This window comes from Leptopilina heterotoma, unplaced genomic scaffold (genome assembly GCF_015476425.1).
Source record: "Leptopilina heterotoma isolate Lh14 unplaced genomic scaffold, ASM1547642v1 Lhet_27, whole genome shotgun sequence".
Classification (NCBI taxonomy): domain Eukaryota; kingdom Metazoa; phylum Arthropoda; class Insecta; order Hymenoptera; family Figitidae; genus Leptopilina; species Leptopilina heterotoma.
In genome coordinates this window covers 1,182,821-1,254,909 of record NW_025110978.1, presented here as the reverse complement: position 1 = coordinate 1,254,909, position 72,089 = coordinate 1,182,821, and the positions used below count along the sequence as shown (strand labels likewise).

The following is a 72,089-nucleotide window of genomic DNA, read 5'->3' as shown; positions in this document are numbered from 1 at the left end:
GGCATGGGCAACTAGAACTTTGGCAAAAACATGGGCAAAGTATGGGAGACAAAAAAATCGATTTTTTCCTATTTTTGGTAATGAAAAAATTAGCTATTTGAACTTTGGCAAAAACATGGGCAAAGTATGGGAGACAAAAAAAATCGATTTTTTCCTATTTTTGGTAATGAAAAATTAGGAATTTCAACTTTGGCAAAAACATGGGCAAAGTATGGGAGAAAAAAAAATCGATTTTTTCCTATTTTTGGTAATAAAAAAAAATTAGAAATTTCAACTTTGGCAAAAAAGATGGGCAAAGTATGGGAGAAAAAAAATCGATTTTTTCCTATTTTTGGTAACGAAAAAATTACTATTTTGAACTTTGGCAAAAACATGGGCAAAGTATGGGTGAAAAAAAAATCGACTTTTTTCTATTTTTTGTAACGAAAAAAATTACTATTTGAACTTTGGCAAAAACATGGGCAAAGTATGGAGACAAAAAAATCGATTTTTTCCTATTTTTGGTAATGAAAAAATTAGGAATTTCAACTTTGGCAAAAACATGGGCAAAGTATGGGAGACAAAAAAATTGATTTTTTCCTATTTTGGTAAAAAAAAAAAAATTAGAAATTTCAACTTTGGCAAAAAGCATGGGTCAAGTATGAGAGAAAAAAAATCGATTTTTCCTATTTTGGTAACGAAAAAATTACTATTTTGAACTTTGGCAAAAACATGGGCAAAGTATGGGAGACAAAAAAATCGATTTTTTCCTATTTTTGGTAATGAAAATAACTTAGGATTTCAACTTTGGCAAAAACATGGGCAAAGTATGTTAGAAAAAAAAATCGATTCTTTCCTATTCTTGGTAATGAAAAAATTAGGAAATTTGAACTTTGGCAAAAAGATGGGCAAAAGTAGGGAGACAAAAAAATAGATTTTTTTCCTATTTTTGGTAAGAAAAAAAAAATTAGAAATTTCAACTTTGGCAAAAAGCATGGGCAAAGTATGGGAGAAAAAAAAATCGATTTTTTCCCTATTTTTTCCTCTTTTGGAACGAAAAAATTACTATTTTTGAACTTGGCAAAAACATGGGCAAAGTATGGGTGAAAAAAATCGACTTTTTTCTATTTCTTTGTAACGAAAAAATTACTATTTTGAACTTGGCAAAAACATGGGCAAAGTATGGGAGACAAAAAATCGATTTTTCCTATTTTTGGTAATGAAAAAATTAGGAATTTCAACTTTGGCAAAAACATGGGCAAAGTATGGGAGACAAAAAAATTGATTTTTTCCTATTTTTGGTAAAAAAAAAAAATTAGAAATTTCAACTTTGGCAAAAACATGGGTAAAGTATGAGAGAAAAAAAATCGATTTTTTCCTATTTTTTGTAACGAAAAAATTACTATTTTGAACTTTGGCAAAAACATGGGCAAAGTATGGGAGACAAAAAAATCGATTTTTTCCTATTTTTGGTAATGAAAAAATTAGGAATTTCAACTTTGGCAAAAACATGGGCAAAGTATGTTAGAAAAAAATCGATTCTTTCCTATTCTTGGTAATGAAAAAATTAGAAATTTGAACTTTGGCAAAAAGATGGGCAAAGTATGGGAGAAAAAAATAGATTTTTTCCTATTTTTGGTAATGAAAAAATTAGAAATTTCAACTTTGGCAAAAACATGGGCAAAGTATGGGAGAAAGAAAAATCGATTTTTTCCTATTTTTGGTAACGAAAAAATTACTATTTTGAACTTTGGCAAAAACATGGGCAAAGTATGGGAGAAAAAAATCGACTTTTTTCTATTTTTTGTAACGAAAAAATTACTATTTTGAACTTTGGCAAAAACATGGGCAAAGTATGGGAGACAAAAAAATCGATTTTTTCCTATTTTTGGTAATGAAAAAATTAGGAATTTCAACTTTGGCAAAAACATGGGCAAAGTATGGGAGACAAAAAAATCGATTTTTTCCTATTTTTGGTAAAAAAAAAAAAATTAGAAATTTCAACTTTGGCAAAAAGATGGGCAAAGTATGGAAGAAAAAAAATCGATTTTTTCCTATTTTTGGTAACGAAAAAATTACTATTTTGAACTTTGGCAAAAACATGGGCAAAGTATGGGTGAAAAAAATCGACTTTTTTCTATTTTTTGCAACGAAAAAATTACTATTTTGAACTTTGGCAAAAACATGGGCAAAGTATGGGAGACAAAAAAATCGATTTTTTCCTATTTTTGGTAATGAAAAAATTAGGAATTTCAACTTTCGCAAAAACATGGGCAAAGTATGGGAGAAAAAAATAGATTTTTTCCTATTTTTGGTAATGAAAAAATTAGAAATTTCAACTTTGGCAAAAACATGGGCAAAGTATGGGAGAAAGAAAAATCGATTTTTTCCTATTTTTGGTAACGAAAAAATTACTATTTTGAACTTTGGCAAAAACATGGGCAAAGTATGGGAGAAAAAAATCGACTTTTTTCTATTTTTTGTAACGAAAAAATTACTATTTTGAACTTTGGCAAAAACATGGGCAAAGTATAGGAGACAAAAAAATCGATTTTTTCCTATTTTTGGTAATGAAAAAATTAGGAATTTCAACTTTGGCAAAAAGATGGGCAAAGTATGGGAGAAAAAAATAGATTTTTTCCTATTTTTGGTAATGAAAAAATTAGAAATTTCAACTTTGGCAAAAACATGGGCAAAGTATGGGAGAAAGAAAAATCGATTTTTTCCTATTTTTGGTAACGAAAAAATTACTATTTTGAACTTTGGCAAAAACATGGGCAAAGTATGGGAGAAAAAAATCGACTTTTTTCTATTTTTTGTAACGAAAAAATTACTATTTTGAACTTTAGCAAAAACATGGGCAAAGTATGGGAGACAAAAAAATCGATTTTTTCCTATTTTTGGTAATGAAAAAATTAGGAATTTCAACTTTGGCAAAAACATGGGCAAAGTATGGGAGACAAAAAAATCGATTTTTTCCTATTTTTGGTAAAAAAAAAAAATTAGAAATTTCAACTTTGGCAAAAACATGGGCAAAGTATGGGAGACAAAAAAATCGATTTTTTCCTATTTTTGGTAATGAAAAAATTAGGAATTTCAACTTTCGCAAAAACATGGGCAAAGTATGAGAGAAAAAAATCGACTTTTCTCTATTTTTTGTAACGAAAAAATTACTATTTTGAACTTTGGCAAAAACATGGGCAAAGTATGGGAGACAAAAAAATCGATTTTTTCCTATTTTTGGTAATGAAAAAATTAGGAATTTCAACTTTGGCAAAAACATGGGCAAAGTATGGGAGACAAAAAAATCGATTTTTTCCTATTTTTGGTAAAAAAAAAATTAGAAATTTCAACTTTGGCAAAAACATGGGTAAAGTATGGGAGAAAAAAAATCGATTTTTTCCTATTTTTTGTAACGAAAAAATTACTATTTTGAACTTTGGCAAAAACATGGGCAAAGTATGGGAGACAAAAAAATCGATTTTTTCCTATTTTTGGTAATGAAAAAATTAGGAATTTCAACTTTGGCAAAAAGATGGGCAAAGTATGGGAGAAAAAAAATCGATTTTTTCCTATTTTTGGTAACGAAAAAATTACTATTTTGAACTTTGGCAAAAACATGGGCAAAGTATGGGTGAAAAAAATCGACTTTTTTCTATTTTTAGTAACGAAAAAATTACTATTTTGAACTTTGGCAAAAAGATGGGCAAAGTATGGGAGAAAAAAATATATTTTTTCCTATTTTTGGTAATGAAAAAATTAGGAATTTCAACTTTGGCAAAAACATGGGTAAAGTATGGGAGAAAAAAAATCGATTTTTTCCTATTTTTGGTAACGAAAAAATTACTATTTTGAACTTTGGCAAAAACATGGGCAAAGTATGGGAGAAAGAAAAATCGATATTTTCCTATTTTTGGTAATGAAAAAATTAGAAATTTGAACTTTGGCAAAAACATGGGCAAAGTATGTTAGAAAAAAATCGATTCTTTCCTATTCTTGGTAATGAAAAAGTTAGAAATTTGAACTTTGGCAAAAAGATGGGCAAAGTATGGGAGAAAAAAATAGATTTTTTCCTATTTTTGGTAATGAAAAAATTAGAAATTTCAACTTTGGCAAAAACATGGGCAAAGTATGGGAGAAATAAATCGACTTTTTTCTATTTTTGGTAAAAAAAAAAAATTAGAAATTTCAACTTTGGCAAAAACATGGGCAAAGTATGGGAGACAAAAAAATCGATTTTTTTTCTCCCATACTTTACCCATGTTTTTGCCAAAGTTGAAATTCCTAATTTTTTCATTACAAAAAATAGGAAAAAATCGATTTGTTTGTCTCCCATACTTTGCCCATGTTTTTGCCAAAGTTCAAAATAGTAATTTTTTCGTTACCAAAAAAAAGGAAAATATCAATTTTTTTTCTCCCATACTTTACCCACGTTTTTGCCAAAGTTGAAATTTCTAATTTTTTTTTTACCAAAAATAGAAAAAAATCGATTTTTTTCTAACATACTTTGCCCATGTTTTTGCCAAAGTTGAAATTTCTAATTTTTTTTTTACCAAAAATAGAAAAAAATCGATTTTTTTGTCTTCTATACTTTGCCCATGTTTTTGCCAAAGTTCAAAGTAGTAATTTTTTCGTTACCAAAAATAGGAAAGAATCGATTTTTTTCTAACATACTTTGCCCATGTTTTTGCCAAAGTTGAAATTCCTAATTTTTTCATTACCAAAAATAGGAAAAAATCTATTTTTTTCTCCCATACTTTGCCCATGTTTTTGCCAAAGTTCAAATTTCTAATTTTTTTTTTTTTTACCAAAAATAGGAAAAAATTGTTTTTTTTGTCACCCATACTTTGCCCATGTTTTTGCCAAAGTTCAAAATAGTAATTTTTTCGTTACCAAAAATAGGAAAAAATCGATTTTTTTGTCTCCCATACTTTGCCCATGTTTTTGCCAAAGTTGAAATTCCTAATTTTTTCATTACCAAAAATAGGAAAATATCGATTTTTCTTTCTCCCATACTTTGCCCATGTTTTTGCCAAAGTTCAGAAGTATGGGAAACGCTCATTAGCAATGGTTTGATAGATTTTGCCCATACTTTAAGTATGGCTGAAAGCTTATAAACCTTGGCCGAAAACTGTGCCCATGTTTTGCCATCTTTCGCTATCTTTTGCCCAAAGTTCGTTTTCCACGCGGGTTAGTGTCATATTCTATTTAACAGATCAATATTGTGAAGGAATTGAATTGTTATAAAAGGGTATTTATATGGATAATATATACATATCATTTTAGAATTGGTTTCAATTGGTGAGAGTTCATTGATGATACAATTTGCGGAGTAATTATTTTTGTCATTTTTTGTGTTCAGTTTTAATAGTTTTAAATGTTATCTAAACAAAATATTCCCAGGTGTCGGACTCACACAACTATTGATACTTTTTGACACTTTTTTCACCTCATACAACTATTTAGCTACTATTTTTATAAATTATTTACTAATGACATTTATTTCAATATGATACTATTTCTTAAATCGAGAATTTAAATATCTGATTCTAAATAATAATTATAAGATTATGAATATTGACGAACATCTTGAGATTCAATATGGAGATGATATATACTTTCCACCTGCGAACGCCAAGGTCACCGCTAGATATCAGTTCACTTGATAAAATTGGATTCCTCGCCATCTACTGGCGATCTTGGCGTTCTCAAGTGGAGAGATTAACCCATCATTTTATCGAACAATGTTTTTCATTTTAAAAAATGTTATTGTGAATATAATTTAAATTGTGTTTTGATTTAAAAGGCTGTTTATTTAAACACAAAACGTACTTATTAATAAATAATGCTCGACTACTTACAACTATTACGAACATTAATTAAGATTTATTAAAATTTCACAAAATAATTGAATTTTTTCGAAAAATATTCTTAAAAATTAAAAAAAATGAATTCTTTCCTGAAGTTTTATTAAAATTGACAGGGAAAAAATTCCCTGACAATTCCAGAGGTTTTCCCTGACCGTAGCAACCCTGCAGAAATAAAATAGTAACAAAATAATTAAATCAACTAATAAAATAGTTAGGTTTATTAACCCCTTGACTGTGAGGGTACGTCTATAGACGTACATTTGAAAGTGGGCTTCCAGTGTGAGGTACGTCTATAGACGTACATACAACAAAATTGATAAAAGGCAGAAAAAACAAGTAAATTTACGTCACACATACGTTACTTATGGTATTTTCGACGCTGAATCCGAATTTGAAGTCAAATTTCGAAAATTCGAAAACCAAAATCCAATATGGCTGCTCAAAAGTAGACTGTTTTGAATGATACTTTTATTATATTAAATCTCAGGCAGCATACATTATCATATCAAAATAATATCTCACACAATTATATCAAAATGTTTTCGACGTCGCTGGTTACGAATATGAAGTTAGATTTTCGAAATTCAAAATGGCGGATCCAAAATGGCGGACGTATTTTTTTGAATTCATCGTATTCGCTTGAAACTTGTTACTCGGGGGTTTTCGAGGTCGCTGATTCCGAATATGAAGTTAGATTTTTAAAAATTTAAAATAACGGATCCAATATGGCGATCGTATTTTTTGAATTTATCGAATTCGTTTGAAACTAGTCGTTACGCTTGAAATCGCTCGTAAAAAAACAAAAAAAATAAGAATTTTTTTAAAAATACATGATAAATAAATGAATACCCAAGTTGAGTCTTTCTTTTTTTATAAAAGCAGAGATTTTCCAAAATAAAGACATGATTTCTGAACACTCCCTATTCTTAGAATGTAATTTGCACAAAGCATATCGTCTTTTGTTTTGATATTTTACATTAATCAACTTTTCTATAATAAAATCGTCTTATTATCGTATATTCGTCTTATTAAAATTTTGGACACTCCTACATTTATAATATTCATTGGATTTAAGGTATTTGTCGCGCGACTGGTCACTGTCAAAAGTTTGTATCCGTTGACTGTACTTATGAAACGATTATGAATGCGAGTTTCCGAAAAACTTTTGCGGACGTACAGTTTGACATACAGATGTTCTCAATGTATATTCATAACCTCTCGCATGAAAAACGATCGTGGCAACGTCGCAAGTTTGGCGTATGGCCGTCTTTAAAATTTCGCGCCAAAAGTAGCAGACAAGTTGTAGTATTTAACAAGCGCTATTACTACGTTTACGAATTCACCTGTCATTTACAGTAATTGTTAAAATAATTTTTCAAGTTTGACGTTAAATATCTTTTAAACAAGACAGTGAAAAATTTTCATTTTTTTTATAAAAGTTCATTTTGGTTCAATAAATGAAACTTTAGTTTTTCTAAAAAATCTGACGATTAGTATAAGTGCAAAAATTAAAAATCTGTGGTTTTCATATGGTTTTCCTATACCTTACATGTTAAAAATCGAAACTTTGATTTCATTTTTTGAGACTTACAGACGGTCAATTTTATTTTAATAGGCCTTATTTTGTAGATAAATATCCAAAGAATAATTATGTGAAATTTAAAAAAAATCTGACGAAAACGAATTTACGCGACAAATACCTTAATTTACTCAAAATGATTCGAGGAACAATAGGTATTAATCCGACTTCTAAGTGTTTACCTTTCGTTTATTTATTACGCGTGTTAGTTACAGTAACGAGTTTCAAGCTAATCCGAGAAATTAAAAAATATATGTTCGCCATATTGAATCCGCTATTTTGAATTTTTAAAAGTGAACTTCAGATTCGTTATCAGCGACCCTGAAAACCCCCGAGTAACAAGTTTTAAGCGAATCCGATGAATTCAAAAAAATACGTCAGCCATTTTGGATCCGCCATTTTGAATTTTGAAAATCTGACTTTAGATTCGTCATCAGCGACCCTGAAAACCCCCGAGTAACAAGTTTCAAGCGAATCCGATGAATTCAAAAAAATACGTCCGCCATTTTGGATCCGCCATTTTGAATTTTGAAAATCTGACTTCAGATTCGTCATCAGCGACCCCTAAAACTTAAGTGTACTGAATCTCACAAATTTTGGTTGCCAAAAAATTTCTTAACATTTTGGACCCACTTTATAGATTTTTCTCTTCACAGCGAAGGGGTTAATAAAAATTGTAAAATCGACAAATAAATTAGCAGCAGCAAATTTTACTAACAAAAATTTTGATACGTTTTTGCAAAGAACTCTATTAAAAATGTTTAAATAATTGAATTCCAGTAAAAAATGTTATTATTTGTTGAATTGAATATGTTATTTTTTGTATAGTAAAGGAGAATGAAACGAAAACATTCGGACAAATAGTTTTTAAAAATTAGTTTACTCCAACGTTTCGAAATCTAAATGATTTCCTCTTCAGGGAGTCAAAAATAAAAATTAATAAATAGACATTCGTCAGCAAAAAATAAAAATAAATTCACCCATCAAACGTCAGAGAATTCATAGAGTTTGGAGTCATAACTATAAAAGATTATAAAACCAATTTTGTAATAAATAAATAAATAAACATTAACATCAAGTTAAATAAATAAATTAACACTAATAAACATGGATATTATGATGACGCACACATTTATAATAACACAACACAGAAATTTAAAAAAAAAAACTTAAATAAATTAAAACTCTGCGTGTGAAGTCAAAATTAAAACTGAACTATACATACAACTTATTTTTTGTAAATGAATTTTTGCGAACAGTTTTATTACTTTTGAAAAGAATTGAATTCTTCTGAAGAATGTTGTTGTTTATGAAAATAATTGAATTTTGCAAAGAATACTATTAAATTTCCTGAAAATAATTGAATTTATGGAAAGAATTTTGATATTTATCAAAATAATTGAATTCTTTTGAAGAATTGCGTTCAAATTTTTGAAATAATATTAAATAATAATATATTTAAGTATAAAAAATTTAACTATTTTCAAAAGAATTTGAATTAATAAAATTTTACAAAAAACGGAGTTCTTTAAAATTTCTAATTAATTAAACTTATTAAAAATTCAAATTTTCTTAAATTTCAAATTGAAACCTTTTGAAATTAATTTATTTATGAAAATTGTAAATGCAAGTCTTATAAAATTCAATTATTTTTGAAATTTTTAAGTATAAAATTGTTTATTAAATAATTTATATAAGTATCGATTTTATGATAGTTTTTCAAGAATTAAATTATTTAAAATAGATCATTGTCAGAAATAGAAAAAAATGAAGGTTTTAGATTAAAATTAGTGTCAATTTCATAGCTTATGAGACAAAAAAAAAAAACACCAAAATTCATAATTTTCTTATGAATTCGCAAAATTAATTTTTTTCCAGTACTTTTAATAAAATTCCCTGACTTTTTCTTGATTTCCCAGACCTGTGGCAACTCTGTAAATGCTGTCAATAGTTTTGGTAATTTTCCCAAAAAATTTGCAGTTGTTTATTTTAGTCATTTCTAACTACAAAAGTTAAAAATTTCAGTCAAATGATATAGTTTGCATATCTCAGAAGTATAGTATTAGAAGAATCAGAATAAGATAAAATAAAAGAATCAGTAACATTTTCCTTCTCCTGATACATATAATAGCATTTTTTTATTCGAAAACAAAATTAAAAAATTAAATTCCAAAAACTGCTACTTAAGAATTCCGTGAGAAAAAAAGCCGAAGCTTCTCGTCTTAAAAATGCCCATATAGTCAATTCTCAAGATGATCTTTTTTTGACATGTAAATATTTCGAGGAATTTAATTTATAATATGACATTTAAATGGGTCCAGTTTATTGTACTGAATATCAAAGAACAAATTTCGTGGTTTTAATGAAGGTCTCTTAAACACTAATAGAGGGACCACCACAGGGAAAAGTTTTATCTTTTCATGGCCACCCTGAGTCGAAGACACCAAAACGTTCTATATGCCTCTCTTTTAGAAACGAAAGAATACCTCTTTTGCACTTGAATACTCTAATTTTAAGAGGCTCGACCGATTAGGAGCCCCACCATATTTCATAAGACATTTGACTTCTATTGAGAAATTTAGAAAACCCTAAAAGGTGTTTTGCAACTGAATAGAACTATATATTTCCTCGAGTATACACACAAGAGAATTTTCATTTTTCCGCGGAGAATCTCGTTGAGACTCTTTATCGCCTCATCATATAGACGAACAAGAAAAAGAAGAAAGAGAAAAACGAGAAAGAAAATGAAGAAGAAAAATTCAATATTTATGCGCATGTATATGATTTTAAATGACACCTGCGAGATTCTGGTTTACATTTGGATCGACGAAAGAATTTATTTGATGCTTATTGGTATGCACAATGCATTTCTTTATTATCTGCGGTCGACCTCATGAGAAGGCAAATAGAAGTTGTTCTGCGCACAGAATGGAAATTCAGAAATGCGTGAGATCGCTTTCTCAGTATATATGGTGCTTTTTTTTCTTCACGTCGGGTTTATAAAACGCATCGAAAAACCACGAGATGAATCTTTTTTGGGTCTCGCTCGCTTTACACATGAATGACACCGACATATCGTAGTGTCGAAATTAATGTCGATTCACTTTGTTTCCCCAATGAAGACTCGACTATTCTTCAATGCGATTATATTATACAATATCCTTGTCTGAATGGTATATACATGTATTCTTTCCTCTCTGCGTATATTACGACTTTCAGACAGTCTCGAATTCAATCCACTCTTCTCTTTTTTTTCCGAAACTAAAGTCTTTATTATTATGCGGAAAGATTAATTGATCACTTTTTACGATGAAAGGTCAACTTTTTTTTCTCTTTTAATTTTATTCATATGGGTGATGAAATTTTTTCTCTGTTATACGATATATGAATTGCACAATTAGCATCAATGGAAAGGGGGAAATAAAGAATTTTAACTCTTAATTTGTCTCGAAAGGATTCGTATAAATACACGAATGTATATTTATACTGTTTAGGAATATTGAACCTACACGTTTTTGAATGATAGAGAAAGATAATGATGATATTAATGGTAAAAAGAATTTTTTTCTAAAATTGATTAATGAAATTTAGGAAAAGAAATTAAAAGAAATAAAATAAAGATTATTCTGCTAAAAATAAATCTACTGTAAGAAAAGCAGGAAGTTGAAATGCATTGTGATGGAGAAACGAAACTTTTTTGGTATAAAAATCAAGAGTTGAGAGAGTGTTACTTGAGAAAACAAAAGATTGTAAATGAAAAAGCAAATGTCAATAAATTCTTCGAAGACAATAAATTCTGACGAGAAATGGGAACTTTCTTTTGAAGAGGTAAATGATGGTGAAACGCTAACCAGCTGGTGTTCTTGTTCAGATTGTATCTTGAAAATTCAAAGGTATCCGCCTAATCAAATTTGACACTGATGTAAGTATAAAACAGTTTGGTTTCTTTAAAAAGTCAACTGACATTTCAAATAATATAAAAGAGACAACAGGTTAAGGAAAATAGTCCGAGGCTAACTGTTTTTCCACTTACACTGAATTATCTTTAAAAATAATACTAAAATAATAAAAAAAATACTAAAATAACAAAAATAATACTAAAATAATAAAAATAATAAACATAATAAAAATGAAACTAAAATTCATTCATATAAATAAAAACAATTATTTTACTTTCTGAAAAAAGTCAGTAAATAATATAATTTACACTTCTAATAAATTAACAAGCCGCAAGAGTGTGTGGTTGCATACAACGTTTACAGTTTTCAAAATGTCATATATATTAGGTCTAATCTTTAGCATTTCCGGTTTCTAGGAAAAGGTATAGCTTTCAACAGGAAATGGCGGTACGATTTTGGCTTTAGAAGATTTACTTGTCTGCGGTGTACCCCAAAAAATATTTACAACACTGGATTTTAAGCTCTTTAAAATATTGACATTCTGGAGGAAAGCGTAAAATGCAACGTGACCAAGAAATAATGCGGGTAATTTTTCACCATTTAAATTTTATTGACAAAAACGGAAAAAGAAAATCCCTTATTATTCTATTTTCTCCATTTTTTAAAAATGATTTTTATCAGAATAATGTCGAGGAAATTGAAAATGAAATTGAAGAGGATGGAGTAACAATTATTGCAAGAAGTTCAACACTTCAGGGAAAAGAAAATAGGAAAATGAGTTCAAAAACATATTTATTATTTCGTGAAAATGCTTTAACAAGAACTTCAAATTGTCCTTGTTCCAGTTGTTCGTTGTCATGTGCCGCCGAAATATCTCATTGTTACTGTAATAGTCATTCTATTTCACGTTTCTCTTAAAATAAATATATTTTTCAATTTTTACAAAACCAAAAATATTTTATTTATAAAAAAATTAAATCAAATTTAAAAAAGTAGAAAATATTGTAATTCCAATATTATTTATCATTGAACAAAAATATGTCAAATTTATAATTTTATTTATTTGTACCTAATTATAAATAAATAATATAATGACAATATTTATAATAGTATATTTTTATTTATAAAAAATAAATATTAAAATTTGGAGAGTAATTCAAATTGTAATTAAATCTTAAAAAAGAAAATAAAAATAAAATCTTGTTTAAATAGTCGATTTTTCTTTTGAATCGATTATTTTCACTTGCTGATAAATTCATTAGTGTTAATAATAAACAATAAAAAATACACTGTGATTAGTAATTAAAAGAATGAAAAATATTTTTGGTTTGTAGAAGTTTTCAGCCATTTTTTCAAGTAGTACAATCTTTCAAAAAAAAAATACTTTCGTACAAGTACTCTCATGTATTTAAAAAATACAACTTGGATTTCCAACTTTAAGGTTGGAGTCCGAATGAAAGTTCAATAGAATGATAAAGTTTTTTAAATCCTCAACAATTTTACAATGTCAATTATGAATTCGGAAACAGGTAATTACTTAGAAGTATATATTAAAACTGTATTTAGTAAACAATTTCAATTTTAAAAGTGAATTCAAAATATCTCAAAAATTTTTTTATAAAAATTCCAAAATATTGCTAAATTAAAAAAAGGTTATAAATAATAAATTATTTTAATTATCGTTAATTATAATTTAAAAATTTTTGCTCTTGAATTTTCAGGTCAACAAAATGAAAGTCAATCAGTCCAAACGGACGCCTCGACATCCAATGCAAGCACATCGACAGCCAAAAAGTCGGGGGGAAAATTTCAAAAATTAAAAAAACTCTGCTTTTGTTGTAATTCGCCGAAAAAGAAAAAGTCCAAGGTAACCAAAACACCTAAAAAGTCAAAGTCTAAGAGCGTCAAGAAAAAAAGAGGATCAACAACGACATTAAAAACTGAGGAGAAAAAGAAATCAAGCCCTAAACAAAAAACTGAAAAACCAAAGAAAAGTCGAAAAAAACGCAGTAAAGAGAAGGAAACAAAAAAAAAGAATGAACAGGAAATTCGCATAAAACCCAAACAAGAGGAACTGAGAATTTCGATAAAATTAGAAGGAAAAGAAGATGAAAAATGGCAAAAATCGGAAACAGATAAAAAAGTAATAATTGACGAGGAGGAGAATACGACAGTAATAAATGATAAAATAATAATTTACAAACAGGAGAGAATCGATAGTGGCGATGAAGAAATGGAAAATTTGAAAAAAGAAAAAAGGCAAATAGAAAAGAAAAGACGAAAAGAAAAGGAGAAAATAAAAGGAAAAGAAGAAGATGATGAAATGGAAATAGAACAAATAGAGAGGGAACAATTAAAAAGAGAAAGGAAGAAAATGGAAAAAGAGAGAAAACAATTGGAGGAAGAAGAAATGGAGACAGAAAGAGAAAAAATGGACGAAGAAGAAAGAGAAAAGAAGAGAAGGAAAAGCAGCGAGAGGAGAAGAATAGAAAATGAAGCAATGCTAAGAGAAAGGGAAGGAATAAAAGAAGAAAGGGAAAAAGAAAAAGAAATAGAAGAAGAAGAAGAAGAAGAAGAAGAAGAAAGAGAAAATAAGAGAAGACAAAGTAATGAAAGAAGAAGAATAGATAGCGAAGAAAAAAGACGAGAAAGTACAGAAAGAAAAAGGATAGAAAACGAAAAAATGAAAACAGAGAGGGAAAGAACAGAAGAAGCAGAAGAAAGAGAAAAAAAGAGAAGACAAAGCAGTGAAAGGAGAAGAATAGAAAACGAAGAAATAAGAAGAGAAAGGGAAAGAATGGAAGAAGAAGAAAGAGAAAAGAGAAGGCAAAGTAGCGAAAGGAGGGGAAGAGAAGAAATTCAAAAAGAAAGGGAAAGAATAGAAGAAGATGAAAGAGAAAAGAGAAGACAAAGTAGCGAAAGGAGGGGAAGAGAAGAAATAAAAAGAGAAAGGGAAAGAATGGAAGAAGAAGAAAGAGAAAAGAGAAGGCAAAGTAGCGAAAGGAGGGGAAGAGAAGAAATTCAAAAAGAAAGGGAAAGAATAGAAGAAGATGAAAGAGAAAAGAGAAGACAAAGTAGCGAAAGGAGGGGAAGAGAAGAAATAAAAAGAGAAAGGGATAGAATAGAAGAAGAAGAAAGAGAAAAGAGAAGACAAAGTAGTGAAAGGAGGGGAAGAGAAGAAATTCAAAAAGAAAGGGATAGAATGAAAGAAGAAATGGAAAGAGAAATCATTGAAAGGCAAAAAATAGAAAATGAAGAGAGAGAAAAAAGGAGAAGAGAAAGCATTGAAAAGAAAGGAATAGAAAAAGAAGAGATGCAAAAAGAAAAAGAAAGAATTAAAGAAGAACAAAGAGAAATCATCGAAAGGAAACAAACAGAAGAAGAACAAAGAGAAAAAAGGAGAAGAGAAAGCACTGAAAGGAAAACAATAGAAAAAGAAGAAATGCAGAAAGAAAGAGAAAAAATGAAAGAAGAAATGGAGAGAGAAATCACTGAAAGAAAAAGAATAGAAGATGAAGAAAGAGAACAAAGAAGAAGAGAAAGCATTCAAAGAAAGGGAATAGAAAGTGAAGAAAGGGAAAAAAGAGAAAGATCAGAAAGGGAAAAAATGGAAGAAATGGAATCAAAAAGTCGACAAATAGAACATGAAAAAGAAAGAATAGAAAAAGAAAAGGAGAGAATCGAAAAAGAACAAATAGAAATGGAAAGAAGACAAATGGAACAAGAAAAAGACAGAATAGAAAAAGAAAGAGAAATAATGCAAAAAGAAAGAATCGAAAGAGAAAAATTGGAAACCGAAAGATGGCAAATAGAACAAGAAAGAGAACAAATAGAACACGAGAAGGAGCAAATAGAAAAAGAAAGAGAAAGAATAGAAAAGGAACAAATACAAAAAGTATTAATGCAAACAGAAAAAATGGAAATCAAAAGCAGACAAATCGAACAAGAAAAGGAACGAATTGAAAAAGAAAGGGAGAGAATAGAAAATGAGCAAATAGAAATGGAAAAAAGGCAGATGGAACAAGAGAAGAAACGGATAGAAAAAGAAAATCAAATAATAGAAAAAGAAAGAATCGAAAGAGAAAAAATAGAAACAGAAAGAGGACAAATAGAACAAGAAAGAGAACGGATAGAAGCAGAAAGAGAAAAAATAGACAAAGAACGGGAAAAATTAGAAAAGGAAAAGGAAGAAATATCCCAAGAAAGAGAAAAAGCAGAGAGAGAAAAGCAACAAATATTCGAAATTGACAAAAAAATACGAAAAGAAAGGGAAGATAGTCTGAAAGTAAAAATGGAAAATCTAGCACAAAGGGAAAAGAACATAGAAACCCACAGAAAAATCAACGACACGTACAAAACTCCTTTAATCTCTCCAAAAACAAGGAAAAGATCTCCAAAAGAAAAAGATTTAAAACAACAAGATACAAATCGTAAAATAAGGGAACAACAAATAGACGAATATTTCCGCATGAGGAACGAAAAAGCCAAAAATGAATGTATCGAAGCGGATAGAAAACTAAAACTACAAAAACTAATTGAGAAGAAAAAAGATAAGAATGTAAAAATAGAAAAACAAATAACTAAGATAACAAAACAAAAAGTTAGACGTGACAATGATGAAGAAATCAGGAGAAGAAGAGTTGAAGAATGGGATCATAAACAACCGGAAGTTATTCTAAGGCCACGAACTGGGGACAGAAACTTATTATCCACGAGTGACGCAGAGCGTGTTCAATATCAGCGTGAATATTCACTTTTTGTTCAGTGTCCAGCTTATCAAAAAAATGAGCCGCCGTTAATTTTGAACGATGCAACTGAATTTGAAGAAAAACCAACTGTTTCTTCACAGCCTACTAAGAAAACAACTCAATTGAACGAATTCGAAGCGTGTTCTGGTTTTTGTGCCGAGTACCTGAATACCAATTTTAAAAAATGGAAAAAGTTTGCGAAAAAAAATTGCAAAAACAAGTTAGTCCTTTATATTCACATTTTGAGCAAGTTTTGTTACCAATATTAGTAAAATTTACTAATTCAACAGCAAAAAGTCAGTCACTAGTTAAAATAATAAACACTTTTACTAATCAGGGTTGTCATAAAAATTGAAGTCACTCAAAAATTATTGGATACTCAAAAAAAGGTTCTATTACAATTATATTTACGAATTTCTTTAATTGTAAAATTATTCGAAAACATTCATAGTTTTATTAAAAATAAATTTTAATTTATTTTAAATTATTATTTAAAAATAAATTGTTAGTCATTATTATTTTTCCAGAGGAATTTAGATTTCAAAAATTTCAAATTCAAACCTTTTGAAATTCAATAACTCATAAGAATATTATTCGACTCGGAGTGATCGATATCTTCATGTTTTTTAATAATTAAACATGAACGATTAATAAAATCATTATTTCATATTATAAGAATATTGTTACTCTAACTTCTTCAAAATTTCTTCTAAAAAAAAAAATTTCTTCTAAAATTTTCAACTAAAATTCTTCTTCAAATCAATTATTTTTAATAATTTTTGAAAAAGTTCTTTGAGAATTTTCAAATCAATTTGTTTACAATTAATGTAATTTTACGAAATTTCGATTATTCGGAAATTCTTCAATATATTAGAAAATAAAAACTTTAAATTATTTAAAAAAAAAAATTCAATTCAACTTTTTCAATAAATTCAAGTTTTAAAAACTTTTAATTCGAAACCTTCACAAAATTCAATTATTTCTAAAAATTTATGCTATAATGATTTTAATATTCAATTATTGTCTAAAATTTTAACTGAAATTAATTTTTATATCAATTTTCTTTGCAAAATTCTACGAGAAATTCATTATTTAAATACAAAAATAAAAATTTATTGAATAATTGAATGTTTCTTAATATTAAATTCATTCGACAAATTTAAATGAAATTTTTAATAATAATTACACTTTTCGAGGAATTCAATTAAAATTGTATATAAAAAATAATTGAAATCTGCGATCAGTTTTATTTTGTATGAAAATAATTGAATTCCAAAAAAGTATTTTATTGTTTTTAAAAGTAATTGAATCTCTGTGAAAAATTTTATTTATTTATGAAAATAATAATTAAATCTTAAAGTAGGTAGAATTTTTTGAAAATTTTTTTCAAGTAGGTATTTGAATTCCTTTGGAAAAGTTTATTTAAATGGCAGATATTGAATATCATTGAATTGAAGAAATTTGAAAACAATTGAAATTTTGACAAGAATTTTATACAAATTTTTGAAAATAATTGAATGTTGGAGAATTTTGAATTTCTGCGAAGAATTTTAATACTTTTGAAAATAGTTGAATTTTTCCAATTATTTGTAACTTCTCCACAATTTAATTAATTTTAGTGTTTTTAACTAAAATTTTTCTATAAATACATTGTTTTTAATAATTAATTAAATATATATTAAAAAATTTAACTTATTTCAAGAGAATTTTAATTATTAAAATTTTTCCAAAATCTAGGTTGACAAAAATTTTTAACTTAAATTCATTCAAAACTAAAATTTCATAAAATTTCAAATTGAAACATTTTGAAGTTTATGAGGCAAACAAAAAAGACACCAAAATTCTGAATTTTCTTATGACTTTCCCCTCAATAAAAATATTATTGAAAAAAAATTGTTGAAATTGAAAAAACCGATTTTTTTTAGAAAAAAAGGATTAGCAAATTATTTATTAGTAAAAGTGACCAGCTACCTTATAAAATATCAGCTAAATTTAATTAAAAACAAAACGAAAATTCTTTTGTAGATTCGAAGGCGAATCATGTAAACCAGAAGGAACAGAAGAGTCAACGAGGAGGGGAATGTGGTTCAGTATCAAGGGTTCATCGAAGAAGAACAGGGAGAAATTACAGGTGAATCATAAATATTATTTTTTTCCATTAATCCAAGTAATGACTTTATATGCATGCATATATGTTTTTGAGTTTGAATCGTATATGATTTGCACTTTTGATCGCGGATATATCGCAGACTCAATTTTCTGACGGGCAGAAATCATCAGCGAAAGAAACGCAAGAAACAAAAGTTACGAAACTCTGCAATAAATCCTGCAAATGTCATACAATCAAGAAAAAATGCAATCTAGGTAATTGCACATCGGAAAAGTGTAAAGCATATTTTGAAGATGCAAACAAGAGGACTAAAATTGTTGCTGAGAAGGTAAAAAACAGTATTTGAAAATCTCCAAATTGTAATTTAAAAAATCAGTAGGCAAATGAAAACTGTCTTCTTTTATTACTAAAACTGATATAATTACAGTAAATTAATTTTTTTCAGACAAAAAAATTCGAAGAGCCACTTGGAAAAGATGACTGTTACTGTTGCGCTGAAAAATCCGGTACTTAGAGAAGAGATTCTATAATTCGTTTGGGAAAAAATGCTAAAATTGAAAAAAAAACTACAAAAAACGATCAGATTTATATAGAACATAATAAAAAATTTTTGATAATTTCTTAAACGAAAGTTTTGCTTTCATCAACATTCGTCAAAACCTGAATAATTTTATTTATTCTTTAATTCCAAACATTTTATTAAATTAACTTTTATAGTTCATTGTAAAAAAATATGATAAAAAATCTTGTTATTTGAAAGTAAATAATTTTGTTAATTAAATTAAAACTAAATTATTTTTATTATTGAAAAGTAAATAATTTTATCATTTATTATTAACGAATTTTTTTACCACTAAGTTCTAAGTCTACAATCTATAAATATATATCTATCGGACTATATAATAAATATATATTTTCCACTATAATACATATGGATTGCGTGCATTCGACTTCGATCAATTTACTGAATAATACATATTATGTCATTTCTTACTGGAAAGAATTTATTTTTACAATATCAGACACGCATTTACAATAGAACAGGTACTTGTCCGATTTGGGCGTGTATCATGTGTCATATTCTTGACGAGTTGTTTAACTTTTCGATACAATTCTAGGAAAAAAATGAATTTCCAATATAAACGGTTTATATTTTCCGTTCAAAAATATATTTTTAATAAAAAAAAAATTTTCCCATACAAAAATATATTTTTAATATCAAAATACATGCTTTGCTTAATATTATTAAAGAAAGATTTTGTCTATCACAGAGCTCGGATCGTCTTTAAGACTCAAAAAAAGTCGCTTTAGTCGCATAAATTTACAACAAAAGTCACGGAAAGTCGCATAAAATTTCCGAAAAAGTCGGAAGAAAGTCGCATGAAATTTTAGAAAACACGACAAAAGGGAAACACGAAATTGTCAAAAAAATCACATTTTTCGACAACAGATACATTAATAACAAACAATTTGGAATAAAATTTTAAAAAATTTAATAAAATTCATAGCAAAATTTTAATTAGGTATTTTTAACATTTTTTTTAAAATTCTCTTTAAAATGTCAATTATTTTTATAACTAATAAAATTCTTCCCCGAAACTCAATTATTTAAAAAAAATTTTAATAAAATTCTTGTCAAAATTTCAATTATCTTTATAAATAATAAAAATCTTCTCTGCAATTCAATTATTTTCAAAAATAATAAAATTCTTCGCAGAAATTCAATTATATTCAAAAATTTTTTAAAAATATTTCGTCAAAATTTTATATAAATAATAAAAATCATCATAAAAATTTAATTATTTTTAAAAGTTCTGATAAAATTCTTTGCAAAATTCAATTATCTTCAAAAATAAGAAAATTCTTTACAGAAATTCATTGATTTAAAAAACTTTTTTTAAATTCTCCTCAAAATTTTAATTATCTTTATAAATATCAAAATTCTTCTGCAAAATTTAATTACTTTTAAACATTTTTAAAAAAAATCTTTTCAAAATTTCAATTATCTTTGTGAATAATAAAATTCTTTTCTGAAATTCAATTATTTGCAAAGAATTTTAATAAAATTCTTGTCAAAATTTCAATTATCTTTATAAATAATGAAATTCATCCTAGAATTTCAATTATTTTCAAAACGTTTAATAAAATTTTACGCAGAAATTGAAATATCTGCCAAAATTAATAAAATTATTCACAGAAATTCAATAATTTTTTTAAATTAATAAAATTCTTTACAAGAATTCAATTTTTTTAAAAAAACTTTTAAATTCTTCGCAGTATTTTTTTTATAAATTAATATAATTCTTTAAAGGAATTGAATTATTTTCAAAAAATAATTGAACTCTTCGCATGACATCAATTTTATTCATCATTTTATTCATCATTTTATTTTCGAAAATTCATCAAATTTATCGTAAAAATTCAATTATTTTCAACTATTACTAAAATTCTTCTCAAGAAATTCAATTATTTTGAAAAATTTTGATTAAATTCATGATGAGAATTGACTTATTTTCAATACAAAATTTTAATTAAATTTCATTGAAAAAATTAAATTACTTTCAAAAATTTTAAATTAATTCTCTACAAGATTTCAATTATTTTCATAATTAACAAAATTTTCTTCGCGGAAGTTTAATTATTTTAAGAAATTTTAATAAAATTCTTCGCAAAAATTGAATTATTTTCAAAATTCAATTGAATTTTTTACGGGAAATAAATTTTTTTTCAAATATTAATAAAATTTTTTGCAAGAATTCAATTATTTTCATAACTTTTAATTAAATTCTCCGCAGAAATTCAATTATTTGCCAAAATTATTAAAATTATTCACAGAAAATTCAATTATTTCCAAATGTAATAAAATTCTTCTCTGAAATTCAATTATTTGCAAAGAATTTTAATAAAATTCTTGTCAAATTTTCAATTATCTTTATAAATAATAAAATTCATCCTAGAAATTCAATTATTTTCAAAAGTAATAAAATTTTTCACAGGAATTCAATTATTTTCAAAAGTAATAAAGTTCTTGACAGAAATTAAATTATTTTCAACATTTTTTTTAAATGCTTCTCAAAATTTCAATTATCTTTAAATTATCTTTATAAATATCAAAATTCTTCTGCAAAATTGAATTAATTTTTAAACAATTTTAAAAAAATCTGTTCAAAATTTCAATTATCTTTATAAATAATAAAATTCTTCTCTGAAATTCAATTGTTTTCAAAAGTAATAAAATTCTTCGCAGAAATTCAATTATTTTCAAATTTTTTTAAAATTATTTTCATAAATAATAAAGTTCATCCTGAAAATTTAATTATTTTCAAGAGTAAGAAAATTCTTCACAGAAATTCAATTATTTTCAAATTTTTTTTTTTTTTCTCTTTAAAATTTCAATTATCTTTGTAAATATCAATAATGAAATATTTATTTAAAAAAGAAGTTATTGATGTTTTCGAAAAATTTGAAAGAAATTTGTAAATAAATGTAACAAAACATTTTTTCGACTTAAACCTTTTCCTTTAAATTTAAAAAAATTTGAAAAATTTCATTCTTATTTTACTAAAAAAAAATCTCGAAAAAGTCGATTATAGTCGCATTTTTTCACAAAAAAGTCGAAAAAGTCGCACAATCCGAGCCCTACGTGTAACTATCATGATTTCCCAAAATGCATTTCAAAACCCATTTTTCTATCAACTAATTTGAATTATTAATTTGAAAACACGATTAAAAAGACGTAAAAGTTTTTAACACGTCTAGACATAAATATTTTTCCCAACAAAATGAATATTTAAGTTTTTAAGAGTGAAATTTGAAAAAGCGAGAGAAAGAGAGAAATGATGCACATATAAATCACAAAGAAATGCGTGTTCATTATAATAGTTGGACATATGTAATTGCAACGGGCCGGGCGTGTCTATTCAAGTCATTATGCATTCATTCGTATATTTATGTATATATATATATATATATATATATATATATATATATATAGATACACATGGAAATGACTGTTTATATTACTGAAACCTTGATTCACGTATAACTTTTGTGCCTTATGGGGTTGAGAATCTCCGGAAACTTGAACATGGAAGTGGGCGTGATGCGTGTCGCAGGGTTAAGTGGAGACTGTATTTTATACCTCTAAGTATAAGCGGAATTGTATAATATCTTCTCTTTCTAGAATGAAATAACTCTCTCGCGGTTTCAACTCTCCTCGCGCAACAATAAATGAATGTCTCGCGCGAGAAAACAAGGAATCCCCCTTTTCAATTCATTATTGTGCTGTGTGTATGTACAACAGGAAACGAGCAAATTAATTAAATGTTTCAATATATAATTGGCGAAAAAATTCAATAATTTTCTATTAAAGAAACTCAAAAAATTCCATTTCAATTTAAAATAATCAGATAATTAAATTTATAATCCTGGATTTTGTATTGGAAAAATAATTATTTGATTTAAGTAAACAATTTTATTTTCTTCCATCAACGCACTGAGAAAACGATTTATTTGATTCCAAGAAATTTTATTTAAATCAAATTTAAAAAATTTTTGCTAAGTCAAACATATTTGCTAAGTTTAATTGGAACATATTTTTTGGTTCATTCAAAGAAATAATATATTTAGTTCAAACATAAGTTATAGTTGATTTTAAATTATTTATAATCAACGTTTATATTTGAATCAAACATAAAATTTTTAAACGTATTTTTTGTTTAAACCAAAACAAAATATATATGTTTGAATTAAACATAATTATTTAAACAAATAATATTTTTGAATCAAAGCAGTAAATATTTCCTAAATATTGAGATTATAAGCTTATAAATTGATTTTAATTAAACTTAAAATTATTTTTGTATTTGAATGAAGAATGTTTTCTCAGTGAAATAAAAGAAATAATCGAATAAATATTCATTTGTATTAAATAATTTTTATACAAGTTATATTATCAGTTAATTAAATTGGTATTTGCTTCATATGCTGAAATTGGTTTGAATAAATTTTCTTTACTTAAATAAAAATTATTTGATTTAAATAAATATTTATTTGATTTGTTTCAAGTAAAGAAATCGGTTCCTCAAAATCACTTTTTAAATTGACGATGAAATTTGTTTGAATTCAAAAAATTTTAATTGCTTTTACGAAAAAAAATCACTATACTGAAATAATAAATAACAATAATTAATAATAATAATAATTTAGTAATGAATTTAGAGATGTAAAACATTATTTGTAGCATCAAGAAATAAATTCTGTTCTAGTAATGAATTTAAATAAATAATTTGTTCTGTCAAAAACAATAAAAAAAAAATATATATATATTTTTCAAAAATATATTTTTTTTAAATTTGCATATGAAGATAAAAGTTTATTTCTTTGATTCGAATAAAAGATTTCTTAAAACCAAAGAAATATTTTTTCTTCGACTCTACAACAACGCAGAAATATCTTTGATTCAAACAAAATTTCTTTGAAATTCTTAAGATTTCTTTCAAATCTTAAAATATTATTTTTTTTTAAAAAAAGAAGAAAAATATTTGCACAATTCTTATTTTTAATCTTATGTTTGGAACAGGATTTTCCACAGGAATTAAAACGGAGTGATCGATTTCTTCATGTTTTATAATAATTAAAGATGACCAAGTAATAAAATCTTTATTTTATATTATAAGAATATTGTTACTGTAACTTCATCAAAATTATTTTCATCATTTTAATTCAATTATTATTTTTTAGAATTTTAAATTTTTTTTTATGAAAATAATAATTGAATACCTTAAAGAAAATTTATTATTTATGAAAATAATTCAATTTCTGTGAAATTCCTATTATTTATGAAAATAATTAAATGGTTGCATACAATTTTATTAAAATTGTTTTTAAATAATGGAATTCTTTTTGGGAAATTTTATTAAAATAGTAGATATTGAAAATCATTGGAATTAGAAATTTTTTTGTAAATAATTGAAATTAGAACAATAATTTTTTTGACGTTTATGAAAATAATTGAACTTTGGAGAAGAATTTTGTTATTTATAAAGATAAGTAAATAGAAAAAAGAAGAAATAGAAAAAAGTCCCATTAAACATTTTAATTCATCTTTGGTATGTTCATATAAAAATTAAACTCCATCATTGATTCACTTTATTGAGCCATAAGCCATAAACTATTAAATCACAACATCTTTATTATTCATTTTCATAAAATATATATATATATATGTATACACATACACAACTTATTATTATGCATTGTTGTAGGAAGGAAGCTATTAAAGCAATTTACCAAGATCTTCATGAACAACAATGAAGATTGATTCTTTGGAAGAAAAGTCAAAATTGTTTCCAACATATAGAAGATAATAACAAACCGAAAGGAAAATATTTATATTATACATATAAATACAAGAAAACGAAAAATTTTTTTTCCTGATGAATTGGAGAAAAATGACAAGGAACCGCATGTATATAAATGTTTAGAGTCCGCAATTTTCACGCTTTCCTCTTTACTCCTAACTTCTCCTTTGTTATCATCTTCGTTCGTGTAAATTTCGCGTGGGATAAAAGGCTCTGGGCGAAGCTGTCCATTAAATTCGTCACGGATCGTTATTCCATCGTAGGTATATATATATGTATACATATAGCCGACAACTCTCCGTGTTCTCGTCTATTAAAACCGCACTCCATTCAACGCGCGAACCACTAACACGGTATTGATACCTCAACACCAATTTATTATGAGACTTTACCCGCAGAATCCTTTGTCCAAACTACTGAAGCTTATTGTAGCGGGATAAATTTCAAGAGAATAATTTGTTTTGCCTCTTATTTTTTGGGCTTTCATTATATATATACTATGAAATTCAAAAATATTTTTCCCGCAGAGATTTCTTTAGAAAAATAGTTTAAAACTGAATAATTAACCCTCTAAATTTCAACCAGTTAAAAATAACGGTTCAGAATAGTGAAAATATTTTTAAAAATAATAAAAAGTAACTTCCAGTGGGGAAAAATTGAAGGAGTATCCAACAGTAGCAAAAGAAGTGAATATATAGTATTGCTGTATAATTAGTAAATTAGTAAAAAAGTAGTAAGCATATGCTTTTAATAGATGAGTATACGAAGCCTGCGCTAACATTATAAATGATTAAAAAAACGAATTGCGATTGATTTGACATTTACAAAACAGGAATAATTTATCATTTAAAAAAGTGTAAAATTCCAAAAGCAACCCACCTATAATAATTCTATAATACAATAATATGTTCATATACTGTACAGTCGTGTGATACTTTCGAAAAGACGTTATACATGCAAATTTACATCGAGTCAAAATGAATAGTTTCAAACGGGACACACTTTGAACGTCTCGATAATGTTTGCCTGATGGTGCGAGTAAATAAATTACCTGTCATCAACGCGACTGGATCATTACATCTTCGAGATTTACAATAAAACCCACGTTCGCAGCCTCGGGAATAAACGAGGTGTGTATACGTATATATAAAAGTATCCGGCGTTTTAAATTTTTACCTGTGCGCAGAAAATCAAAAACTCAATAATGACTCGGCAAAATAGAAGAAAAAAAATGTGTTCTTTTTGAACATAAAAACTTTTGGTCGAAAATATATACAGTGGACCCTTTTATGAAAGAATTTCGAGTCTCGAGGGCATTTAAAGCGATGTTTGTATTGCGAATAATCACGTGGTTGTGTTCCTGAAATGATCGAAGGTGCCCTAAGGACAAGAAGGAGCGAGAGAGAGAGAGAGAGAGAAAGTTCTTGAACCAAATATAATGAATCGGCAACTGGTTGAGAAAATATATCGACATCTTATTTCTTTTTCTCTGCGTATAATAATTGTGTATTTTCGAATCCGCATTGACGATCATTATATGCGGGATCGTCGCTATATATAGAGTTCTAATTTTTTCATCCCTTTTGGAATCGTCTCGCAAACACATGTCAATGCGTTTATTTCTTCCTTCGCCATATTAGTTACTTGACTTTCTCACTCGCTTGTGATTGAGTGTCTCTAAGGACATACGCGCCTGATTTGTTCGCATCCTTCTTTGGAATTATTATTTACTTTTCGTGTATACACTTCTTACGGTTATATTACCCGTGCAGAAATCGCCACTTTTGTTCCCGATTACCGCCCTGGCCCCGGTCGGGATTTCATGATCTGGCCCCGACTTCGTGGCCCCGACCAGGACCAGACCGGGTTTGCCCAAGGATCTACAAACAGCGCACAATGGGATTTTTTTTACAATTTACTGTTCAAAACTGTCTACAGCCTACAATTCTTAACCGGTTTCAGTATTCTTTATTTTAAATTAAAGGCGAATAAATTCTTAAGACATCCCTTAAGGTCAATTTTTTAGTTCTTAATTGTTTATAATTTTTATTTTCAATCAAAGTTAACAAATTAATACAATTTTTCAAAAAAGGAGGCTTATTTTCTTATTCCGTTGCTGCATATGATCTGAATCAGTTCAAATTAATACAATATGACCACCATATAATTAATAAAACAGAAAGTAATTTATATCAATTGTTATAAACAATATTAATTAACAAATAGTTAACTTTGATTTCTTTCCACTAAAAAATGTTTTTTTTACCTTTTCTTTTTAATTTAAGTTCATTTAAAGAATATTTGCCCTTTTTGATTATAAAATAACTTATTTAAATTGTTATAAACAATATTAATTAACAAATAGTTAACATTGATTCCTATTCCACTAAAAATTTTTTTTTCACATTTTCTTTTTAATTTAAGTCTATTTAAAGAATATTTGTCCTTTTTGATTAAAAAATAACTTATTTAAATTGTTATAAACAATATATTAAATAACAAATAGTTATGTAACTTATGCTCCTGTCCACCAAAAAAATTTTTTTTCACGTCTACTTTTTAATTTAAGTTCATTTTAAAAATATGTGTCCTTTTTGTTTAAAAAATAACTTATTTAAATGGTTACAAATAATATTAATTAACAAATAGTTAATTTTTGTTCCTTTCCACCAAAAATTTTTTTTTCACGTTTACTTTTTTATTTAGATAATGTTAAAAGACCACGGATATATAATATTAAATATTTAAATAAGTTATATTATAAGCAAAAAAGACATATATTCTTTAAAAGAACCTAAGTAAAAAAGAAAATTTGCAACAAAAATTTTCTGTTGGACAGGATCATAAGTTAACTATTTGTTAATTAATGTTGTTTATGACAATTGAAATATATTACTTTATGGGTTTTTAATTGTCTGCTGGTAATATTGGATTAATTTGAACTGATTTAGAGCATGTGCAGTAACGGAATAAGAAAATAAACGTCCGTTTTTAAAAAATTGTGTTAATTTGTTAACTTTGATTGAAATTTGAAAATAAAAATTATAAACAATTAAAAACTCAAAAATTGTCCTCGAGGGATGTCTTAAGAATTTATTCTCCTTTAATTTAAAACAATAGGACAAACGCACCAATTGTCGAAGGTGAACCATTTGTCGATGTTATCATGGTGATAACCAAAAATATTGCCTAAAATGTTAAATTTTTTTGTGGTTATAATATTAACATATTATTTTTGACATTTATAACTCTTAAAAACTCTTAATTGTTTTTCACACTTAAATTGAAATTCCATGTTTAAGGCAAAAAAATAAATTATTATTAATTAATAATTTTTAGTATTATTGTGAATTATTAATAATGAAAAAATTTTTATTATTTTAAAAAATAGTTAAATTATAAATAATATAGAATAAATAATTAAATTAACAATTTTTACCATATTATTATTATTATATATATATATATATATATATATATATATATATATATAACATACATTTTTAATAATTTTTCTATAAATAAATATGATACAGTCAATTTATTATGATAACACTGTATATAACGGTCCCATGATTCAAAAGGAAGTTTAAGCGAGGTCGCTTCCAAGCTTGCGTGGCTATGCGGTATGTGTATTCGACTTGCGTCCTCGAGGTCTAGGGTTCGGTCCCCCGTGCGTGCGATATTTTTCCGTCTTAGTTTTAAGTGTTTTGTGTATAATTCTTAATAATGTTACATAAAGTATAGGTTTAAATAATTATTAACAATAATAATAATTATAAATAATTATTAATTTAAATAAGATAGTCTGTCTAAATTAATGAAAGAAAATAAGAAAAATATTTTTTTTAAAAACTTAGTCCAATAAAAGCAATTCTAATAACTATTTACATTTTTAATGACACTCATAAAAGTTTATTTACTACAAAAATATTAATAATAATCATTAATATTGAAGTAAATACTCCCCATTCTTTAATAATCAAATAACAAGCTTTAATATAATAAAATGCAGTCAGTATTGGAATTCTACCTGGGTAGCGAAAAGATCGGGGGAAATCCCATGGCCCCGACCGGGTCCCGACAGGGCGGCCAGATCGGGCAAAGTGCCATGGCCCCGGTCGGTTTTAGTGTTTCAACCAGGCCGGGGCCAGGTCGGGTTGCCAGATCGGGGCCCGGTTTGTCCCGATCTGGCCCCGATCTGGCCCCGGTCAAAATTTCTGCACGGGTATATACGTTACATTTCTAGTAGCGGGTTTCCTTCGATGGCAATACACTGTATACTTTAATTCTTTGTTTGCTTTTCATGAAATACTTTTCAATTATACACGCAATTGAGAGAAAACAATCTCAACCAGATGAGAGAAAAATTAAACACATAATATATAATATAAAGTAACAGAAAAAACAGGGTTGCCATTAAAGATTTAATTTTGTTTTTCCCTGATTTCCAGACAAAATTCTGACATTTTCCCTGACCGTAAAAAATATTGTGATTCACTTTAAAAAAGATAGGTACTTAAAAAAATATTCTGTTGCATTTAAATATAAATTTTTTAATTGTAAAATTATTTAAAAACATCAATAATCTATTGAATGACTAAATGTTTCATATTAACATTGAATTCTCGTAAAGAATTTTATCAACAAATTTTTAAGAATAATTGCATTTTTCGAGGAATTCAATTAAAATTATATTAAAATAATTGCAATTCTGTAGGGGAGACTGGGGCGAAATGTTAAATTTTGCATAAATGATTTTTTTTTGTCAATTTGGATGCAAATATTTGTCCTCTACAACTTTCAATAAAAAAGTTCCTGATATTTTCGAATAAAATACATGTTTTGTCCTTTTTTGAAAATTTTGTTTTTTTAGCCTACTAAAACTATTTTCTGATTGGTGATAAGTAGTAGATAAGTTAAAGTATATACGTAAACAAGTAATTTAGTAAATAAAAGATCTTTGTTTATTTAACAAAAGCTTTAGAATAGTTGTAAAGTTAAAAAATTGAAATTTCAAAAAAAAAAAATTTTTTTTTGGTTTATTTCACGTGAACAGTCTTGATTTTTTACAGAGTATACTTGCCCAATGTCAAATAAATAATTTTTAAACAAATAAACCCAAAAAAAACGAAAAATATAAAAAAATTTTTTAACAACACGCAAAAATACATTTAACTTTTCGCCCCACCCATTATTTAACTTTTCGCCTCAGGGTGCGTTTTTCGCTTTAACAACAAATATAAAAAATCTGACTAAAGATATTTAGCAAATACCTTTAGATATCTCTTCAGGGGACCTAAATAAGGATCTAAAAAAATCGCGATGAGAATAAATTCAAAAAATATACTAAAAAGTTGATATTTTCTTTTTCGAAAAAATTTTCAAAAGTATGTGTTGAAAAAAAACTTTCAATATCGACACCACAAAAATGAACAGAATTGCACACAACTCCGGACATTTATTTAGGGTGATAACACCCTTCTATAATTAAAATTGCAATGCTCTAACTATTTTCGTTCGAAAGATAATGAATTTTAACGGTTTTGGCAGTTTGACTTTTCGCCCCAGTCTCCCCTAATCAGTTTTATTTTATAAAAAATTTGTAAATAATGGAATTTCTGTCACATTTTTATTATTTTATGAAAATAATTAAAGGTTTGCATATAGAATTTCATTAAATTTTTTGTTAAATTATCGAATTCTTTTGGATAATTTTATTAAAGTAATACACGGAAAAAAATACTGGGCTAACAACACATGAGCGTCTGTTGCGTATATTGCACGCACACTACCATTGCGTGATTAGCTTGGAATCCATCCTATTTTCGCATGGTGCTGTAGCAAAAGTCACACGAGCCATGCATTTTTAGTAAACTCCTGTGTGATATTTGCAAAATGGGCTCATGTAAAAATCGAACCAATAGACTCTATGCATTATTAGGCTGATTTTTTTCCGTGTAGATATATTGGAAATCATTGAATTGAGGAAATTTTTTGAAAATAATTGAAATTTTGCAAAGAATTTTATTAAATATTTGAAAATAATTGAATTTCGGAGAATTTTACTATTTATAAAGATAATTGAAATTTTGATGAAGATTTTTCGTAATTTTTAAACATAATTGAATTTCAGTAAAGAATTTTATTACTTTTGAAAAAATAATTGAATTTCTGCAATGATTTGTAATTTTTTTAAAATTAAATTATTTTTTAAAGAGTTTTTAACTAAAATTCTTATACAAATCCATTATTTATAATAATTAATGAAATGCATATTAAAAAATTGAACTAATTTTAGAAGAATTTGAATTATTAAAATTTTTCAAAAATCTAAGTTATAATTAAAAATTTTAATGAAATTTATTTAAAATATATTGTTTTTGTATCTAAATAAATGAATAAATTAGTAAATAGATAAAAATTGAAATTTTCTAAAATTTAAAAATTGAAACCTTTTGAAGTTTATCTATTTATCGAAATTGTAAATGCAACTTTTTAAAAATTCAATCAATTGTGAAATGTGTAAGTATACTTACACATTTCACAATTAATTTTATAAATTTTGTAAAATTATTCTTTAAATAATTTATAAATAATAATTTTATAATGGTTCTTCAAGAATTAAGTTGTTTAAAAAAAATCATTGTCCGAAATAGAAAGGTTTTGTATATTATAGAATTCGTGGTAATTTCATTATAAGGCAAACGAAAAAGACACCAAAATTCAGAATTATTTTATGAATTCTAAAAATTTAAGTTTTTCCATTATTTTTAATAAAAATTCCTGACTTTTTCCTGACCTGCAGCAACCCTTAAAAACAACAAAAAACTGTTGTTTGTATGATAAGAAGTATTGTAGAAAAGTTTCTTGGTTATTAATTGTAATATAAATCAATTAAAATCTAGTTTTTAGACTAAAACAGCGTTTTTAGATTGAAAATTGCGACCATCGAATTCTGAAGGCGTGGGGATAGAGAGCGAATACCAATCGTTACGAGTTTCTCCCCACTACCCGCGTGCGCGCGCAATCCAGCAAAAGTAGGGACAGCGCGCAAGCTCCAATGGTAATTCGTCTATCCCTACTCCCTATATGCGCGCGAACACCAATCGTAACACATTTACCCCCACTTCTAATCTGAATTTCTTCAATTTGTCGCCAAACAGTAAAAAGCTAGTGATAGTTTTCACTTAGAAGAAAAAGACTATCTGAAGATTGAGAAAGAAGATAAAACTCTACTCTATAGTCTATACCTATATACTCAATTAGATAAGAGAAAAAGTATACAAACTTTTTCCCAGGTCAGAAACTTGTCAGTCGATTCACAGTCCTATTGATTTATTTACACAAACTCCATAAGAGATTTCTACTCGAAAAGTAATTACGTTTTCTTGCTTTTCTTCAAAAGTGTATATACACATACAGCATAAGGAAGTTGAAATATTCAAAAAACGCTCAGCACCGTTTGCGTGAGTGGCCGCCGCCATACTATATTCCATCCTCCCTTCCCTTCTTTCTCGATGAAACTATACACCTTCCATGTTGACAAGAACTAATAGCTTTCACGCTAGACTCTCGAGATTAATTAACGAATCGACCAAAAATGGCCGAAGGGGAATCATTTCTCCTATTATAAGAATTTTTGCACAAGAGTTTCCTCTCGTGTATATTGTATATACTATATATATAGGATATGGATTGATATACAGGTTCAGCACGATTGCTGTTTGCGACAAACAACAAACATCGTTGCGGGCAAAGAAGTTTGCGGAATTCATGATCGATCGATTGATCTCGTGGGACGAGAGTGTTTGTTGTCCGTGTGTGTGTGAGTGGTTATAGATCGACGATCTCGCAAGGATGATCGTCACGAGAGACAGAACGATTTGGCTCTTCTTTATACAGGAAAGAGAACCTGTCACCTCTCTCGGCATCGCGCGAGAAATCCCGCGCGCGATGGAAATCGTGGATCGTTAACGTCTGCCTGTCAAGCTGTCAGACGATCACGTAACTCACCTACGTCTTCCTAAAGTTGTTATGTTATCCTCAAAGGATATGAGTTTCAAATATATATACGACTTCGATTTGAAAGATTAATTTATACACGGATTTTGTACTCTTTTGTTCTATTCAATATATTCATGTCTTTGGGAGTGAAACTTTTATTTTTTCCCTCTCATATAAAAGTTCTTTCTTTCTTCATCCTTTTTTTTCTTTTTTAATTTCCAAATTGAGACAAAAAACGAATCAAAATGTTGCTTCGCAACACTTTTGATTCGTTTTTTGTCTCAATTTGATATCCTTAGAAAACGGAAACCTTTCCACTTGGGAAAGTATTGGATACTTATAGTATCCAATACTTTCCCAAGTGGAAAGGTTTCCGAAATTTCTTCAGATAGACTTCGAAAGAATTTGCGGAGTGACTGCAATTGCAAAAAATTGCGACTTTCGGAAATTAAGAACTTTTTAGAAAATCCACGCAATTAGTGCATTCAGGACAACAACATTTCCGGTAGTATAACTAAACAACCCTAGACTCCCTGCTGAATAATCTGAACATCCGGGTGCCGTTAAGGTTTATCCCTAAATCCCAATTGATCCAATTTTCAGTCAACTTTAACAGCGTCACATGCCATAAGAAAAAATGCGATAAATTTATCAGGAACTTATATCGGAATGCGGATCAACTTCCAGAGCTAATTTTTCCTAAATGAAAACAGATTAGAGAAACGATTTTTCATCCGTATTTTCAATTACACACAAAAGGTGCAAGTAATCAACGGATAAAAGAGGTGTCCGAGCCGATTAAAAGAAGCACGATTTATATAAATGCGTGTATTAAAGTTACACAAACGCTGTATATGAAACGGAGGGAAGTAAATGAGAGTAAACGTTGATAAAAAGAGAAGATCACGAATTAGAGAATTGAAAAAGCTCGAGGTGATACCCATCGTCAGGATGTAATCCCTTGTATGAAGACGATGCTTAACCTCATGGTATGTATGAATTGAAGCATGTGTTCCTGGTAGTTTCCACACGCATAATCACCTGTCTCGTCCATCATAAGTACTCTCTCTCTCTCTCTCTTTTTCTCTCCTTCTTGTTTCCTCTCTCACTCTTTCATGTTCTCTCTCATATAACTCGAACCCAGATGTAATATGCTATGGTAGGCCCACGCAAAACCCGTCCGACATCCCAACGTTTCAACACACGCCTACAAACGGTCGGCTTGCTTTCAAAATGTCGTAAGTCAAATTGCCGAGAGTTGCACCGTTTCATCATTCAAGTACTTGGGTATATTCTCAAACCATCTGACATTGCTAATACGTGTATATAAATATACATATATAAACTAACTATACATATATACTTGGTATCCGCACAAATCCCCTGATATGACAAGGGATTAAATCGTATCTTCCTAATAATTTCTGAACAAGGATTTCGCTCTTCCATTCTCTTCTAATTTAAAAGTTTACGATAAATTGTATTTTCAACTTTTGGCTATTATTTCTAACATTAGGGGCCGTTCACAAACTACGTAAGGCATATTTTCAGAAATTTTGACCCCCCCCCCCCCCATCGTAAGACATTTTCTATACATTAGCGCCATTTTTTCTGCTGTTCGTAAGATTTAACTTGACCCCCCCCCTCTCCCCTTAAAGCCTTACGTAGTTTGTGTATGACCCCTTAACAGAATCTGACATTTTTTTGGTTTGCCTGACCTTTATTTTCCTGACTTTTGTCGCAACTCTGATGAAATCTTATTAATAAGTATACAGTAGGAACTTCATGCTTTTGTTCGAAACGAATGTTGCTTGCAAAATATTATCATATATGCCTTAATTATGCTCTTAAATAATGTCCATTAATTGTGCTATAATTGTGCTCTTAAAGATGATTTTAATTATGTTTTTAATATATGCTTTGCATTTAAAAATTTGTTCTTCCACTTAATATTTATAAAAAATATAGGTACTTAATTTTAAAAATGAATTTACAATTAGAAACTTGTTTGCGCCTATTGTTGCAGTATCATCTCTAATTGTAGATAACACATTAAAAAATTACAAAGATGTATATAGTAAAACTAATTTTGATGGTTTAATTTTTTTAATAGCTAATTGAAATTCTTTTGTTAATGCTTATAGAATTGAAAATTTTTTATAAATAAAACATTTAAACATATAAATACAAAAATCTAGCTCTATACCCAATGGGAAATTTACAACTGGCGTAGTACTGCGCCAGCACTAGCAGCACTGGCGGCAAGGCTGAGAGCCAGCACTGGCATGGCACTGGGATGATAACGCCGTCTGGTGCTGCCGAAGTACTGTCTGTCAGTGCTGCCAGACAGCACTGGACCAGTGCTGGCTGAGAATATTGCCGCAATAAATGCCGTATTGTTATTAATTAGTCGTAAATTAGTAATTATAAATAATTTAACAACAAAATGGTAAATAATATTAATAAATAGTTATTATTCATAAAATATTTCTCTTCTTAAAGAAATTGTATTAAAGATGGAGACTAACAATGCGGATATAGTAAAGAAAGTAGAAAAAATTGTTTATAACATTTAAAAATTAAATAATAAACAATTACAGTAAGTGTGCATTAGATTTTCATATTTTAGTACCTAACGATTGGAATCTAGAAATATCGCAAACCTATGAAAATAAACAAAATTGCTGACTAGGGGAATCGAACCTACGACCTACGGACTAACAGACTAACGCTCTAACCACTATGCTAACGACACATGTGTACAGTAAAGTATTAATATCTCAGTATCATTCAGACATACAATTATTGAGTCAAAGATGAGAACAAAATTGAGATACGTTAGAAATAATAAATTGAAATAAAATAAATTAAACTAAATTTTTAATAATTAAATTAAATTACTTTACTTATTGCATTTAACATTTTACGTAATTCTTAAATTACGTGGTAATTTTTTAATAAATTTTTATTCATAGTAAGAAGTATAATAGTATTTTAATAGGAACCAAATTATTATTGAGATTAAAGTTTAAATTTTGTTTCTAATTTTAATTTTTTTAAATAATTTATTATTTACAAAATTAGACAATTGTTTTAAATTGTTATTATTAAATTTAATAAGAATAAAAAATGAACAACTGAAAAGTAAAATATTAATTTTTTTCAATAAATTTATATTTATAAACATTCATAAACTTTTTTTATAATTTTTTTCAAGTTTATGTCAAAAAAGCAATGTTGGCAAAGAGCGTCGTGAACAATTTTTCTATACTCAGCCAGCACTTCCCGCCGAGGCTTGTCCAAGCTTTGGCGAAACAAAAATTCTGTACTGCGCCAGCACTAATTGTCGAGGCTCGGCTAGACTACGCCGAACAATCGTCTGAGTACTAAGCCAGTGGTGAACATCGACACTACACTGGCATTTCCCATTGGGTAGTTACCAAATTATGCTGCATTTATGCTTCATAATTATATAAAATGATGTTTTAAGTTATTGAATTATGTTGCTTTGCAACCAAAACTATGCTTTTAATGTTATGCAAATAGGAACTATTATTGTTAAAAATACTTTTCAATGTGAATTTTAACACTATAGACATCATTTTTGAAATTTATTATTATTAAAAATCATAATTTTTCTATGTATAATTAATTTTAACACATTTTAGGAAAATTTCCATACAAAAGTTTAAGAAAAATTCCCGAAATTTCTAACAGTGCATATAATACAGAATATTCTTTAATATAAAACTCTTTGTATAATAGAAAATTAACCTGAATTCTGCGGCAAAAGAAAATTACAAAAAAGGTAAACTGGTAAAATCGCGCGTATTTTACAAAGGATCATTACGACTTGATGTATGTTATTTACAATCGTTTTTCAATGTCGATAATGCGCGCAAAAGGCCTCTCTTTCAAATTCTTTTGCGCGACTCCTGAAGATTGCAGAGCGTCTCTCTCTCTCTCTCTTATATACTTTCTGTTTGATCTTGTGAAACCTGTTTTCATTTCCCACGAGAATATCTTGATAATCATTCCGATCATCCCCATGGGGATGTCAGGCTGATCGAAGATCAAGTTGACCTATTCGAGCAAAATTTCTGATCACGTAGTAAGATCATTTCTTGTAAAGTGATATGACCGCGCGCGCATGATAAAATGAAAGGGGAAATATATATGTATACTTCTTGGAAAAAAAGAAATTATTATAAGACCAGAGTATATTCTAGAGTAATGAAGGGGTAAAACATTAAATGTATATTCTCTAAGCAATATACATTGTATATATAGTTATATACAATTCATTGTATGACAGGAAAAGTTGCTGGCGGAAGAAAGAACTTTAAGTTGAAGGAGCAACGCAGCAGCAGCAATTCTTTGCAGTAATTTACAAAATGCTATTCTCTCTTTATATACATACGTGACTTTCATCATATATGTGATGATAAAATATGTCATTGTCACTCGTTTTTCGAAAAAATACTATATATCACAAATCACAAAAATTTGATTTTGTTTTTCATTGCAACTTTTCCCCGATATCCATCAGACAGAATATTGACTTCTTCCCTTTTTTCCATTCTCATAAAGTATGAGAATAAGGTCTTAAATAGAAAGCAGAAAACGAAAATGTTTTGTCGTTTTTTCAAAAATAGAAAGCAGACAGATAACCGAAAATAATAAGAGTTATTACCTCAATAAAATTAGTATGTAATAATTAATATAATAAACAGATATTTTATATTAATAGACAAAAGTTAGCTTAGAAGTAAAAATCATAAATCACTTGAATATGTTAAATATCAATTTTATGATAAAATCCCCCCCACAGTAGAATTTTTAATGGGCCTATTAAGCAGGAATTTCTAAACAAATACATCAACCTCATATAAATTTCTTTTTGCCGCGTATCCCGCTGATAAGTCCCGAGTATAAAAATTTAACGGACAACTTTTAAAATCTATGGATATTTGAATATATGTTGGTGTTGTTGTCTGGCAAGTCGGCACATTTCTCGTTTCTTTTTTTTCGCTTACAGTCATCATCATTATAGATTTACATTTTTAGATGAAGCCATTTCAATCGATCGTTTCGTACATATTTTATACATTTTCTATACCGCAATCTTTTCTCGTTTTTTTAAATTTAAATTTATTTACTTAAACAAAAATTATTTATTTTATAATTATAGCATTAAAAAACTATTGTTCTTAATGTAAATTTTTTGTATCAATTTTCATACTTTCCAGAAAACTATGGACTTTGAGGAATTTCCCTACAGCAAATGAGTGACAATTATGAACATGTTATTATTATTCCTTTGGAAGATGAATTTGTTTCTAACAGAATTGATTCAACACGATTGTGTATATCCGCCATTGAAAAGAGCAAAAGAGGGGAAACCGGGCGTTGTCTGCCTTGGCCTTATGGCGATCAACAGATGCGTTAAATGCATCCTTCTATCTCGCTCTTTCACGTTTTATGCTCTTTTACTCAGAAGCCAGTAAATTGTCTTTTTCTCCATCTTCTTTTTTTTATGTCTGACTCGCTCTAGCCATGGTTTTATGGACTCATCGCCCTGCCCGAACTCACCACCGACACTTCGACACCGGTGCTTATACTGCGCGAAAGGGAGAGAAAAAAAAAGAGAGAGAAACGTCCAACACACACACACACAAACACACACGTATACACTCAAACAAAAAAACACCTATAGACGTGAAGTTTTTTTTCCAAACATCAAAAGAAGAGGAGCACCATTTTTCCCCTCCTAATTTAAGAGCTGAGGTCGAAACGCAAACGATATAGAGAGACTATATGGCCCAACCTTCTCCACATGGCGTCTTGTATTGGTCCCACGGAATATAACACAAAGGAAAATAATTATCTTTGCCTATGTATATAGATTATACGTGTATACATATATTCAGAAAAATATGGCTGCTGACCTGACACATTAACTTTTTAAATTTTTTTCTTTTTTTTTCCTTTCGAGAATTATATTTTTCAAGTACGTGAATATTATAAGGATATGAGAGGCTGAAAATTCGGATGAGAGAGACATTATTTTCTCAGTTTATGTATATGCAAAATTAAGGCACTTCTCTCGAGAAGTTAAAAAAATTCAGAGTAATTAATTAATATAACTTCTGAGAAAAGTTAAATTTTTTAATACTAGAGAAAATTAATGAAGATCAATAAATAATAACGATGTATTTTTATTGACACAGGAGATTTTATTGTGATAATACCTCGAATTTACTCAATTCAAAATATAAATTTCAGTTATGAAGAGTTCGAAATTTTTTAATAGCTTCATAAAACTTTGGACTTTGAAGGAATATTCAGAAATTTAAGAGCCCTGCTCTCTAAGTCTAAATTTATTTAAAAAGTTGTACTAATTCAAATTTTTTTAAAGCATTTCCACTAACTTTTGTTCAAATTCTATATATACTATTCCATTTGGTATAAATTATTTTATAAAACTCTATTGAAAATTTTACTAAATTTAAAAGCTTAAACTTTATTAAAAATTTACAAACTTTAGATCAATATTTGGTAATAATAATAGTACTCTCTTTAAATGTAATTAGTGCATAATAAATATTTCAGTACAAAATTAGTGATTTTCTATCTAAAATCTTTATTATTTATTTAGTAAACGAATCGGCAGTCTGAATGCAAATCTAAATTTCTATTGAAGTATTATTAGTATTGAAGATAATTGATTTTTAAAAAATTATAATAAAAGATTCTAAAAATTAGTTTTAAAAATTGTTAATTTTATATTTTTCGATTTTATGTAATTGGCAAATTTCTAAATAATTAAAATTTAGTACAAAAAATACAAAAAATATTATACAAAATAGTTTCAAAACTATATTATATAAATTAATTAGTAGTGTTAAAAAAAAAGTTATTACTCTCTAAATTTGAATTAGTAAAAATGTTTACTAATTTGAATTAGTGACTGACTTTTTGCTTTTGAATTAGTAAATTTTACTATTTCATAAGTACAAATAACTACTTATTAGTAAAATTTACTAATTCAAAAGCAAAAAGTCAGTCACTAATTCAAATTAGTAAACATTTTTACTAATTCAAATTTAGAGAGTAATTTTCTACTAACAATTAATAGCTTTTTACTAAAAATTAGTCAAAAGTTTACTGATTTGTTTAATAATAATCAAATCGGGTCTTTTTTATTTATTCAAAAATGACTAATTCAGAATTGAACAGTCGAATTAAAAATTCTTAAAGAATTAATAATCTTAATCTTAAATAATTCTTAGCAAAATTTTACTATTCTTTTAATAGTTTTAAAACTTTTACTCAAGTTGTAGAGGAAAATGAGTAAAAATTAGTAAAGATTTTTAGTAATATAAATTATTGAACTTATAATTCGAGTTTCGTAAAATTATTATTATTATTGTTATTATTATTATTATGTTATTACCAGTTTATTATCACTATTATAATGATATTATTATAATATTAATAATCAATAATATATTGATCGTCGTATAAAAAAAGAAAAGAGGCAAGATCAGTTTATTGAAGGGATAAACGATGTCTTTCGAAAGAAGAATGCAGCGGCAGAAAGTTTTTAAATAAAGAAGTTCATGGAGATGATGTTATTACGTTCTTTGAGATTTTTGTTGGCGAACAGAAAAGCTAATAATCCTTTTGTCGATTGAGAATCAAGAGGAGTTCGACTGGTCGGGTTTTGGACGAAGGGTCCAGAAGTCTTCGGTTCGGAATAAAAAAATGGGCGGCGCTTTGAAGCAGAGCCGAGTCGATCTAGTCCCCCCCGAAATGAAAGAAGCAAGGTTGGGCCTTAGATCTTTTACGGGACAGCTTCCCTCCCTTTTAAAACTTCTTTTTTTTCTTCCTTCTTCTTTTTTTCTTATTTTCATCATCATTATCCTCATCCTACCATTGCGCATCTTCACATATACTCATCCTTTTGGATCGCGAAAAGGTGGATAGAATACGAGAGAGACAGAAAAAAAAGAAAAAGAAGAAAAAAAAGAAAAAGAAGAAGAAGAAGAAGAAGAGAGTGAGCAAAAGAAAATGAAGAGAACGCTTATATGTATGTGCGCAGATGGAGGGTCGATCTCATCGCCAGCCTGCACGGCGACCCACTATACGAATAATCAAGAAATCCTTCGAACATTCCCTCTTATTTCCTGAACTCATCATTGTAATTAACTTTCTGACAGAAAAACAGATTGATATTTGGGATATCGTAAAAACAAAAAGACGAAACATTGTGTGTCATTTATTCTCATTCTTTTAAACGATGAAACCATTTCGAATTTTTTTTCTCATTCTTTCTCCTTTGATGTTTAATTGATATTTCTATTCTTTTGGTCGTTAATTTTTTACTTCTCTATATATAGTACAGTCAATCTGGCATTTTTGATGGAAAAAAATACCTTACTCGAGATTATTTCATAAATCGTTAGTGGTATATGTGACTAGCTTAAAACCAAAAAGTTGAGACACCCCCCCCCCCTTGGGGAAGGGGGGGAAACTGAAAATTTCTTTGGATTCGATTTTGTGCAAAGACCGTAAGTCTTACTAAAAAATTTCTCAAACAAAAGTTGTAGAGAACATATTTCTCTACATTTTATCTCATTGGGCCACTACTGTACAACTTAATGTGCGAAACCTAGAGGGCGCCAAAATTGCTAAGAATCAGTTTTTCCTCTTTTTCGTACCAAAAAAATCATTTTTGCGTTTTGGTGTAAATAGAACCAAAAATCGAATCCAAAGAAATTTTGAGTTTCCCCCCCTTCCCCACGGGGGGGGGGTGTCACAACTTTTTGGTTTGAAGCTAGTCACATATACCACTAACGATTTATGAAATAATCTCGAGTAAGGTATTTTTTTCCAAAAAAACGGCTTTTTCAAGCTATCGATTGACTGTACTAATATGAAAAACTATAATCAAGAAAATTCTTATACAACCATATTATTGTGCGGATTATTTTTAAATTTTGCATTTTTCTTTCTTGACTCGAAAAAGGGAGCTAAACTATACTTAATTCAAAAAAATAAAGAATAGTCGTTTATTTTATTCAGTGTTATCACAAAAATTTCATTTTGTATATTGACTGATTTCTTTCACTGACTTCTAAATTAGTACTATTCTAAATTCAATTATTCAAAGAAATAATAATTTTGTTGAACAAGTTTTTCAATACTTGTTATTTAATTCCAAATCTTCTGAAATTTAACTATTTCCAAAATTAAAACTAAAATTCTTTTAAAATTAAATTATTTTCTACAATTTTTAACTAAAATTATTCAAAAGTTCACATTTTTTTAATAATTGCTCTTCATTGTTTTAAAACAAATTTTAAAAGTCAAATATCGACAATATGCAATATTGAAAATAATTGATTTTTAAAAAACATAATAAATATAGAACCTAAAAATTAGTTTTTAAAAATATTATTATGATTATAATTAATTTTTAAATTTTATTTAAAAATTTAAAAATATTTTAATAATTTGCAATTAAAATTATTTAAAATTTGATTTTAAAAATTTTTAATAAAATACTAGAATAAAAAATTAATTATTTTTAATGAAATTTTAGGAAATTTCAATTATTTCAAACATTCAAATTCTTATATTCATTAAAAATTTAATTATTTTTATATTATACAGAAAACTGAAATAATTGAAAAACCTATAATTTCTTTAGAATTTTCAATAAAATTTTTCAATTTTGAAACAAAATTTTAAATTTAAATATTTTTAAAAATAACTAATTAATGTAAATTAATTAATTAAATAACAAAATTTTTTAACAAATATCATTATTTTCTATTCTATTTAACAAAATATCAATTAATTTGATGATTCTTTAATAACATTTCTTTGATAAGTTTAAGTGTCTTTAAACAATTTAATTAAAACTTTTGAGACAGCTATAATTTCTTTAAAAATTTTGAATAAGATTATATTAATATATATTTATTACAAACCATTCGGTTCAGTATTACAGTAGGTAGTAATAAGATTATATTTAAAAGTTGAATAATTTTTAAAAATATTTAATTATTATTAATTTTTTTCACAGAAATTCAAATTTTCAAAAATTTTAGTCTACGTAACATTTTGAAATTAAATTATTTTTTAAAATTCCAACTGTTTTTAACTAAAATCTTAGAAAAAATATTAAAAACTAATTTTTGAAGGATTTGGCTGTAATTATTTTTCACCACTATAAAAAATCGAAATAAGTGGCATTTTCTACAAAAAAGAGGTATTTTATTGCAATAGGATTTTAGAATGAAACAAACAAATTTTGCAATCTTTGAAAATAATAACTCGAAGGAAGTCGTCTTTTTTTAAAATAGTCGAAAAAAATCGAAAAAGTCATATATACTATCCGTGGCCTAGAATGATGAATTTGTTTGAACTATTTTGACAACTAACATTTTTAAGAAATGTGAAGAATATTCCTCCGAATAGAAAAATAAAGAATACAGGCTTCGTAGTCTAGTATAGCAGTTTAAAAAAAGTATGAAAAAGTAGCATTTTGGAAGAAAAAAGTGTCCTCTAAATTGAAAAAAGTATCAAAAAGTAGCATATTAAAAATAAAGTAAAATTAGTTTTTTAAGTAAGAAAATTAAGTGATTATAATTATGTTGTTGTCGAAAAAATTGAAGGAAAAAAATATTAGAAATACGAATTCACAAAATTTTTATTAAATTTTGATATAAACATAAAACATGAAAATATACAGCTTTTTTGTCGATATTTTACATTAGAATGTAAAACGCACTTGTTCATAACATTTTGCACATAATGAAATGTAATTGTTAATAATACTTAAAGGAGTTTTGTCATAAGAATTTGTTTTTTAATAACAGGCTCATAATTTTGAGAAGTAAAATTGACACCTTCTTTCTCCTTATTATTTTTTAAAAAACTATCAATAACTTTTTATCAGCCATCTAATTTTTAAAAATGAAACGTAAACATTTTTTAGTAATTTACTAATAACAGCTATCAAAATAGAAAAAATGTATTGTTTTTAGTCATATAAATTTTTTAAATTTTAGAATCCACATAGCCATAATTTTGTACAATAATAAATTATGAGTAATTTAATTCCAATAAAAAAATTATAATTTTTTTCTAGATTGATCTTAAATCTTCATAAATGTTTTTATTATTGAACAACCGACTTAAAACACTGTATTATTGAAAATACAATTAATATTTTTAAATTTGACAAAAAGTTTATAAACATATATAATAAATTAGTCACGTCAATTTTTTTACCTTTTTTTGGAAAAAAGTAGCATTTAGTAGCTTTTTGACAAAATAAGTAGCAAAAAGTAGGCTTGACCAAAAAAAGTGTCAAAAAAGTGGAAAAGTATGTCACTTCGAAGCCTAAGAATAAGATAAATAGGAGAGATTGGGACTGTTTGGCCCAGGGGTTACTTGGCACACTCCAGTGTATTTGAAAGTTTTAAGTTGAATTAATTTTTCTATACATTGTTTAAACTTTAAGGGGTTACATGGTTCAAAACGTCCAGACAATGTATGATTGTTTAATTATTTGTTTTTTCATAAAATAAATAAATATTTTTATTTCAGCACTTTCAAATCTTAAAGTACACTATTAAATAAGTGACTTGAAAAATGTTCGTTAAAAAATATTTAAAATCATGTTCGTACCAGCAGGTTCTGTGAGAACCCTCCCAAAAAAGCGGTGGTCACGATATCTACTGACCGGTTCATCGAAAATCAAAAAACAGAATATTTTCTGTTCATGGATGAGTAAGAGTATAGCTCGTGATTGAACGAAGGAATATTTAAATAAAGTGGTATATAAAAAAATTACCAAATAAATTGCAATTTTTTTTTAATTGAATCTGAGATGTTACAGGTAATAAGGATTTAAAAGAAGCAAAAATGCTTAAGTTAAACAACAATGAGTGAAGAGTCCGCCAAGTAACCCGCGGTCTTCCCTAAATAGAGGGTAAATACCATCAGCGCATTTTGAGATGAAATTTCAGAAAAAAGGATTATTAATCGTTATTTTATATACTTAAGTGAAGATGCACGGAATCTGTATATAAGCTACACGTGACTGACCACAATGAGGCTACCGAGAGCTCTTCAAGGCTGACAACCCTCGACGACGAGATAAGCGAGTCTTGAGGATATGGGGAGATGGAGGAGACACCGAATGAAATATCTCTCTCTCACGAATGCAGCCATGTAAGCTGGTTCAAGTCGAAAGGCTGCGATATTCTTCTGCGTGAAGCAGTGTATGTGTACATATTGAGCTCAAGTGTATAGATGTGTTGTAGCTCGTACGTATTAATCACGCGATTCGTCCATAATCGTATTTCAACGCTCGGCAGCCCCTTGGTCTTCGTACACATCTCCCAGCAGGTTGGTACCAAAGTATATAGTGGTACACATTACATACAAGCACCAACTCGAAGACGGCCGCAAAACCTTAAGGGTCACTTCTCCACTTGCTCTGCTTCGATTTACTTGCTGATTCTATGTGCCTCCGCTTCTTCTTCTTCTTCTTCTTTCAGTGTTCCTTTTAATTTCGCCTTCTCTATATCGCTGCTACCTCTCTCGACATCGACCAACCCTCGAGAATATTCTCCGTGCCATTAATTAAGTACCCGCAGCTAGACGTCTCTTCGTCGTGCGAAGAACACGAATCGTTTAACCCTCAAGTCCGCAGAGAGAGAGACTTTGCCTATATAAGAGAGATCTACGTACAGAGCTTCATTTTGCACGCGATCATTTCGCTATTACTATCCGAGGAATGATCATCGAAGGCGCAAAACCATTAGAGCGTCATTATTACAGAAATAGAATAATGATGATGTTTCTGAATTGATCTTCATATGCTACTATATATGCACCTATGTGATTATTATTGCTTCGGGATTTATTTTTAGAACCTTTTGTTTCATTTTCACAATTAACGAATTGCGAAAATCAAATAAGCAATGCACGGGAAAATTTTTATGGTATAAGTTTGAATGATTTGAGAAAATGTTAATCAGCATTAAAAAGAATTTAAATACCTATCTATATAAAAGTGTCATACTCCTAAAATTAGCGAAATATAGACTATAATTAGAATTAGCACTATATCGCTGTTTCAATAATTTTAGAGAATCCACTAGGATAGAAAAATTTATGATTTTTCGGGGTATAGAAAAACTGTTTCTTTAGGTGAAGAAAACACCCAGGCGGAAATTTCCAACCGGCGCGGATCCTAGCCCGTACTGACGCCGGTGTAACTGTACTGGCTCGGAACCGCCTGCCAACCGAATGTGAACGGGCATTCTACCGAATAGTGACTAGGCCAGGAGCGCGCTGGCAACCGGCTCGGAACTGGCATTCTACCGCCCGCTGACCGGCCGGGAGAAGCCGTTCCGTGCATAATTCAACCGGCTGGGACCTGGCACTCTACCGACCGCGGATTTTTCATTTAATAGCCAGCTGAGCGCTGGCATTCTACCGACTGACAACCGGGTCGGATCCAAATGATAATTTCAACAAATATCAATAAAAAAAATAATAATTAATTGCAAAAGATAAATACTAATGACAATTCATTGACAGTTCACTTTACACATTTTTTTTATTTTTTTATACACTTAAACGCAATTTTTTATTACATACACATTTGAAAAATCCTAACGCTTGGAGGTACGAACCTACGCCTAACCGAATATTTACGCACCGAAATCTCGCACGCTAACCACTATGCTACGCTCGCATGGGACTCTCAAATCTTAAATACTCTCAAGTGTCACTAGCTCAAATAAAACTTGCAGAATTACTACGCGTCAATGATACCGCTATATTTTCAATACTTTATTGAATGTATATTTAGGACTATTTCAATATTTCGTTAAAAAAGAAACTTGTTATATTTTTATTATTATATAATACATATTATATTGAATAATTGTTTTTCAATATAATAATATTGAACGTAATAATATTAATAATTTTAATTAACATGTCAATAATAATAAATTTAGTATTATTAAGATATTATTAATTAACATTAATATTGTTGAGAATTAATAATAAATTATCAATATTAATATTAATTAATAATATATCAATAACAATAAATTTATTATTATTAAGATATTAATTAAAATTATTAATATCATTACCTTCAATATTATTATATTGAGAAACAATTATTCAATTATTATTGAGATATTATTAATTAATATTATTATTAATATTAATAATTTATTATTAATTCTCAATAATATTAATGTTAATTAATAATATATAATATTAATTAATAACGAATTTTTTTAATTATTTAATTTTTAAAAAAGTCTCAATAAATAATTACTTAATATATTGATTAGATTTATTTAATAATAATTATTTTCTAAAATAATGCAATTACTTGTAATAATTATTTAATTTATAATGTGACAATAAATGACGAGATCCGCAGTCGGATCCGGCCCAGCACCGAGCCAGTACAGACTCAACATATCCGTCATTCTTCCGACGCCGCAGAAGAATAAGATCCGCCGGCGGAAGAAATCCAGTACCGAGCCAGTACTGACAATAGTGGGAAGACGGTTCCGACAGTCGGAGCATAATCTGTACCGCGCCGGTTGCTTTTTCAGATCCGAATCGGTACAGACCGTCGGTACTTGCGGTCTGTACGGGCGCGGATCCCAGCCGGTTGTAAACTCCGACGTTCGTCCGACTTTTCCGCCTGGGCAAGTTTATGGTGTTAGGCGATTTGTTACAGGTATCAAAGACGATAATAAAAAAGAAACTAATTTTAGTTTAGTATACATTCATATAAAGAAAATAAAATTTTTTTAGAACCTATAAAAAAAGTCATTCATAGAGAGAAACACGTTTATATAAGCAGAAAGAAATCAATTTTATAAAAGTATTTTTCAATTTAAGGACAATGTGTTCAAAAGCAACAGGAAAAATTCTAATTTGTAAAAAAGAATTTCTTAATGGAAATTTTTAAGTTCTATTAAAATTAAGAAAAAGTACATAAAGAAACATTTCAAATATATTATTATATTATTCTGTAATTAACGCTGGTATTCAGTATTATGCAAAATATTTAATATAAGATTGAGAATTTTTTTAAAATCAAAAACATATTTTTTTAAGCAACGTCCCTAAAATGTAAAATATACTGTCATGTATAGGCATCTTAATAACTGTTTTTCTTCAGTTTATATTATCAAATCTTTTTTGAAACCCCAAAAAAATTTCATTGCTAATTTAAAAAAATGTTCTTGTTCAAAAAAATTTCTTTATTTGAACCCAATAAAATGTATTTGAATAAAATAAAATTTATTTGAGTCAACTAAAATTTAGTTTTACCAAATAAATTTCTGTTCATGGCTGTAAGATTCAGAGAATCTGAGTGTATTAACCCCTTCGCTGTTTGGAAAAATATTCATTTTAGTGCCCCAAAATGTCCATCAAAATATTATAAATTGTTATATTACTTAAAAATAATAAACTTTTTCTAGTATCATTGATACCTATAGTATGTGAATAATGATATAAAAGAATTTATTTTATAATTTAAATAACAAATTTCTATTTTTTGCTAAAACTTTCACGACCCAACGTTGGGTCGGAAACAGTCTGGGCCATCTTTTTCTACGACTCAATGTTGGGTCGCAAACAGGCAACGGGTTAATAAGACATTTAAAAAAACTTGTAATCTTTCATGAAAATAATATGGCAAACAAGCCAAAGAGAAACATAATGCAATTCACAATAATAAATTGTTTTAGCAGCAAAAAAATTTTAATTTGTAAAAAAAATTTTATTTTGGAGTTTGAAAAAATTACACTGAACAATCTTGTTAACACACAAGCCAATCATCTTGAAAAGCATGGTAACAAGCAAACTGAAAACATAAAAATTATTGTTCTTAATAAATAGTTGCAATATAAATTTTGCATTGTTCTGCATTTTTAATAATTTATTGCTTTAAAAAAGTTGCTAAAATTTTAAAAATATTTTGCACATTTGAAAAGTGACTTAGTAAAAATAGTCTCTAAATCTGAATAATAGTAATTTTATACTTAATTAAGATACCTAGTGAATTCGTTTATCCGTTCAATAGTAAAAAGTTAACCAAATTTTAGTAGAAAACTACTAATTAAATAATAGAAAACTATACTGATTTAAAAGTAGAAAGTGACTAAATTAATAGAAGAAAATTTATACTAAATAGTAAAAAACTAATAAACTCTATCAACTAATTAGACATTTTAATATCAAATTAGTAATTTTGTAACATTAAATTAATATTTTTCTACATAAAAATAGTAAAATATTTACTATTTAATTAGTAAACAAATCCGCACTCTCTAATTAATAGAAAATTACTAAGATTCAGAGAAAATGAAAATTATTATTGTTTGAAATTTCAAATAGTATTAGTAATTAATATTAATTAGTAATATTAATTAACTAATAATATTAATTTTAAATAATATAAGAAATTGTAATTTTCTAATAAAAAAAAACTTTCTCCTGACTGTTAGACCACTGTGTGAAAACAAAGTGTGTTATAATGCGCCTATGTAAGTATATAATTATACGTTTCTGTGTGCATAAATATTGTAAAGTGCACTACGGTAACACACTTTTTAGAACTCCATGCTCTTTCAAGTGTGTTCAGAACTGGAACATCAATTTATGAACTTCAAGTGCATTATTTTCTTCTTGCAGTGATATCCTGGTTGTGAACCGTGGATGTCCTAGTAGTCGTCCATTTTTTAAGATTTCTTTTACAATAATATAAATGAATTTTTTTAACAGTTTAATATTATTTTCTTAATTAATAATTGTTATTGTTAAAATAAAAGTGGACTATAACTAGGACATCCACAGTAAAGAGGGAAGAGATATAGTTGAAAATTTAAATAGTTTTATTTAAATTCCCAACGTGTACTCTTTACAGAATTTTTATACAATAAACAATTTGTATTTAAATAAGAAAAGTTGTAAAAGTTAAAAGTTTTTACAGTTGCGAGTAAAGGCAAAAGAAAAAAATGAAGCCGAACGTCGTACAAATATTAAATATTGGCACAGTTTTGAAAAGAACAATAATAAAATTAATTATCAATATAGGAAATGGATGTAATTTACTTCAGAAATGTCAAAATTTTAAAAAACTACCAATATAACAAATAATTGATATAAATATGAAAAGTATAATTCACATAAATATTTTTAAAAAATATTGCTAACGACATTTGTAAAGAAATCTGTAAAGAGTATACACGACAGTAAAAATTAAATCTTATTTTAAGATAGGGCAGAGATTAATTGAGTCTTGAAAACAAGATTATTTAGTCTTGATTTAAAATTAAATTTGTGTGAAAAAAATGTAATATAAATAAATATAAAATAAATAGGTACAAATTTTAAAAAGAACGTAATTTAGATTTAGTTAGATATTAATTTAACAGGCCCTGTCTTAAATTCAGCAGAAGGCTAAAAATTTTTATAGATAATTGGGATAATTGTCTTAAATTCATCACATTTAAAAGAGGTAAAAATCGTCATTAAAAATTTATTTTGAAAATCAATAGACTCTAAAAAATGTTGCAACCTAAAATAAGAATCATTTCTGCCCTTAAAATAAGATTTCCTTTTTACAAAAATCAAACAAGTACAATATAATAAAACATGATACACAAAATTATCATAAAGAAACATAAAACATATTGTAAACAACATAGTGACCAAAATAAATTTCATGCAAAGTACTCACAATGTTACTGATAAATCCAGTAATTGTGACTCAAATTATGAGTCAAAAGATCCATCGGTACTGGTAAATTCCAGTAACTGTGACTCAAATTATGAGCCAAAAGGATCCATCGGTTTACTGGTGAATCCCAGTATCTGTGACTCAAATTTTGAGCCGAAAATATTCCCGATTTTTCCTACCTGAAGCTAGTCCTACCTACCCGATTTCTACCTTCCCGATCATTTTTCGTTTATCTATAAGCGCCTATTTATTGCAAATCTATTTCTAATTCACGAACCGCCTGTAAAAAAAGAACTTTCTCAATCACACTTATAAAAAATTTACCTCGCTTCCTATAATTAAAAATTCCTAAATTTTATACTCAAAGTTTTGATTAAATAAAATACATTCACTCCACTATCCTCTCTCATACCGCCAAGGTGCAAACAGCCTACACTAGGGATAAAGGGGCACGTTAGGCTCACCCATACGTCCCGGGACGCATCCGTCACCTTAGCTCAAAAACACTCAAAAAAAGAACAACAAAATTACTGAAAGAAAAATAATTATATCTATAAAATGCCCTTTGCCAAATCTCTAAAGTTCTAAACGTTCAAATGAACGAAATATTTTTCTGCAAAAATATTTTCATAAATTAGCGATTAATTTTCATTAATAACAATGAATGAAAGTGATAAATTTAAATTTTACATTTAGAGACTGTATAATTAATTTTTTTACAGTGACGTAAAATTATTGTAACAAAAATTTAATAAGAAGAAATTAATAAATTTCGTTCATTTGAACGTTCAGAACTTTTCAATAATTATTTGCCAAAAGTTCAACTTTAAACCAATAGTTGAATAAAACATAAATAATAATAAACATATTAATAATCGAATAAAACTTTAAATAATTGATAAAAACGAAAAAATTGAATAAAAATGGAATGTACTGGCTAAGAAAAATTTTAATTGCAATGAATTTGAAAATTAACAAAATATTACGTGAGATAAAAAATGAAAAATATTAGAAATCTACTTTTAATAATTCTTAATGATAGAAAAAAGTTACTTGGTATCATAGCAAATATGGCAAATCATCACAAATTAAACAATCGAAAAGACATACATAACAGATAATAAAATAAACATTGATAATAATATTATTTACGTAGAAAAAGAAAATACTACGAAATAATAAAAATTATCAATGGTGTCACTATGTTGTTTTTTGTTCCTTCCCTGTTTTTTTTTTAAATTTACTATCGACTTTTAACATTGCGATATTCTTATTAAAAAAGTTCAATAAACAATTTTAAAATTGATCAAAAAATTAATTTTTATTTATAAGTTAATTTCAAATTTAAGTAAACAAAATAGTCTCAAGAATTAGTAAAAAGTTGATTTTTAATTCACCAAGTTAATTTACTATTATACTAATTTTAATTGAAGAAAATCAATTCAAAAAGCGCGTTAAACAGGGAAGGTTAAATACTGAAAGTGGAATTTCGTAATATTGAGTCGATTGTTTGATCGACTCACTTGTTTAGTGGCATCACAGTTTGTGATTGTCCACTTTGTGATTCCCGCGGTGGATGATGAGCCCACGTTGTGGCGATGGGATCCTACGACATCACCCTTTCTGGGCCACCCTTGAAGATCCCTGGCTCTTGATCGCACTTCTGCGCCAGGTCAAGGGCCACACGGAACCGTGAATTAAAATTTTAACAAAAATAAACAAAAAAATAGACCAAATACACTATTTTAAAAAAATAAAAAAATAGACTAAGTAAACTACAAAAAAAGATAAAAAAAACACGGCAGTGTGCAGGGACCACTTTTCTTCTCCACATCTTTCGAATTAGACACTGAAAAAGAAAACTGATTAGAAAATTATAGAACTTTAACCTTCTACCTACTACTTCGATAACAGTCAACTACTTTATTGGCCGTTATCGAAATATAAACCAAAAAACCCCGTATAATTTGGAAATAACATTCAAAAGCATATCTAAGTGGGGATAAGTCAGCGTAGGCAGAGTGTTAAATTTTAACTAAAAAGAATTGAAATTAAAAAAAGTTCATCATTTGCTTTCAAAAAGCCATATGTTACTTACACCAGGTGTACTACTAAATTCACAAAAATAATGGAAATTAATAAGTTATAAAGTTTTATGTAAATTTGTCTCATAATTTCAAAACTAATTTTTAAATCTAGTTTTACCAATAAAAAAATACTCACTATTTTGAATAATTAGCATCGTAGTGGAAGATACGGTGACTGCATATTTTTTTCTTTGAGTATAGAAAAAACTTCCTCTTTGTAGTCCAGCTAAAAGAAAATAAGATAAATTAATTCCTTAAAAATAAAATTGGTATTTGAAATTTTAAATCTTGTAAAGTATGTATTTACTTTTTTCGTTCCAACTATTATTAGGACTGTTGATTAAAATTTTTTTAAACTGTTACCTTTACCGCACAAATACCAAACCTTTACGGATTTTACGCGTTGTGATGAAAATATACAATAAAACCATTCACGCTGTTAATATTCGAGGTGAATAAGGCATTCGCGATGACAGACGAGAAAAAACTTCTTCCTGGTAGCCCAAGTAAATGAAAATTAAAAAAACAATTCAGTAAAAATAAAATAATAAATAAGAATTTAAAATTGACTTCTGTAAATTGAAAGAAAAGACAGTAATATATAATAAAACATCCAAAGTAATACTTTGATTCATTTTTACTCGTCAAAATGGAACTGTATTTTGATGAGTAAAGAAACAAATTGAATTATCGATTTTAAGATTTCAGGTCTCAAACTATAGTGAAAGCATTTAAAAATACGGACTATACGGCCAAAAATTAAAAATTACGGACAAATTACTGATAAAAATATAACCAGTCTGAGACAAATAAGAGAACATTTTACTTAAAACTTTAAATTAAATTTTTTCATGTAAAGAAAAGAACAATATTGTATGTAAACATATATAATAATTAAAACGTCATGTTTCTTTAAGGTATTTCTCTCACTTTTGTACTTATGGAAAAAATCAATTTTGATAAAAAATATTCATCAAATTTTGAGTAAATGTTCTTTTATGCAAGCTTTCTGTTTGGTAAAAATTTTGGAACCTTTTACCGTATACTGAAACTGAGCTTCTGGATTCAAATTTTGAACTTTTAACAAAAATCACATTTATAGTTCAAAAATTTAAATCCAAATATCTCAAATTCGGTACTTAAAAGGTTCTAAAATTTTTACCAGCAGGCAGAAGGCTTACATAAAAAAATTTTTACTAAAAATTTGAAGAATATTTTATCAAAATCGATTTTTTTAAGTATAAAAGTTTTAAGAGAATAATAGGGGAACATAGTCTAGGTCGGCCACCTTTTTGACTTTTGTTTATAACTTTTTTTTAAAAATGAATTTGGACAATTGAAGTATATGGTTGGAAAGTCCTGTTTAATAGGAACATTTTTTCTGTACAAAGTAAATTGACAGGTTTAAAAATGAAAAAGTTATAAAGATTTAAAAAAAAAAAAATTTGTAGTCCAGGTTGGCCATTACAGTCAAGGTCGGCCATGTTTAAAATTCAAAGGGCATTAATCGTTAAAAAATAAAATAACATGTTTGGAGTTACGGAAAATTGATTCTTTATTGTTTACAGTTTGTAACTTAATGAAATAACAAAATAATAACAATAAACAATATAAAAAAATAAATATAAATAAAAAAAAGTTTTGCACTAAAATATTAATAAAATTAAATAAAAATATTAATAAGATGATCAATTATATTATGAGTTATACAGAATTGCAGTTTTTGCAAATGAAGTAGCTCGTCCTCAACTTTGCGCATTTTAAACACATAGTGGCCGACCTTGACAGTAAGTAACATTACCGAATTGTTGTAAACAAAAAGAAATACGTTTCGGGATTCGATTTTTTACTTTGTTTTCCTTTCAACCATGAGTCCCACAAATTTTCTGCATACTTGCCTTGACGATTCAATTTGTTTTTTATCTTTTATTAATGGTTTTTCACATTATGCACAAAACTTTTTTTGAGCTTTTTTTGTACCGACGTCACAGAAAACACAATTTTCGATTTTCCGAAAATGTAATTGAACAAAAAGTTAGGTTTCACTAAGACAAGCTTCGACAAAAATGCGCGTAGGTGGCGCTAGTGAACTTGACAAAAAAACGCGAGTGGCCTACCTAGACAGTAGGCCAACCTTGACTACATTCCCCTACAATACAGAATTCTGAAATTAATTTTTATTTTTTTCGGGAAACTATTTCATTGCTGTCAAAAAATTTAATTTCGTTTTTCTCTGACTTTTCCCTGATTATCTAAAATTTTAACTAAAATCAATTTTTAAATCAATTTTTATTAGAAAATTCTACGAGAATTCAATTATTTAAATACGAAAATAAATATTTTATTGAATAATTGAATGTTTCTTAAAATAGAATGCTCAGAAAGAATTCTAATAAAGTTTTTAAGAATAATTATAGGTTTCTCGAGGAATTCGATTAAAATATTTAAAAATAATTGAAATCCTGCAATGAGTTTTATTATTTATATAAAAATAATAAATGTGACGCGCTCCCAAGAAAGGTACCTAAGAAGCAAAAAATTTGAGGTTATGTTATAAATTTTGTAAGTAAAAATACGGAAAGAGAATCAATTATTAATTAAAAATTGTTGGTCTTCAAGTCTTCACTATATTCAAAATATACAATGAATATTGGTTTTAAATTTAAATAATTAAAAATGAATTTTTAATCAAGATAAATCTAACTCGAACCCAACCTATAAATCGTTTACTTCTTAGGTACCTTTCTTGGGACCGCGTCACAAATAAAGAATTGAAATTCTAAAACGAATTTTAGTATTTATGAAAATAATTAAATCTCTTTAGAAAATTTTATTATATTGAAAAAGATTGAATTATTGTTAAGTAGTTTATAAAAAAATAGTAAGTAATTGAATTCCTGTAAAATTTTTATTATTTATGAAAATAATTAAATGTTTGCGTAGAATTATATTAAATTTTTTTTAAATAATTGAATTTTTTTGGAAATTTTTATTTAAACAGTAAATATAGAAAATCATTGTATTGAGGAAAGTTTTTGAAAATAATTGAAATTTTTCAAAGAACTTTATTAAAATTTTTAAATAAAATTCTTTTCTAAATCAAACATTTTTAATAATTCTTGAAGAAGTTCTTTGAGAATTTTCAAACCTATTTGTTTGCAATTCAATTTTATGAAATTTCGATTATTCGGAAATTCTTGAAAATAAAAACTTGAAATAATTTTTAAAAAATTCAATTAAATTTTTGGAAAAAAATTAATTCTACTGAATTGTTAGTTAAAAGTATGAAAAATTCAGAATATCAATGATTTTAATTTGAAACCTTTTCAAAATTCATTTATTTCTAAAAATTCATGAAATAATGCTTTTAATATTGAATTATAAAAAATTTTAACTGTTTTAAATCAATTTTTATTTGAAAATTCTACGAGAATTTGAATATTTAAATGCAAAAATAAATAATTTATTGAATAATTGAATGCTTCTTAAAATAGAATTCTCATAAAGAATTTTAACAACAAATTTTTAAATAATTGAATATTTTTGACGAATTTTAATATAATGTGTAAGAATAATTACATTTTTCGAGGAATTCGATTAAAATTGAATTAAAAATAATTGAAATTCTTCAATGAGTCTTATTATATATGAAAATAATTGAATTCTTGTGAAGAAATTTATAGAAAATGTGTAATCAATTGATTCATGTTCATTTATTTATTGACCTTTACGGGATTTACGGATGTAGTTTGAGTCCTGAAGTGGAGACTTTTTTAACCTTGGAGTCCTACGTTGGCCGATAGATTATGTCTCCTGTATAGGAAAATGTACAAATGATGAACCGCTTTTGAAGATCCTTACATAATAAATGCACTTCTGCATGTCTTTTTCCTTGTCCACATCCTTCCTTTTTGTCCTTTAGTTTGTTCTTTGAATATATGTATGTATATACTCAAAAGCAGAAGAATTAAGTCATGAGTAAAAAATTAAATTCTTTGAAACTAATTCAGAATAGCAAATTAATTAAATATATTTTGCAAACTTGTAATTTGATTTGCTAATCTTCAATTTTATTTAATAAATATGTTAAATGTTATGTTGAAAATGTAAAGTCACTTACACTTGTAATTGCCTAGTAATGAAGAGATACAATGACATAACCCTTCGTCAGGAAATTTTTATTTTCTCCTCCTAGAGAGCCAGTAGCGATAGGAAAACAATTTCCTTGCATATTGATTGTTCTGAAACAATGATTTTATACTTTATAAACACATGAAAACAATACTGCGAAAAATACTATTTTACCTACAATTACAATCCAAATTATTAAATTATTTTAAAAAATTAAAAAAGAATATATAGGGTAAATGCACTAGTAGTCGGACACTTAAGGATACAATCTTAAATTATGCTTTTTTTCTTGAAATAGCAAATATCTACTGTGTTTATAAGCACATTATTAATTAAAGGAGTTCTTCAGGATTAAAAATCATATAAATTTGTTACAAATAGTTGAGTATTTAATAAAATATAAACATTTTAATAAAAAATTACGAATGCTTTAGTAGTCGGACACTTTTTCCCCTTGTTTCTATAGTCGGACATCTGTCAGATATTTTGGATTTATAAAGTAAAAAAGATAATTTTTTAATTGCTATCTGCTGGAAAATGGAATTAAAGCATATTAGAAGTTATTAATATAATATTTAAACCCTATAAGTTTTAATATTTATGATTAATTGTCAACAAAACTTTGTGCCACTCATCGCGCTACTCAAAAATGGTTGTATCTATAGTCGGACACCATGATTTTTAAAGCATTAAATAAAATATTTCTTGTTTCATTATTTTCGAAAATAACACTATTTTAATAAAATATAAACTTCTCACATTCGTCTAGTATACTTTTTAAAGCAATTATAACAATGCATTATTATTTATTTGCCAAAAAACACGAAAGTGTCCGACTACTAGTACTGTCCGACTATACCCGCACTTACCCTATATAAAGCGAGAATAGATTTTAATTTTGACAACAAACACCATTCTCGCACTGGAAATATTTCCAAAATTATTGTGTAATCATGTAGGGAAAAGGTTAAATAATCTATAAAAATAATTATATATTCAAATATGTAAAATTAACCTTGCTGCTACAATATCTTTCGAAAAATAGTATCGATAATTATATTGTAATAATATCAAAAAATCTAATCCGCTATGTATTGTGGCATAATCCTATTATTATCAAAACATAAAGAACAACACTAAATTTGTAGGTTAGAAAATACGAAACTAAAGATATAATCGATATAACCACTCAAAATTACCTAAACGCGTCAAAAGATTTGAATTTAAATCACAATTTAATAAAATTAATCAATAGTTATTACCAATTATACACAGTAAAACAAATGGCAATTTTGCATAGCAAATGTGATTGACTTATAACAATCACAAGAGAGGTGTATGATTGTCAGATTCTATTTTATAAAATTGGCAAGTGTCAGCTATTTGTGAACAATTTTTCTATTTATATTTATTCTACTTTGATAAAACAAGTAATAATTTCATATTAACCTCGTTTGCATTGTAATGTAACAATATGTCATTGTTTCGGTAGACATCTTTATTATCTATAAACACACAACAAAAGAAAGAGGAAAATCAATAATAGAAATCAATCTCCATTTACTCATCTTTTGTTAGTTCATTAATCTATAGAAAAACTAGAAAAAATCAATACTATTGCAATAATAGTGAAATGCACATTCAAAATTTTAGGTTAGGAGACCATAAATGTAAAAATTTTTGCATATTTCCGAAATGCATAAGTTTACATATTTATTATTAAAATAAAAATAATTATAGTGTAACCTGTAAAATGCAGAGACAATAAAAAAACATGTGATATTTACCGCAAATGACAGGGCAAGACATCGTAGCCAATCAGAAAGGAGCATAGGGAAGTTGAAAACAAAGAAAAAAATTTCTTCGAGTTGCGCACATCCTCTGTCGTGAAGCGCTACGTGCGATCTGCTCTCCCCAGTAAAAAAAAACTAATTCAAATGAATTGAAACGAATTAACATTTTTGGTAGGCTCCAATTCGTATTTGTCACAAAGCGGGAGTCACTCAAGCTCTTTGTATATTCAATTGAATTTAATTCAATATGTACCAATTTGTCCAAACGAATTCGCATTCGAAAGAAATGGCCAAGGAATGCATTGAATTCGTGCTAACGAATTGAAAAAAATTAAAGGCTCAAAACTTGTCCAGTGAATTGGTACGGATAGAAGGTTCGGAAGTTCAATACAGTTTCACGAATTCAGGAAAATTGCATCATGGCTCCAATTCGTATTTGTCACAAAGCGGGATTCACGAAAGCTCTTTGTGAATTCTTTTTAATTCATTTCAATTAGTTTTCGTTTACTGGGTCTGTCTGCTGCCACAGTGCAAAAGCGGCGAGTTTTTACGTAGTCGGGGTGAAGACGGCATCGCTTTCTGATTGGCTGCGCCGTTCAGAGGTGAAGACCGCGCAACCAATCAGAAAGCGGCGCCGTCTTCACCTCGTACCACGTAAATACTCGCCGATTTTGAACTGCGGTAGCAGATCGCACGTAGCGCTTCACAACGGAGGATCTGCGCAACTCGAAGAAATTTTTTTCTTTCTTTTCAACTTCCTTATGCTCTTTTCTGATTGACTGCGTTGTCTTTGCTCTCAATTACGGTAAATATAAACTGTTTGCTGACATTATTTCGATAATAATTATTCACGTGTACCTTGAAAAAAGTATATTTCTCTTGTTTCGCAGGTTAATTACCGTGACAAGACCACCACTGCTGTTCACAATATTATTGCATGAAGGAAAGTACATTCTTCGCTCATCGGAAAGGTGAGTTATTAAAATTATTGAAAAAACCAAATCGTATTAATTGTTGACAGTTTTCATTGTTAACCTTTTAGTACATGAAGTAATTGTAAAACATTGTATATATATTTTTTTATTTTCTTTTGTTGTGGAATTTCGTAACCTATAACAAGTGTTGTAGGAATTTACTATTTTCAAAATATTCTTTTTTTAAATCAAATATGAGCTTGACATACATAAATAAAATGTTTAAGCAGTATTTATTCTCCTTGCATGTGTATTTATATTTTAGTATCACACCACGCACTGATAATGTATATATATTAATCTGTATAGAATGCAGGGAGTGTAGTTCGACAAATTCTTGTGGCAGAGTTGCCAATTTGATAACCTAAAATTTAACAATCGCGCTTCTCTATCAAATTGTTGTACAAGTCAATCATGACAATTGTTGTTTACACTTACTTTCCTACTTTTGTGGAGTTTAATCAATTTTTTCAACTGAAGTTTTTGATTCTTTAACCTAAAAATGTGTTAGATTGTTTAATATTTAATAATTTGCCTTTTTCTATTATTTAAAAGTAATTTATTTTTATTATGAACATTAATTCAAAGTGGATTTATATTTTAATTTTTTTCTCAAGTAATATTTTAATTAACCTAAAAATTTATCTATTTAGTGTGTTACATTTTTATTCAATTATTTAATGATTTATTTAATATTTTATTTCATTGTTTTGTCTTATTCTATTATTTTGTTTCATTCAAATATTAATTAAAGATTAAATTTTTGGCAAATGTCATTTGCATAATGTAATTGTTTCTACTTTATCTTTCCCCTAGTCCCCTATGATTTCACCTTTAATGTGTCATAAGGCTGAATTCCCATGGCAGCGTTTTGCGTTGCGTTTTGTAACTAGGCAATGAGTATGAGAGAGATGGAGATATATGTTTGCTATATTTGCACTAATGGCCTAGTTACAAAACGCAACGCAAAACGGTGCCATGGGACTGCACCCTAAACGCAGCGACCCAACTCTGAGTGCGTCGATAAACGATAGCTTTAGCTTCCACACCCTGTTTAAAAATGGCCACATTCATGTCAGTCGACTAACTTGACAAGAAAGCATAAATATTGTGAAAAAACAAGTAAATAAGTGAAAATAATTACACAAAATGATCAGAATTGAGTTAGTACGTAGTGTTTATAAATATTTTGAGTAGAAATTACTTAAACTATCACTAATGCCTTGTAAAAGATTGGCATTGTTGTTTTGTCATTGTTCTCGACAAACGTTTCTGAAGTTTTATTAATATTGACTCAAAATGTCGGGAATTTATTCAATTTTTTTTGAGGTTTGTATTTGTTTTCTTTAATTTTTACTAATTTTTATTATAGACTTGAAAGTTTGTTTTTATTTGTTGTGTATAAAAATATTATATTATATTTGCTATTAAATGTTTTTAATGAAAAGCACATTTTTTGACCATTTGTTTTTTTGCATTTTTCATTTTGTAAAAAAACGTTTTTTGGCCATAACTTAAAAAAAATGTTAGGACACTTATAAATGTTTTTCTTTAGTTTTGTAGAGTTTTTTCAGACGCATCTTTTGAGCCTTCATTGAACATTTTTCGTTTATATTAGCCAGAGATATTAAAGTTTTAAAAATCTAAATTTTTCGAAAACAACACTTTTTTGAAAATTTTGTTGAAAAATAGAAAAGAAACTTTAAAAGTTTCATTACTAACTTGTAGAGCATTAAAAAACGTTTCGATTGACATATTTTTTAACCTCATTCGGTCAGAAATTATCAAATTATTGGTATTTGAAAAATCAAAAATTGTGGAAAATAACATTTTTTCAACATTCTTGTTTATTAACTTATGTGTAATTATTAATATAATATATAGAATTCTATATAATATATAGAAACATATTTTTTGGACCAAGATTTAATGATTTTTAACTCTTTTATAAAAATTAATTCTTATATTTCAATTATTATTATTTCTATGAGGAAGCAAAGTGTTCATGAAATGAACATTAAAATTATAAAAATGTACCACTTGGCAGCGGTTTTTAAAATGTTTTTAATTTATTTTTTTGAATTATTTTCAGATAATGAATTGTATACTGAAATATTCCATCACCTACTATTTCACTTTTGAGGAGGTGCAAATTGACATAGCATATCCATTGTCCAACGTGGGAATCGCCGTTTAAAAAAGGTTTTTAAAGTGTGGTATTTTTTAAAGTAGAAGTTTTAAAAATCTAGTTTTTAAAAAAACCCCTTCTCTGTTTTACATAATGCTTGAATCTCATTTGCCAAAATTAATTAATTCGAAATTATTTAATTATTAATTTATTACAAAATTTAATTTTTTCGAAATTAAAAATCGGCTTAATTGATTAAAAATGAATATGAAGACATTTTATAAAGTACAAATTATTTGTTTTGATACAATTTTTAACTTTTCAATTTTTCAATTACTTTTTGAATTTTTTTAATATAGAAATATATCACGCATGATTTGAAGTTAGTGGCAAATATTTTAAAACAGGGAAGGAACAAGAACAACATAGTGACACCATTGGTAAAATATGTATTACTTTTTAGTAAATTTTATTTTACTATATAGGCTAATATTTTTATCAATGTTTTTTATTGTTTGTATTTCATTTCATTTCGTTTAATATTCAATGCTATGCCATTTTTCGTATTATCCACAGCAAATTTTTTCTTTTATAATTATAGTAATTGAAAATAGATTTCTATAATATTTTTTAATTGTAATATCTTGCCAATTTTACATTTTTCTACAAATTTTTTTTATTCAGTAAATTGTATTATTCAAGTTCTTAACTGTTTGTTTTATTTTTCAATGTTGTATTTAATTATTTAATTTTTTATTCAATTATAATGGAATCTCGATTATCCGACTAATTCCGACAGGACCTATATAGTTCGGATAACTGAAAGTTCTTTACTTTCTTTCTTTTCTTTTTGAATTTTTTTTTAAAGAAATATATCACATGATTTGAAGTTACAGTAAATATTTCAAAACAAGGAAGGAACAAGAACAAAATAAGTTCTGAAAATATTAACTGCAAATATTTCCGTTTATAATTAAGAACAAATTATTATTTTCGAGTTACTTTACACTATTGAATGGCAGTTGTGTTCTTTTATTGGTTTTTACATTAAAAATCAGAAAGTAGTCAATAAAATTTCTATATTTTTACGAGATTTTTGTATACCGATGAATGTAAAAAATAAAATTTTGTGTTTAAGATGACGAAAAAATTCGGATAAATTGATTTACAGTTGGGATAAACGAGGTTCCATTGTATTTTTTTATTTCAATTGTTCTATAATAATTCTACTAATAATTGAATAAATTAGTTAACTTTCCGTCACACACATGAGAAAAAATTACAACTTTACACACGTTTAGAGGGAATCCCTCACCACATTGTAAAATAAGCAACATTACAACATAAACAAAGGAATCAACAAAAATTTAGTTTTAACACAAATTTACAAATATGTAGTAAATTATTCTAAATTATAAAATTAATAAAATTAATTTTCGGTCTCAAAAATAAAAATTAATTACACGAATGCACATCTTCTAAGGAATTCCAATTGACATGTAAAAATATAATGTAACATTAACAAATAAGCAAAAAAATCATTAATCAATTCATTTTAATTATATTTATAATATAATTTTGTCATTAACCAACAGTGGAACAAAAAATGTTTTGAAAACTTGATTTTTTTATTTAACATAACCTCACTTTTTCTGGCTTTGAAGCTTCATAATTAAATATTAATTATGTTTAAACTAAATGTTTTTTTAGAAATGTGTTGAGGAGTAAATTGTCGAAAGGTATAGAAACTGATTATATTTTGCAATGAGGAAAACAAAAGTTATTTAAAAAATACTGAAACCGTAGAGGGAATCCCTCCCTAGGTGTGTGACGGAGGGTTAAAAGTTGAATTTTCGACAAATGGCATTTAAAGATGTAATTAAGTGTTTTTCTTTCAGGAATTTTGTTGTTCTTTTTTTGAGTGATTTTTGAGCTAAGGTGACGGATGCGTCCCGGGACGTATGGGTGAGCCTAACGTGCCCCTTTATCCCTACTGTAGGCTGTTTGCACCTTGGCGGTATGAGAGAGGATCGTGGAGTGAATGTGTTAAATAATAAACAACAATTTTTAAAATAAAATTTATGAATTTTCAGGAATAGGGGGGTAATTTTTTTTATAAGTCTGACTGTGTGAGAGATTTCGCGTTTATAGATAGCGGCAGGGGTAGGTAGGGAAATGAGGACATGTCGACTTTAATCACTTTTGCGTTGTGTGCGAAAATTACAATCGCATCCAGTTCCCAAAATAGAGAAAACATTTTCTCAGAGCCATTGGGTAATTCCCGCGTCTTCTTACGCAAGACGCCTAGTGCGACAATACATTTTCGCACTGCACTACAATATTTTATTAATGATAAATAATTTACATTTTTTCGTCACTATGTTGTTTCTTTTATACGATGATTATCATCGTGAATTGTATTTTGTTTACTTTGCTTGTTGTCACGCTTTTCAAAATATAATTGACTTGTGTGTCGACAAGATATAGTTAAGTGTAATTTTCTCGAATTGTCGAGATTATTCCAAATTTTTCAATATTTTTTTAAATTAAAATTTTTTGGTGCTAAAACAATTTCTTAGTGTCAGAGAAATATTTTTTGATTCAAAAATATTTCTTTGATGTTGACAAATGGTTTTGAGTACAAACATTTTTATTAAAACCAAATTTATTTCTTTAATCATGATTTAACACGTTTTAACTTATACTTTCTGGTAAAGTTTGTATCTTTTATTATCTACTTTTTAATAGGGAAAACAATATTTTTCAATTTTACTAAACGGATTTTATAGATACTTTCTCTCTAAATTTGAATAAGCGAAATTTCACTGTTTCACAGCGATAAGTATACAACTAATTCCAAAAAGCGTATTATACGTTAATTAATTAGTGAAATTTTACTGATTTTTTAGCGAAATTTCACTAATTCACAGTGTATATACGCTAATTGGAATCAGTTGTATACTTATCGCTGTTTCAGATTTAGAGAGTTCTTTATTGTTTTTAAGATCAATGAAAATTCTTAATTAAAAAAAAATTAATGATCCTCAAGCCCTGAACGTTACAGTAGTAAACGAAATCTTGTGTTAATAACATTTTCTAAAATTATTTACCTTAGTTAAAATTAAAAACTCACATTAAACATTTAAAAACTACTCTGAAAAAAAATTTATTTGAATCAAATAACCGATTACTTGACTATTATTAATTAAATATTTACTTGAATCAAATAATTTTTATTTAAGTCAATTAAATGGAATATTTGCTTCAAGTGCTGAAATCATTGGTTCAAATACAATTTATTTGAATTGAATGAAATTTATTTGATTCAAGTAAATATATATTTGATAAGAGACAAGTAATCGGTTATTTGAATCGTAAATTTCTTTGTGTGTAATATTAAAGATATTAATTTTTTTTTAATTTAATAATTTAAAAATTTGCTGTTTAAAATCATTTAAAAATTTTATATTTAATTTTTTTCCTCACACGTGACGCAATATTATGCCGATTATGCGGTAATAAAATTTTAATTTAAAGAAGAAATGAAGAAGTTTCGTTTATTTGAATGGCCATACTAAAAAATGCTTTACCTGAAATAGCGATAAATTTCTCCAGAATGTTGTAGGTAAAGCTATTTTTCCGTGCAGAACTTTAAGAGTATAAAAATTAATTTCGGAGAAATATTTATATTTCTTGAAGATAAACTAAATGTATATATAATGTATATAAGTCATAGTTATTTTGAGACTTTTCATTAAAGGGTCCGCACCTAATACAATTTTTTGCAGAAATTTAATTATGTCCAAAAATTAAAAAAAAATTCTAGTAAAAATTTAAAATTATCTTTAGAAATAAAATTCTTCTCCGAAATACAATTATTTTCAAAAATTTTATTAAAATTCTTGACAAAATTTCAATTATTTTCAAAAATTTTCCTCAATTCAATAAATTTTAATATCTACTATTTTAATCAAATTTTCCATAAGAATTCAATTATTTAAAAAAAATTTAATAAAATTTTACACAAACATTTAATTATTTTTATAAAATAATAAAAATTTCACAGGAATTCAATTATTTACAAATTTTTTATAAATTTCTTCGCAATAATTCAATTATTTTAATAAATAATAACATTTTTACAGAGATTCAATTATTTTCGTACATAATAAAATTCTTTTTAGGAACTCAATTATTTTCATAAATAATAAAATTTTTACAGAGATTCAATTATTTTCGTACATAATAAAATTCTTTTTGGGAAATCAATTATTTTCATAAATAATAAAACTAATTGCAGAATTTCAATTATTTTTAATACAATTTTAATCAAATTCCTCGAAAAATGTAATTAATCTTAAAAATTTTATTAAAATTCGTCAAAAGAATTCAATTATTTCAAAATTTGTTGATAAAATTCTTTATAAGAATTCAATTTTAAGAAACATTAAAATATTTAATAAATTATTTTTTTTGTATATTTAAATAATTGAATTCTAGTAGAATTTTTAAATAAAAATTGATTTAAAAAATAATTTCAGTTAAACACAAATGAATTTGAAAATTCTCAAATAGCTTTTTCAAAAATTATTAAAAATAATGGATTTATAGAAAAATTTTAGTGAAAAACAATAAAGAAAATTTAATTATGTAGAAGTAACAAATTATTGCAGAAATTCAATTATTTTCAAATGTGAAAAAATTTTTTGCAAAAATTTAAGTATGTTAAAAAATAATAAAATTTTTCTTAGGAATTCAATTACTTAAAAATTTGTTGGTGAAATTCTTCATGAGAATTGAATTATAAGAAACATTGAATTATTCAATAATTTATTTATTTTTGTATTTAAGTAGTTGAATTTTTTTGAGAAAAAAAATTTTTTAGAAATAGCAATGATTTTTCTCAAAAATCGAATTTTTAGGTTTTTTAAAAACCGGTTTCTTTAACCGAAAAAATAGTAATTTTGGTTCAAATTAAAATTCCTTCGTTCACGAACGAGGTGACATTATAAACTAACTAATTTTCATTGATTTTGATTTCAGTTTACTTGTTTCCGTTTTACACCGCAAGCCGCTTTAAAAAAAAAGCTTTTTGGGACAACGGCTACAGTAACACAAATATTAATATTTTTTAAGTTTCAAAGTAATCTGATGCAATATACATTATTTTAATAAAGTTTTAATGAAAATTCTAAAAATAATTATGAAAATCACGTATGTAACCCCCTAAGAAGCAACGAAAAAGTTTATTTGAAAAGAAATATAGTTTCGTTCAATAAAATAAGTGGAAATCCAATTAACAATGACCGTTGGAAAAAAAGGAAGAGTGATGATCATAGCGCATCTTTTATCAGAGTGAATGGAGGACCACTGGTTTATACGATCTATTAAATCAGGCTCCTCGAAACCGAAAAATATTCGGGATACCAGAGACAGAATTAGTGCAAATATTTCAGGCTCGATCTACTGACAAAAAGCGATATCGGTCGCGTTGATCTGCTTCTCCAAGTTTCCGCGCCTAGCGTGAGTTGGATTCGCTCGTTACTGCGATGTAAGACAGAGCACCGGATAACCCTTTGAGAGCGAGAAAGATTCAAGAAGCACACAGAAACGAGCGAACAAACTGTAGTAAATTTCGTCTTGGGTGGTCCAGGAGCAGCGGGCCCTGTCGGGTCCCCGCGCCGCGCGCGCCACCTCACGAGATGAGGCCCCCACGGTCCTCTTAACCACCCTCTCCTCCTCCATCTCCCTGCGCTTCCATTCCGCGGCCGCTCATCTCCATGAATCCGACATGCGAAGCCACTCCTGTAGACCGCGCGCTACCCATCGGGTCCCAGTAAACTTTATTTCTCCTCGGCTCCAAGAGAGATCTTTCTCATTATGCATGCCTGTAATTAGATACCTCCTCTAATCTTCCTTCTGTTTGTATTATAAGCTTCGTGACACTCACTCGTTCGTGACTCATCAATAACTCGAGAATTTAGGTTTTTGCTTGCACAGTTTATTTTCGCTTTGAGCTTTCTTTTTGCTTCTGTTTTTGTTTTTGTTTCTGTTTTTGTTTCTACGAAGACAACATTTATTATTGACAGTGGCTAAAATGCTCTATTTCGATTCTAGGGAGTAAAGTGTATTGTTTTTTTCTCAAAGCAATAACTCAGGATTGCCAAAGGTCAGGAAAGTCAGGGAATTCAGGGAAAGTAAAATTCACTGCAAAAAGAGGTGTCTTAAAGTCAGGGAAAGTAAAATTGGTCAGGGAAATCAGGGAAAAGTCAGGGATTTTTGTTAAAAGTACTGGAAAAAATTGAATTTTTAAAATTCACGAGAAAACTCTGAATTTTGATGCTTTTTTTGTTTGCCTCGTAAACTATGAAATAATAAATGAAAATAATAAAATTATTCTTCAAAATTCAATTATTTTTAAAAATTTTAATAAAATTCTTGGAAAAATTTCACAGGAATTCAATCATTTACAACATTTTTATAAAATTCTTCGAAATAATTCAATTATTTTCATAAGTAATAACATTTTTATAGAAATTCAATTATTTAAAAATATTTTTATAAAATTCATCGCAAGAATTCAATTATTTAAAAAAAAATTAACAAAGTTCTTTTCAAGAATTTAATTGTTTTTATAATTAATAAAATTCTTCACCGAAATTCAATTCTTTTTTAAAGTTCTAATAATAATCGTTGAAAGAATTCAATTATTTTCAAAAATTGAAAAAGAATTCTTATCAAAATTTTTAGTATTTTTATAAATAATAAAATTCATTTCAAAAATTCAATTATTTACAAAATTTTTAATAAATTTCTTCGAAATAATTCAATTATTTTCATAAGTAATAAAATTTTTTCACAGGAATTAAATTATTAAAAATACAAAATTTCATAAAATTTTTCGAAAAATATCAAATATTTAAAAACATTTTTATAAAATTCATCGCAAGAATTCAATTATATAAAAAAATTTAACAAATTTCTTTTCAAGAATTCAATTATATTTATAAATAATAAAATTCTTCACCGAAATTCAATTATTTATATAAATAATAAAATTCTTCACAGAAATTCAGTTATTTTTATAAACTTGAATAAAATTCGTTAAAAGAATTAAATTATTTTCAAAAGTAATAAAATTCTTCGCAGAAATTCAATTATGTTCAAAAATTAAAAAAAAAAATTCTTGTCAAAATTTCAATTATCTTTATAAATAATAAAATTCATCTCCGAAATCCAATTATTTTAGAAAAATTTTAATAAAATTCTTGGGAAAAATGTAATTACTCTTAAAAATTTTATTAAAATTTGTTAAAAGAATTCAATTTTAACAAACATTCAATTATTCAATAAATTATTTATTTTTTAATTTAAATAATTGAATTCTTCAAGAAATTTCAAATAAAAATTGATTTAAAAATTAATTACCGAATAATTGATTTATTATTTATGAAAATAATTGAATTATTGCAACGAATTTTATTACATTTTTTGTTAAATAATTGAATTTTTTTGAGAAATTTTAATACTCATGTTTTGTAATAATATTCTTATAAGTTGTTGAATTTCAAAAAGCTTTGAATTTGAATGTTTTGAAGAATTTTTATTCCCACGGAAAAATAATAATGATTAAATATTTATTTAAAAAAGAAGTTATTGATGTTTTTGAATAATTTTACAATGAAAGAAATTTGTAAATAAATGTAATAGAACATTTTTTTGAGTGTCTAATAATTTTTAGAGTGAATTAGAATATTCTTTAGGGTCAGGGAAAAAGTAAAAATTTTGTCTGGAAATCAGGGAAAAGTCAGGGGAAAATAAAATTAACTATTTGTGGCAACCCTGTAACTCTAAATTTGAATCAGGTACAAATAACTGATTTAGAAGCAAAAAAATCAGCCACTAATTCAAATAGTAATATTTCTATTGATATTTAGTTAAAAATAATTAATGTTTCAGTAGATTTTTTGAATTCAGTCAAATTTTACTGATTCGAAGGGAAAATGACTGCAAATCAGTGAAATTTGACTGATTAAGAAGCCAGAAGTAAGTCACTGATTCGTATTCAGTGAAAATTTTACTGATTCAATTTAAGAGAGTGCAAATCACTTATTTTTAACTGATTCAGAAGCAAAAATTCAGTCACTGATTGTCAGTTAAAACTTTGATTTTTAACTGATTCAAAATTAAGGGAGAGTAAAGTATTATTAGTTAAAGGATTTATATCGAGGAGCTTTTCGCTGTAACTTCCAAGAAGATTCCAATAAAAAATATGAGGCTTCTTAAATATTGAATCAGGGAAATTTTCACAGCACATCAATCACTCAATCACCTCTGGCTACTTACTCTCTAAATTGGAATCAGTTAAAAATAACTACACCGAAAAAAAATATTCTTGTTTTAAGCGGATTCCTCTTATTTTAATGCATATTTTCCTCTTGAATATGGCTCAAAAATAATCTTATTTTTAGAGGATTATTCTCCATTTAAGAATATTCCTCTTAAAATTTACAGAGTAAATTCAGCAAATTTTCCACACGGAAAGAAAAAGTCCGTCAATCATTAATAGACTAGTATATTACTTTGAGACGGGACACAAAATCATTCAATGGATAACATACTTTGAGTCACAATCAGTGACGAGTTGCTTGCTAAAATTTAGAAAACTGTCATCAATATATAAAACTCGTTCACTAAAATTTAGAAAACTGTCTATTAAATTTTCTATGACTATCAAAAGCATTCAAAAAATTCAACTTCTTTCAGAATTATCCCTAATTTTAGACACTATTTGGTACAGAATGAACACATTTTTTTCGTTGCACAGTTCCGATATTTTATTTACACTCTTAGACGCTTTAGACCAACACATTTTCCAACACATTTTCGCACTTATAATAACTACACGTAGAAACGCACACTTATAACACTTTAAGTTTAGAAGCAAACTGTTCTTATATACCAAATAACAAAATTTTTCACAACTTGTGAGAAATGATTTTGCACTAATAACTACTTTTTAATTAGCGAGAAATATAAAAGAAAATATATTTTCATCGAGGTCAATTTCTAGACGCAATTCAACTGCAAATTGTTAGTTAAGTTAAATATTCACATTACACATAATAGTATATAGGGATATGTATAGCAGACGGCAAAAACACATGGACTATAGAGAAACCGGAAGAAATGCGCATCGGTACACTGCGCAACAATGCGCTAGTGAAGAGCGCCGATTTAGAATACGAGTCAACTAACGTTTCACAAACTTTCACTAATGATTCGTAAACATTCAAACAGCCATTGATAACAATTCAGCATTAAATCTAAAACAATTGGTCACATACTGGCATTCTAATCAATCCATGACTCGTTTTCAATCGTTAAGTAAAGTTAAGTAACCATCAACGGAAAAAGTGTCCCGTCTCAAAGTAATATACTAATCCATTAATGGTTGACGGACTTTTTCTTTCCGTGCAGTTATGTTTTACAGATAATCAGTTATTTTTCATTGACAATCAGTTATTTTTTACTGACTGCAGAGGCAAAAAGTTAGTCACTGATTGTTATTTGAACTCTGAATCAGTTCAAAATAACTGATTTAGAAGAAAAAAATCATTCATGAATACTACTGACTCAATTAGTCAAGTTTAAATAATTTTTCAGTTATTTTTTACTGAAGATCAGTCATTTTTTCACTGACAACTATAGTTATTTTTAACGGATTTAGAAGCAAAAAATCAATCACTAATTCAAATAGTAGGGGAGAGTCTCCAGTTGTGAGACACCTCCAGTTGTGAGACAGTCAATTTTTTTAACATGCAATATTAAAAAGCCGATTGGTTTATATAAAAACATTTCTTTTTATATGAGCCAACTTTTTCGTGTACGCCGAAGCGGATATATAAACTGTTTTTGTTAAATACCAACACTGTGTGTGATAATGGACTAAAAAGCGTTTTTTCAATAAATGCAAAGTAATTTTTTTCCAAGTTAATTAATTGGAAAAGGTAAATGTAATGCATTTTCTTTTAGTGTTTTCCTTATATTTTGTGATGCAATATTGCATTGTTCCAATCTACGGTTGAAAATAATTTAATTTTCCTTTTTCAAAATAGCGCCAATTTCTGGGTGTGAGACACAGCATATCACCAGTTGTGAGACGGTGTCAACACCCATCTGGGCAGCATAAAAAATACGACTTTGCAGGCATACTATTTAAATGTTGTTTTGATTTTTTTTCTAGTATTTTTGGGCATGTCAAGTGGAAAAAAGTCAATTGACTCAGAATAAGAAATCAATTTTAATGCTCTTGTTGAAGCTATTAAATTGTGTTTATTTGGTAGTCATATTTTGGCGAATAAATATTATTATTCAGTATATAATAATATATATTATTAATATATTTAATTATTTCTACTAAACATAACGTTTTATGTCAAACTTATTAAATTTTAGCAATTTTTAATGAGTGTCTCACAACTGGAGACATTTTTTTTTTTTGAAAAAAGCGATGTGCTCGGAAAATGTATCGTAAAATTTTTTGAGTTCATCGAAACACTATACTTTCTTTTAATAAAAGTTGCGTATTTCTGTTACCTTTCGAACGG

The 72,089-nt window shown here is 27.2% G+C and overlaps 2 protein-coding genes across 2 annotated transcripts; both read left to right on the top strand.

Annotated features, from left to right (window-relative positions):
• Positions 1–12,831: 12,831 nt before the first annotated feature.
• Positions 12,832–14,775, top strand: LOC122503729 (trichohyalin-like; the record flags this gene model as incomplete). Its single annotated transcript, XM_043614390.1, has 4 exons — positions 12,832–12,856; positions 13,049–13,500; positions 13,621–14,401; positions 14,453–14,775. Coding segments are annotated over exons 1-4 (1,581 nt in total), but the record flags the coding sequence as incomplete, so codon positions are not given.
• Positions 14,776–14,790: 15 nt separating this feature from the next.
• LOC122503728 (golgin subfamily A member 6-like protein 22) lies at positions 14,791–18,699 on the top strand. The gene is made up of 6 exons (XM_043614389.1): positions 14,791–15,338; positions 15,408–15,823; positions 15,929–16,235; positions 18,101–18,206; positions 18,325–18,513; positions 18,631–18,699. Exons 1-6 carry the CDS (start codon positions 14,791–14,793, stop codon positions 18,697–18,699), a joined length of 1,635 nt encoding a protein of 544 aa, XP_043470324.1.
• Positions 18,700–72,089: the final 53,390 nt, after the last annotated feature.

Bases quoted from the DNA above. Each gene is read 5' to 3' on its own strand.
- LOC122503728 (XM_043614389.1), top strand. From the start codon at position 14,791: ATGAAAGAAGAAATGGAGAGAGAAATCACTGAAAGAAAAAGAATAGAA. The intron at 15,339-15,407 runs GCAGATGGAACA...AAGAATCGAAAG, and splicing joins CAAATAGAAATGGAAAAAAG to AGAAAAAATAGAAACAGAAA. The intron at 18,207-18,324 runs GTGAATCATAAA...GATATATCGCAG, and splicing joins AGAACAGGGAGAAATTACAG to ACTCAATTTTCTGACGGGCA.